Source organism: Geotrypetes seraphini, chromosome 16, assembly GCF_902459505.1.
Source record: "Geotrypetes seraphini chromosome 16, aGeoSer1.1, whole genome shotgun sequence".
Taxonomy (NCBI): domain Eukaryota; kingdom Metazoa; phylum Chordata; class Amphibia; order Gymnophiona; family Dermophiidae; genus Geotrypetes; species Geotrypetes seraphini.
In genome coordinates this window covers 54,841,387-54,912,767 of record NC_047099.1, presented here as the reverse complement: position 1 = coordinate 54,912,767, position 71,381 = coordinate 54,841,387, and the positions used below count along the sequence as shown (strand labels likewise).

The following is a 71,381-nucleotide window of genomic DNA, read 5'->3' as shown; positions in this document are numbered from 1 at the left end:
CCTGAAAACCCGACAGGATTAACAACTTGATATACGAGTATGATTAAGATGTCTGAGATGACTGCCCTGACGATTTTTCATTTTTTATGATTCTTAAATTTATCCTAGCACTTACTCCCGATAAAAGTTGGCTTCTGAGAATGTTTTATAAACACAGGCAAAAGGAATTCCTAGGTTATAAGATACAAATGTTTCCAGATTTAGCAAGGAATACTCAAAAGCGTAGAAGAGAATTTCTGTTGTTAAAACCTGGTGTTTTGGCTTTAGGGGCTACCTTTTTTCTTAGACGCCCCTGTAAGTGTGAAATTCATTATAAAACTCAGAAGCTTGTTTTCTTTGAACTTCTCCAATTGACGACCTTCCTGTCTCTATCCCGCTTGGAGAAGGCGAGTGCTTAATGGAATATAAATGTCCTTACTCTTTGATAGCTAAATGATTTCTTAAAGGGAATTTTTACTTTTTTGTTAGAACTCGCTTTTGAATCACATTTTGGATCTATTTGCGGACTTGAGAAGATTTATGTTAATATTGCTTATTTTGGTTTTGGTGTGATATCATTTAACATTACTGATCATGAATCCTATTTCGGTACAAGTTTATCTTGATTGTATAAATTGAAATCTTATAAATAAATTAAAAAAAATTTTATCCAGGCAGCCCCTTGATCTTTCCAAACAATTCTTGTCCTTCACCGCTCTAAATTACTGTTTTTAGTGCTCCGACAGGGGGGGCGTGGGGGGGGGACCCCCCCAATTTACTTAATAGACATCGCACCGCGTTGTGGGGGTTGTAACCCCCATTTTACTGAAAACTTCACTTTTTCCCTGTTTTTAATTACTGTTTTTAGTGCTCCTACGGGGGGGGGCGTTGGGGGGGAACCCCCCCAAATTTACTTAATAGACATCGCGTCGTGTAGTGGGGGGCGTTGTGGGGGGTGGGGGGGTTGTAACCCCCCACATTTTACTGAAACTTCACTTTTTCCCTGTTTTTAGGGAAAAAGTTCAGTTTACAGTAAAATGTGGAGGGTTACAACCCCCCAAACCCCCCATAACGCCGGTGCGATCTCTATTAAGTAAACTGGGGGGGGGGGGGTTCCCCAACAAAACCCCCCGTCGGAGCCCCTAAAAACTGTAATTTTTAGCTCAATTGTTGGCGCGCGCTTTTGTCTTTCGCGCCGTTGTCTATGAACCAAAAGAAAAGTTCATAAAATGAACAGAAATGAGTTACTCTACTGCTCAGACCTAATTCCCCTGCAGTATATATGCACAGCCACTTTGCCACACCATAGGGAAGAAAATCCACACTATAGCTCCACATCGGCACTCGTGAATTGGCCAGATTCTTAAAAAGGCGCTGACAGGTTCCTAACGGAAGTGTTTCAATTGGTTTTACATGGTGCAATAATTGGTCATGCCATTAAAAACCAATTAAAAACTAGGCACCCTCCGGGATCAACGCCTGGGTCCAAGGTGCTAAAGCGGGCATGTTTACTTCGGCATCACTGGCCGTGATTCTACAAGGATACTAGGCGCTGGAAATGTAGGCGATTCTGTAAACGGTGCCTGTCCATGACTGATAGGGGGCAGACATTGCTTTCAGAATCAGCCCCATACTGTGCACAGGGACCATCCTTGAGCAATGGACTGATGTTGCATGACCCGTCTTTTGCCATTGTCCCAAGTGTCAAATCCAGTAGGGGATCCTCAGGACTTGGGTATGGAAGTGATTTAGGACATTCCAGGTTGTCTATTCCTCTCCTGCAGGAAGCTGCTCGCTTCCTCTGGAACCCCTGCTAATCCCAGTCCAAGCTGTGGCCATCAATGGTATTGCAGCATTTATAAATGTTACACTGACGCCATGTGGTCTCTATTGTTACTGCGACCCCAAAAATGATAAGAGCAGTGCTTATTAATAATTTATACCAATGATTCTCAACCCAGACCTCAGCACATACCCAGAGATACATTTGCATATACATCAGAGGCAGTGAATGCAAATTTATCTCATGCTTATTACTTGTGATTATATTGAAAACCAGACTGGCTTGGTGTATCCCAAGGACTGTGCTGAGAACTCTTGCTTTGTGATCAATAATTGTATTATAGTTCCTGATCTTTTTTTTTTGTTGTTGTTATTATATATATGAACAAAGAACAAAAATAAAAAAACAAGACAGGAATACTTCCACCCACAACAATAGCCACAATATAAAAAAAACAACTATTAACTACATCTTTTCCTGAGCCTCAGAAAAATGAACCTCATTCTTATCATATCCCCTCTCACCTATGTACAAAATTTTCAAGTCATGCAGGACCCAGGATAATAAACTTATGACTAAGTCGAGAAATAAGATACTTGCAGGGAAATGTAGAAAGAAGGCTACCCCTAAAGCAAAAAGGTTCAAGACTCAAGAGGAAGAAATTACTTCCTGTCTGCTTGACCAAAATGTGAAACACCCAAGAATCTGTCATCATTTCCTGTTACTATTATTTTTTTTTTTGCGGGGGGTGTATTTACTTGGACTAACAAATTTTCTTTGAAGTATTATTTGAAAATTGTTTTCAAAACCTAAATTTTCAAAAATTATATGACACCTTGTGGATACTATTGGCACAGCAGCCTGTGATTAATCCACTACTCAGACATCTGATGGCCACCCCTGGTATTGCAGTCTTTGTCTTTTTGGCTGAAACCCCATGGCCATTGACTAGATGTTACTGTAGTCTCTAATTAATACATTACACTGGCATCTTCTGACTACTTTTGGTACTTCAACCTCTTTATTAATAATACCAACATGACATTACCATTAATGCTGTTACAGCTTCTGATTAATCTATTGTACCAATGCCTTGTGGCTGCTGTGGGTTTTGCAGACTCTGATTAAGTCTCTGTTTTGATAACCTATTATTCCTATTGGATTTACAATCTGATTATGCCATTATATCTATACCCTGTGTGGCTGCTGCTACATTAAGTTTCTGATTAGCTTTTTCATACTAAGAAAAAAGAGACTGTGAAAAACATAATGTTCTTTACTTTCCTTTTATTTCTTCCAAAAATCTTCAAACAGTATTAAAAAGCTTATCCACATTAATCATGTTAAAATCTGATGGACCCGACACGGGCCGTGTTTCAGCAAAACAAGCCTTCCTCAAGGGTTCAATAAAAAATGATGTGTTTTCTTGTAATGTGGAGCTATTTTTCAAATCTCAAAAATGCAAACCACTTATGGGAACAGAAATGCCTTGAAGTACTACTTTGTTGAGACCATTACTTTGGTGGCCTTTTCCACACTGGTTAGTACAAATAACTTTTATTTCATAATGAGATAAGCGAATGTCTCCTGGTCCAGATGGTTTCCAACCTTCAGTGCTAGAATACTGGTATTGTCTTTAGGTTGCAAAGGGCATGTTCTATTATTTCTATACTCAGAACAAGAAACAGACTTGTTTTGCAAATCCAAAAATTCTAGCAATTGCCACTAGGAGGGGAGAGATTCAGTAAGGTGCGGAATTATTTTGGCTTGTGCTTTTGTACACATTCCTTTCAATGTTCTACGGTCTGGTTTCAGGGGCAGAAGTGCTTGTTACCCCTGCTGTGAGCCCACAGACAAACTAGAGGCTGCAGGACAGGAAGCAGATCCTGAAAGAATGGTGGTGAAAAAAAAGAGGCGGAGCCTTGGGGGGGTAAGGCAAAGCAGAAGGCACAGCTTCAGGGGTTGAGGGAATTCAGAAGCAAAACCTTGGTGGAGGAAGTAGATGGAGGGCTCTTTTTTTTCCATTTTTCAGTTCATGTTCTGAATCTCAGTTGCCTTGATCAGAAGAGAAAAAAAAAAAAATCACAAGTTAGAGGACCCAGTGAGGTCCAAACTGATACTATCAGACTCTATGGACTCAATTAATAAAAAAAATAATAAAATCAGTGGTTCAGTTAGATGCCTAGGTTGACTTTCAGTTTAATTTAGGTACCTAAGTTCAGAGGGTGATCTCACAATAAGCAGAATAAGTAGATGCCTGGGGCCAGCCACTTTACTTATTTTGGCATCACCAATGCAGTTCTAACAAAAATAAATGAAGTCCCCTGATTGCTCTTAAACAAGGACAGCTACTTGCTCATGCCTACTGGTGGGAAGGATCCCTCTCCAAAATCATGCAACACTGCAGGGGAACTCCTCCTCGGACCAGCCATGACTTCAGAGAAGCCTGAATTGTACAAAGAAGCGAATGTCGTGACTTGACAGGATATTAATGGCACTGGACGAAGACAAATCGCTAAAAGAGCGTGCAAGCCCCTCCTTACCTATGCACTGAGGTCTCTGTGACATCACAATGAGAACAAATCCCGCGATGAGACAAATAACTCCAATACCAAAGGCCACAGCACACAGCACCGTCTCCAACAGGTCTGACGGGATCGGATTGTCTGGCACTAAAAAAAAAAAAGTGGAAGTGAAAGGCAGATGAACCGTGGCAGGAAGGCACTGTGTAAGAAGTGTAACCATCGCAGGTCTTTCTATGTACTCTATGTTACGACACAGATAACACCTCCTACATGTTATAGTCATATAATATTCAGTCCCCTGTGACATGAGATGGCCATTATGGCTGAGTTCCCCATCCTAGTATGTAATGGTCATGAACTTTCACAAGAAAAAAAGCATGACAGGCCTCGAGAACTGGTGTGAAGGAGCAGAATTTATTAAAAGACCAGACAAGGCCTGTGTTTCGGCAAATTGCCTCGATCAGGAGTCAGCTGGTGGTATACTCCAAAACTAAGGAAATCGCTCAGGCAAATAAAATGGACCGCTATCTATATAAAACCAAGAGTATGCCAGCACCCCCACAATCAAACTGAGGAGGGAGACAAGAGAATAGAGATGCTATAGGAAGGGAATGGGAGGGGGGATGATGAAAAGGCTGAGGGGGAGAAATAGGGAGGAAAGGTGATCATAGAGGGAGGGGGGTCCTGGACTGGTAAGGTGAGAGGTAGTATGGGGAGAAATAGAGAGGAAAGGGGATCAGAGAGAGGAGAAAATAGGGGGGAGGGCACTCCTGGATCAGGTTCTCACATAATCACATACTATGGTCCCTGCCTGTAATGCTGTGTAACACCCACCCCTATGATGCAGTTTGACAATTATATAATAAGGTCCAATGTTCCCTCTGAGTGGGAGGCCTCCACCTTTAGTCCTACCAGTGGGGGGTGCTGTTTCACTACCACATTTTCAATAGTGAAGGACAGGTAGGCCTGTCCCGAGTGATTGAAAACACTTTACTCAAGCTTCACCCCCTACTGGTAGTAATGCGGTTGGAGGACACACACTCAACTTAAGAGGGAGAAATGCTGTGGACCCCCTTTAGTCTCGTGTGACACCCATCTACTATGTGGCAGCCATATACTCCTTGGTTCCCTGTGATGAATTGAGACACTTACCCCAGTATGTGATGGAACTGTACACCTCCCCTTCCTGGGCCATGTGACAACTGTATATATCATGTAAAGTCGGAATGATGTCAAGATAGGAGAACATATAGAATCCCCAGTCCTGAGTGGGGTAGGCGTCTGTAGTGGTGACCCCGGCCCTCACAGGTTCACCGTTCATTTTCCAGGTGATGTTCAACGTAGGTGGGAAGAAGTTGCTGACGTAACAGATTAAGGTGTTGGGTTTTCCCAGCTGCAGAGGGGTTCTGGTGAAAACTTTTCCTACAGGGAAACCTGGTAGGAAATAACAGAAAACTGTCAGGATGGCGCCCATACAAAGAGCCTCAGCAAAAGGGAAAGAACAGGGCAAATGCAGAAGGTGTAGCAAGGGTGGCCCCCCTCCCCCGCACCTCTGTAATGTTCCTGGCACGAGCAGCAACCCCCATGCAGCTGTCATGCCAGTGTCGGCTCTCCCTCCGATGTCACTTCCTAGGCACGGGTCCAGGAAGTGAAATCAGAGGAAGAACCACTGCCCCTGTAGATGATCCTGAGGATGAGCCCAGCATCAGTAAAGAGTGTTTTCTAGATGGCAGCAGGGGTGCAGTGATACATCTATGTATTTTAGTGTTTGTGGGTGATTACGAACAGTTGAGGTGCTCCTTCCAACCCCCATTCCCTCAAAGCTCTCAGCTCCAGCTCAGCGAAATGAGTCATGCGAGTCTCATTAGAAATATTTAAAAGTCTTTTATACTGTGAATCATAAATTTCTTAGCGGTTTCCAATAAGACACAAATATTTCAAAAACAAACAACTTAACCCCTCAAAGCTATTATATCACACCTCTAAAAACCAGTGTATCCAATAAAATAAATAACAAAATCTTTAAATGAAAAAGTTCCTGGCTGGGAGCGGTCAACAGCAGCTGTCAGGGAGTCCAAAGTAATTTTGGGTGGAATCAGTTGATGAACATGTACCGACTTCAATTTCAACCCCCATAAAAAGGTAATATGTAGAAATAAAACAAAAACATAAAGGAAAAAAATATAATACTTTTCTTATTGGACTAACTTAATGTGATGATCTTAAGGTGGCCAAACAGGTTGAAAAGGTGACGGCGAAAGCTAGAAGGATGCTAGGTTGCATAGGGAGAGGTATGGCCAGTAGGAAAAAGGAGGTATTGATGCCTCTGTATAAGACTCCGGTGAGACCTCAATTAGAATATTGTGTACAATTCTGGAGGCCTCACCTTCAAAAAGATATAAAAAGGATCCAGAGGAAGGCTACTAAAATGGTGCGTGGTCTTGCAGCGAGAGGCAACACACCATTTTAGACAGCCAGTGCCTCTCCTCCTCCTGGATCCCCCCACCGAAGAGACAGCTCCAGAGCCACGGCTGGAGGGCCTCCGCGCATGCGCAGATGTCCCACGCGCTTCCAGATGCCTTCCGGCTGGGGCACTGAGTTTAGCTTGCCGCCTGCCGAAAATATTTGCGGAACACTACCCTTGCCAGTCAGGTTTTCAGGATATCTACAATGAATATGCATAAACTTGATTTGCATACACTGCCTCCATTATATGCAAATTTCTTTCATGCATATTCATTTTAAATATCCTGAAAACCTGACTGGTAAGGGGGTACCGAGTTGAGAAACTGCTTTATACCACTCAGGAAGACATCAATCATATCCCTCTTACCCCACCCCCACCCCATCTCATACTCCGGTATAACATTCAGCAAAGCTCTCTGACCTTTGGACTCGGCTATGACAGACGTCAAATATTTGGAAAAAGTTTCTCTGCTCCTCTGGCACACCTCTGCATCATCCTTGATCAGTGAGGGGTCATAGGCTTCATCTGCCAATTGCTGAAACACAGGCAGCCTTGCCACGCCATGTTGGCTGGTAAAATCAAAGTGAAACATCTCATCGTCCTCACAAGTGTCCACCAGCCCCACCTGCGGATGCCCAAACTGGCAATAGAGCACCTGAGACATGACGTGATACACCTCGGAACCTACGAGATGGCGAGAGAGAGAAAGAAACGTCAGCAGAGACAGACACAGCGACCAGGAGCTTTGAATGTCTCCCCTTTGAACCTACTGTATGAGACGGTGAAAGAAGAAAGGAAGAGAGACACACAACAACCAGGAGCGATGCATGTCTCACCTATGCAAAGCATTACAGAAGCTATTTTGCTAAATCAAATCACTTATAAAATCCAATTTTAAATATTATATCTCATCAATTCTCACCAATTAATATCTCATCAATTCTCACCAATCTTGTTTTAAACATAGTTTACATCACATTACATACCCCCAACGAACCTCATCCCAAACGAAAAACGTTCAATACAAACAAAATACACTAAACTTTTTATTCCCTAATCATTTAATATCCTGTATAGCAGTGGTCTCAAACTCAAACCCTTTGCAGGGCCACATTTTGGATTTGGAGGTACTTGGAGGGCCGCAGAAAAAGTAGTTAATGTCTTATTAAAAAATGGCAATTTTGCATGAGGTAAATCTTTCCTTTTGGCTAAGTCTTAATAATAATATTGTCATTTGTAGCTAAAGAGACATAAGATCAAGAAACTGTTTTATTTTACTTTTGTGATTATGATAAACATACCGAGGGCCTCAAAATGTTACCTGGCGGGCCGCATGTGGCCCCCGGGCCATGAGTTTGAGACCACCGCTGTATAGTAACCCTCTATCCATACCCTTCAATCCCCTTTTCCTTCAGGAAATCATCCAAATGGGTTACTATACAGGATATTAAATGATTAGGGAATAAAAAGTTTTAGGTAAATGATCACTTACAGGTCATGGACCGGGGGGGGGGGGGGGGCGCCGCAAGAGTGGACTGCTGGGCAAGACTCAGCAGAGGCGATGCTTATGTTCTTTTTTTTTAAAAAAAAAATCTTTATTCGTTTTCATATCTTACAGCAAGTGTGTAATATTCAATCAAAAATAAATTTTACAAATCACTTGACTGACATTCTTACTTATAATCATCAAAGCATAAAAGAATAATAATAAACCAGTTAATACAAATATCATATATCCCAATCCCACTCTACTTATAACCATATATAATAAAAAAAAAGGGATGGTTAAGGTGTCTGATCATTAGCATATGTAATCAATGGCCCCCAAATCTTTTTAAAATTATGATCATTTCCTTGCTGTATAGCAAGCACTCTCTCCATTTTATAAATATGACAGACTGAATTCCACCAAAAGGTATAATTATGCTTAGTATAATCCTTCCAATTTCCAGTAATACGTTGAATGGCAACCCCGGTCAATATTAGTAAAAGTTTATTATTATTTGCAGAAATTGGACTCTTAAATCTTATAGATGTTCCAAATAAAATAGTATCATAGGAAAGGGCAACATGATTATGTTCTTAACCCTTTCAGGACCATAAGGATCGTAGGCCAATTTTTGTGGTTTTGACGACATTTTTATGGTAAAAAGGGCTTGCAGATGCCAAAAAATTGATTTTTTTTGTGAAATATCATTATTTTTTTTTAAAAAAAATCAAACTTCTGGCTTATGGACAGTGTGGCAAGTGAATCTTCTCGTCAATCTGGCAACGACACTAATGAATGAATGTCGGAACCAGTTTGTTTACATAAAGGCAGTATCATATGGAATCCGTACATATCAAATTTAGAACTGTAGACTATCCCAATCAAAATTGATAGGATTTTAAAGTTATGGGACAAATATGTCCCTTGGTCCTGAAAGGGTTAATACAAATAAATGCATTATAAGCAAATATTGACCGCTTATCAAATTCAGTCTTGAAGTGTGTTATCTGTCCAATCTCTCGCTGTTAAATAGGTAAAACAGTTTTATGTGCTTCCCATTGCCTTCCATCAGATCTTTTTGGCTGAATCACGATACCCCTCTTCACACTCCTTTGCGTAGTCATGGTTTTTTGGTTTGTTTGTATTCAAGTTTCAAGTTTATTAGATGACTTGATTAACCGCTTAATCCAAGTTTCTAAGCGGTGTACACTTAAAATGTACATATGTTAGGGAACAAAAACAGTCCATACAATTAATAAATAAGATTAATATACTAAAAATTAACATTGCTAAACAATAGGTAAGGAGGGATGAAATACATTTCGTAAAGAAAAGGAGAGACATCGAGGGAAAATACAAAAGACATATAAGGGGAATAAAATAAACCAAAGCAATAAGATAAAAGATTAATTTGCGAATGCATCTTTAAATATTGAACGTGTTTCGTTTGGGATGAGGCTCACTGGGGGTATGGAATGTGATGTAAACGGTATGTTTAAAACAAGATTGTCGAGACTTGATATTCATAATGTTATAATTAAAATTAGATTTTATAAGTGAATTGATTTAGCAAAATAGCTTCTGTGCCTCCTGAGATTTCTGGGGTGCCGCGAGGAGGAGATTTGTCCACGCCGGCTGCCTGTCTACAGCTGACTCTCCTCCTGGCTGGTGTCCCTGTCACGGCGAGGTTGTGGCCAGACGGGCCTCCGCGTCTGTGCGGACTCAATCTGAGAGGCATCAGCAGAGACAGGCACAGAAACCTGGACATTATACTTCTGGAGGGAGCTCAAACAGTTTACATTAATTTATTCAGGTCTGTCCCTGCAGGCTCATAATTTATCTAATGTACCTGGGGCAATGGGGGGATTAAGTGACTTGCTCTGGGTCACAAGGAGCAGCATGGGATTTGAACCCACAATCTCAGGGTGCTGAGGCTGTAGCTTTAACCACTGCGCCACTCTAGAAATCAAAATGTATTAGAAGTGAGCCAAGTAAAGGAGAATCAAGCCCCTGTGACATCACTGATGAGGTTGGCTCTTATTGGTAGAATGAGGCATTATGACATCACAATGCTAGTTATCCAGAGCCTGAAGCTTTTCACACAATTTATTTATCCAATTTTCTATACCGTTCTCCCAGGGGAGCTCAGAACGGTTTACATGAAATTATTCAGGTACTCAAGCATTTTCCCTGTCTGTCCCGGTGGGCTCACATTCTATCTAATGTACCTGGGGTAAAGGGTGATTAGGTGACTTGCCCAGGGTCACAAGGAGCAGCATGGGATTTGAACCCACAATCTCAGGGTGCTGAGGCTGTAGCTTTAACCACTGTAACACTCTAGAAAGTGAGCCAAGTAAAGGAGAATCAAGCCACCGTGACATCACTGATGAGGTTGGTTCTTATTGGTGGAATGAGGCATTATGATGTCACAATATCAGCTCTGATTTTCAGAGGCTGAAACTTTTCACACTATTTATTTATTCAATTTTCTATATACCGTTCTCCCTGGGGAGCTCAGAACGGTTTACATGAAATTATTCAGGTACTCAAGCATTTTCCCTGTCTGTCCCGGTGGCCTCACAATCTATTTAATGTACCTGGGGCAATGGGGGGGTTAAGTGATTTGCCCAGGGTCACAAGGAGCAGTGTGGGTTTGATCCCACAACCCCAGGGTGCTGAGGATGTAGCTTTAACCACTGCGCCACACACTCCTCCCCACTGAGAAAGAAAGAGCCATCAACCAGGATAGAAAGGGCAAAGTTATGTGGGGGCCACCTTTGAATCTAAGAGACAGACACACAGCTCTTGGAAGTGTGTGAACATCTTTATAAATAGATAAGGCTGACAGCAGTAGTAAATCTGATTTCTCCTGTGCCCAGGCCTGTCTGCATTCAATGGACTAGGAGCCACCCCCAATACTGAACAAAAAGCCTTGACTGTGTCCAGGGAGACGTAGATGCCACTGGGTTTAACACCCCCAATCATTTTTTTAGCAATGTTCACCCCTTTAAGTGTGACTCAGAGATTTATAAAATTTTAACTAAATCTGAAAAGCTGGCTCTTATATTTCACAGCAAGACTACCACGGGGAAACTCTGCAAAGATGAAACCAGGAAGTAGCCTGCTGCCTTATCCTTTGATGCTAAATCACAGTGCAGGAAGGCAAGCACCACCCCAATCTCCTCCCTTTAAACCAGGGGTGTCAAAGTCTCTCCTCGAGGGCCGCAATCTACTGGGGTTTCAGGATTTTCCCCAATGAATATGCATGAGATCTATTTGCATGCACTGCTTGCATTGTATGCTAATTTATCTCATGCATATTCATTGGGGAAATCCTGAAAACCCAACTGGATTGTGGCCCTTAAGGAGGGACTTTGAGACCCCTGGTTAAAGTCTCTGCCCCAAGGATGTGATCTGGTTATCTCCCCTTCCAGCTGGACCAGGTGAGGCACTGACCATAAAAGCTGCCACAATCCCAGTCCTGCATCTATTCCTCTAGAACAGAGGTGTCAAAAGTCCCTCCTGGAGGGCCGCAATCCAGTCGGATTTTCAGGATTTCCCCAATGAATATGCATGAGATCTATTAGCATCCAATGAAAGCAGTGCATGCAAATAGATCTCATGCATAATTCATTGGGGGAAATCCTGAAAACCCTCCTGGAGGGACTTTGACACCCCTGCTTTAAACTCTAGCAAATGAGATGCCCGTTTTCCGAGCTAACAGCGTTATAGCAGTGAACAAGGCTGACTTTACCGGACTCTCCCTCTCCCCCGTGCAGGAGGCTGAAAGCCAGGCAGAGGCTGACAGCCAGGACCCCCATGCCGCTCCCGGGGCTGCTCTGCCTCCCTTTTCGGCTCCGATCGCTTTAATGCAGCCCCGGCACTTTCCTCCTCTCCCTTTCGGCAGCTTCTCCGATCTGGGGAGCTCCAGCTGGGCTGAACAACTCAGGTCGCTGCCTAGAGCCCTCTTAGCCAATCACAGAGCGCCGTTCCGCCCCAAGCCAATCAAAAAAAAATATTCTTTATTCGCGTCATCTGTCGCTAGGGGAATTTTCATAAACCTCACTCTGCCGCACTGCTGCTGTAGTAGACAGATGTTGGCACAGCTGTAAAATAGCTGGTCCCCCCCCCACCCCAGCAGCTGTTTGATTCCACTCAGATTTCAGAATTAAACTTCAGGATGTGCTCGCGGATCAGATTAACATAGTAACATAGTAGATGACGGCAGATAGAAGACCCGAATGGTCCATCCAGTCTGCCCAACCTGATTCAATTCAATTTAAATTTTTTTTTATTTTTATTATTAAAGATTGAACTAGGCCAGTTACTGGGCAGACTTGCACGGTCTGTGTCTATGTATGGCCATTTGGTGGAGGATGGGCAGGGGAGGGCTTCAATGGCTGGGAGGGTGTAGATGGGCTGGAGTAAGTCTTAACAGAGATTTCGGCAGTTGGAACCCAAGCACAGTACCGGGGAAAGCTTTGGATTCTCGCCCAGAAATAGCTAAGAAGAAAAAAAAAAAAAAAAAAATTTAAATTGAATCAGGTTGGGCAGACTGGATGGACCATTCGGGTCTTTATCTGCCGTCATCTACTATGTTACTATGTTATATGTATTTCTGTGCAAGATTCCAAAGCTCTGCCCGGGACTGTTCTTAGATTCCAACTCCTGAAGTCTCCGTCAAAGCTCACTCCAGCCCATCTACACCATCCCAGCCATCGAAGCCCTCCGCAGCCCTTCCTCAACCAAATGGCCATATTCAGACACGGATTGTGCAAGTCTGCCCAGTACTGGCCTTAGGGCTAGATTCACTAAGCCCACCGATCGTGTTTGCGATCATGTACTGACCCGATTCACTAACCTCTGTGCCAATCATCCTCTGATCCGCCCTGCACTCTGCCCCAACTATCCTGCTCTTGCCGCACCGCTCTTTGCCCCGACTCTCCTGCTCGCCCTTCCCCACAGTGCGAGCCCATGGTTTTAACCCGCGAAGTAAAAGTTTTTAAAAAAAAAGGTTTCCACCTCTGTAAGCATGCACAGACCATCTACAGACAAACAAGATGGTCTGTGCATGCATCGGAATCGCTCTCCAGCAATCCGTGCGGTCGGTTGGGGGCATGACTCCGATTGCCCCCATGTGCACGAGGACACATCGTGAATTGGGTGCCCGGCAACCTCACAGATCGATTCAGATACGTGAGGTTAGTGAATCTAGACCTTAGTTCTTCAATATTTACTATTATTTTCTGATTCTAAATCCTCTGTGTTCATCCCACGCTTTATTAAACTACCATTTTCCTCTCCACCATCTCTCTTGGGAGCGCATTCCAGGCATCCACCACCCTCTCCGTAAAGAAGAATTTCCTCACATTGCTCTTGAGTCTACCACCCCTCAGCCTCAAATTATGCCCTCTGGTTTTACCATTTTCCTTTCTCTGGAAAAGATTTTGTTCTACGTTAATACCTTTCAAGTATTTGAACGTCTGAATCATATCTCCCCTGTCCCTCCTTTCCTTTAAGGCAGGGATCTCAAAGTCCCTTCTTGAGGGCCACAATCCAGTCGGGTTTTCAGGATATCCCTAATGAATATGCACTGAAAGCAGTGCATGCACATAGATCTCATGCATATTCATTGGGGAAATCCTGAAAACCCGACTGGATTGCGGCCCTCAAGGAGGGACTTTGAGACCCCTGCTCTAGTCTAAGGTATACATATTCAGGGCTTCCAGTCTCTCCTCATACGTCTTTTGCCGCAAACCTCCTATCATTTTCGTTGCCCTCCTAAACCTATATCTCCACTGAGATGAATTTATTTTTTTTTCCAGATAACTCTCTCTATTCAGTCAGGGAATTAATTCTGAACAGACTTCTCATTAATCATTACATGATAAATGAGCATCTTGGGGATGAAGGGAATCCAAGCCAGTAGCAAAAAAAAATGACTTTCAGATTCTACCCTCTCACAGTAAATACATTTTACTGTTTTAGTTAAGGGGTTACTAGAAATATATTTGCCTTATCTAGGTGTCTTTTGAGTGTATACCCTAGGGAAGTCGCAGATCTACCTGGACAGTGCTCTGCTCTGTGCCAAAATTCAGTGGCACCATACTGTTTACTGCCACTAGATGGCAGCAGCTGACCTGTAGATAGCGAGTTAGACCTCCATTTAAATATGAGGAGGCGAAAAGTCTTTGTGAAGAAAACAAGTTACAGGATTGAAAAAAAAATGTATTTAATCTATGAGGGTCATTTCATAAATAATGCACACTATTTTTTTACATTTGTTTGTTTTTTTCAATAATTTCTTTACAATCCTTCAATATAGTCTCCCTGCTTTGCAATGATCGAGTCCCAACATCTGGGAAGCTTCATTATTCCATCCAAGACACCGTTTTAGTTCAGTTGCCGAATGGCTCGGGTACTGGCGGAAGAAAGATCTTCCAGAGATGCAAAATGATGTCCATGCATAGGTTGTTTCAACTTTGGAAAAAGGTCAAAGTCTGGTGGTCTCATGTCTGGACTGTAGGGAGCAGGAGGTAACACCTCCCAGACGTATTTGTGTAGTTTTTCAATGACATTCCCTATGTGCGGGCGAGCATTGTCATGAAGAATGAGTGGTCCAGCCAAGACAACTGAGGTCGGGTTTTGTGCATTTTTCTGCACATTTTTTGCAAAAAATCATGATAATACACTGCTATGACACTTTTCCCACATGGAACTTTGTCTGTGATGATGATGCCTTCATGGTAGGGGGTTTGAACCAAAAGAAGTACGAGAAGAGACTGGAAGACCTAAACATGTATACTCTAGACCAGTGGTTCCCAACCCTGTCCTGGAGGAACACCAGGCCAATTGGGTTTTCAGGCTAGCCCTAATGCAGTGGTTCCCAACCCTGTCCTGGAGGAACACCAGGCCAATTGGGTTTTCAGGCTAGCCCTAATGAATATGCATGAAGCAAATTTGCATGCCTATCACTTCCATCATATGCAAATCTCTCTCATGCATATTCATTAGGGCTAGCCTGAAAACCCGATTGGCCTGGTGTTCCTCCAGGACAGGGTTGGGAATCACTGCCCTAATGAATATGCATGAAGCAAATTTGCATGCCTATCACTTCCATCATATGCAAATCTCTCTCATGCATATTCATTAGGGCTAGCCTGAAAACCCGATTGGCCTGGTGTTCCTCCAGGACAGGGTTGGGAATCACTGCTCTAGACCACAGGTGTCAAAGTCGGTCCTCGAGGGCCAGAATCCAGTCGGGTTTTCAGGATTTCCCCAATGAATCTGCATGAGATCTATTTGCATGCACTGCTTTCAATGCATATTCATTGGGGAAATCCAGAAAACCCGACTGGATTCCGGCCCTCGAGGAGGGACTTTGACACCCCTGCTCTAGACTGCAAGGGTAGGGAACTCCAGTCCTTGAGAGCCATATTCCAGTCAGATTTTCAGGATTTCCCCAATGAATATGCATTGAAAGCAGTGCATGCAAATAGATCTCACGCATAGTCATTAGGGAAATCCTGAAAACCCGACTGGCATACGGCTCTCGAGGACTGGAGTTCCCTACCCCAGCTCTAGAGGAAAGGAGGGACAGGGACGATATGATACAGACATTTAAATACTTGAAAGCTATTAATACAGAATCAAATCTTTTCCAGAGAAGGGAAAATGGTAAAACTAGAGGGCATAACTGGAGGTTGCAGGAAGACTTGTTAGGAAATTATTTTTCACGGAGAGGGTGGTGGATGCTTGGAATACCCTCCAGAGGGAGGTAGTGGAGAGGAAAATTGTGATGGAATTTAAAAACAAACAAACCATGGGATAAACAGAGGATCTCTAATTAGAAAACAAATGGTATGCATTAAAGAACTAAGGGCCTCTTCTATCAAACTGAATGGCCCGTACTGCTCCCGACACTCATAGAGTTCCTATGAGCGTCAGGAGCAGCACGGGCTATTCAGCGCGGCTCACCGTGCTACAAACTGCTAGCACAGTTTGATAGAAGAGGCCCAAGGCTGGTATTAGACAGACTTCTATGGTTTGTGCCCCTCATATTACATATTACATACCCCCACCCCCCTCTCCCCCCCCCTTCTGGTTTCCCACTCTCTCCTTTTTATCCCCACCCCCACCTCCCTCTCCCCCCCCCCTCTTCTGGTTTCCCACTCCCTCCTTTTTATCTTCTAACCCAACTATGATAAACCTGTGCTAAAACTACTTTGCCTCCTTCCGCGCTACCTGCAATTCCGACAAAATTTTTGTAAATCCGTGTTCAGACCGGATCCTAATGTAACGGATGTGAACCGCCTAGAACTCTTTGGGTATGGCGGGATATAAGAACCTAATAATAATAATAATAATAATAATAATTAGTGACTTCTATTCCGCCAATACCTTGCAGTTCTGGGCGGATTACAGAAGAAGATAACTGGACATTTCCAGGAGAATTAATTAGGATGCTGTTATACATGGTTGAGACGTTGCTGGGAAATTTATAAGAGATGTGTTGGGATTTCTTGAAAAATTATTTGAATAACAGGGTTTTCTTTTCGAAATGATTTGTAGTCGGTCATTGTTGTCAGCATGTTGGAGATGCGGTGATCGCGTTTCACTGCTTGCGTTGCTAGTAGGTTGTCGTACATCTTCTTGCGCTGTGTACCGTTGATTGGGGGGGGGGGTAAATGGGGCTGAGTTCTCCTTTGTCTGGTTGGTTTGTTCCGGTTTAGGCGATTGATTAGATAGGTGGGGGCAGTGCCGTTCATTAGAATTTGAATAGTGTTCGCACTTGTGTAGGTAGCCAGTGTGAGTCTAAGTGTGCGGTGGTGATGTGGTCATATTTGCTTAGCGAGGAGATCAGTCTGTAATAGTTTAATCATTGTTTGCGGGGCATGGCAGGTAGAGGACGTTGCAGTAGTCTAAGAGTCCCAGGACTAGGGATTGGACCATGAGCCTGTATTGCTCTTTGTCGAATAATTTTCTTATTTTTTGCAGATTGTACATGACTATAAAGGCTTTCTGGATGGTCTTGTTGATTTGAACTTGCCTGGTGCAGCATCTATCTATCATTACTCCGAGTTTTAAGGTGGACTGTATTGGGTATTTGGTAGCGTTTTATTTCTAATTCTGTTATGGATGGAGTTTTGTCCTTTTCTAGTAATAGAAATTTATTTTATCTGAGTTCAGCTTTAATTTGTGGTCTATCATCCAGTTTTCCACTGCTTCTAGTGTTTTTTTCAGGTTTTTCTATTGAGGTGGGGGCTAGTGGGTCGAAGGGGAGGAGAATGGTGATGTCATCTGCGTTGCTGAATGATGTTACGTCTAGATTATCTAGACTGGACCCAAGGGAGGCTATAAAGAGGTTGAAGAGTGTTGGAGAAAGTAGTGACCCTTAAGGAACGCCACAGGGGTTAGACCAGGTGTCTGATTTAAGATCATTTGTCTTGACTCTATATGATCTTGATTTAAGGAATCCTTGGAACCAGGTGTGTACTCTGCCTGAGATCCCTATGGTTTCTAGTATTTGTAGTAGTATGGTGTGGTCTACCAGGTCAAATGCTGCGGAGAGATCAAGTTGAACTATGAACATTTTTTCTGCCTTTGCTTAGGCACTGTCGGGCTGTGTCTAGGAGGGTTCCTAGTAGTGTCTCCGTGCTGTGGTTGGTTTTGAACCCAGATCATAAGGGGTGAAGTAGGTGTGATCTTCCAGGTAGTTTGTGAGGTATTGTGCAACTAGGCCTTCTATTAGTTTAAAGTATATTGATATTGAGGTGATGGGTCTGTAGTTGGAGGGGAGATCTATTGAGCCTTTTTGGTCTTTCATAATTGGGATGACTATGATCTCCTTCCGTGAGCATAGTTTGTACTCATTGCATGAGGCGAGCTCTAAATTTGGGGGAGGCTGTTTTTTTTCAGATATGTGGGGCAGTTGTTCAGGTTGCATGCTGCTTGACAGTATTTTTTATAGAGTCGGTTCATGTCAGGCCACTGTACTGATGGGAAGTTGGTCCAGGTCCTGTCTGCTGCAGTGGCTTCTCCTGTTGCAGGGTATATTATTATCTCGTCAAGGAGGCTTGGGGTGTTGTTGAAGGTGGTCCTAATGGTAGTGATCTTGTTTTTGAAGTAGTCTGCTAGTTGGGTGGCTGATGGTGGATGGTTTCCTTGTGCGGCTAGGTATGGTTTGGTATCCGTGAGGTTTTGTAGGATGGGCTGGGAAGGGCATCAGTGGGAACTCCACTAACTTGGAACATGAGAACGTTACTGGCCAGACTTTACAGTAGCTATCCTGCAAACAACAGGATGATTGGATAGGATGGAGTGAGCTTAGATGGCAACTTCATCAGTTGGAACCTAGGACAATACCAAGTGGACTTTAGTCTAAGGCCCAGAAATATCAAAGAAGAGACAAGTTCCTTTATTCATGTATTTTTAATGAGAATAGCTAATGGGCAGATTGGCTATCCAACCTGATCAGCTTCTTTGACTGGGTAACGGGGAAGCTGGATATTGGGGAGTCCCTGGACATCGTGTACCTGGACTTTAGCAAAGCATTCGATAGCGTACCACACCGCAGGTTACTGAGCAAGATGAGTTCTATAGGATTAGGTAACACATTGACGAAATGGGTTGGGAGCTGGCTTGGAGGTAGGCTCCAAAGGGTGGTGGTGAATGGCACCCCCTCCAAAATGACGGAGGTGATTAGTGGAGTACCACAAGGCTCAGTCTTGGGCCCAATCCTATTCAACATCTTTATAAGAGACTTGGCAGAAGGGCTTCGAGGTAAAATAACATTATTCGCCGATGACGCCAAACTGAGTAATGTAGTGGGCAAATGCACAACAGACGAAGATTCAGTGCCTGACAACATGATGCACGACCTACTCCTACTGGAGCGATGGTCTAGGACATGGCAACTCAACTTCAATGCCAAAAAATGCAAAGTTATGCACCTGGGCAGCCAGAATCCATGCAAGTCTTATACCCTTAATGGCGAGATCCTAGCAAAAACGGTAGCAGAACGAGACTTGGGGGTAATCGTCAGTGAGGACATGAAGTCTGCCAATCAAGTGGAGCAGGCTTCGTCCAAGGCAAGACAAATCATGGGCTGCATACGAAGGGGTTTCGTCAGTCGTAAGGCGGAAGTCATTATGCCATTGTATAGATCCATGGTGAGGCCCCACCTGGAATACTGTGTGCAATTCTGGAGGCCGCATTATCGCAAGGATGTGCTGAGACTGGAGTCGGTGCAAAGAATGGCACCCGGATGGTCTCGGGACTCAAGGATCTACCATACGAAAAACGGCTTGACAAATTACAGCTATACTTGCTCGAGGAGCGCAGAGAGAGGGGGGACATGATCGAGACGTTCAAGTATCTTACGGACCGCATCGAGGCGGAGGAAGATATCTTCTTTTTCAAGGGTCCCACGACAACAAGAGGGCATCCGTTGAAAATCAGGGGCAGGAAACTACGAGGTGACACCAGGAAATTCTTTTTCACTGAAAGAGTGGTTGATCGCTGGAATAGTCTTCCACTACAGGTGATTGAGGCCAGCAGCGTGCCTGATTTTAAGGCCAAATGGGATCGGCACATGGGATCTATTCACAGGGCAAAGGTAGGGGAGGGACATTAAGGTGGGCAGACTAGATGGGCCGTGGGCCCTTATCTGCCGTCTATTTCTATGTTTCTATGGATGGACCATTCAGGTCTTTATCTGCCGTCATTTACTATGCTACTATATATGTTACTTATAACTAAGCTGAAGTGAGTTTTGACAGCAGCTCCAATAGTTGGAAAGCAATGTATCAAGCTTTGACAGTAGCTTCAGTCATTCTGGGCAGGCTTCTACGGTCTAGCACCCAGTAATATCCAAAGAAAAAAGATGAATCAATTGAAGCATATATTTTTATGAGTGGAACTTTTGAGCAGACCTGGATGGACCATTCAGATCTTTATCTGCTGTCATTTACTATGTTGCTGAATTACAATCTGACTTTAATCTCCCTAATAATCTGTTCTATAAATGGATTACGTTATTACACGCCATCCAAAGATCAAAGACGTGAATGATTTTCCTTCATTAGTTGTTTATTGCAATTTTCAGCCACAGCACATATAGCATTACAATGTTACAAATGAATGAAATCCTTATTTTCTAAACATCTAACAGGCCTAAAACTTAAATGAGAGGAAGAATTACAATATAATTATTCTGACTGATTGGGAGACATTTTGGAATGTAACTTTTACATCATCAAGGTCAGCAGCTAATACAAAATGTTTTATATTGCTCATAAATCATGTTACGTCACCACTTCACTTTTTCATTCATGTTATTAGAGTACAAGGGGGCACTCAGAGAAATTGAAAGGGGGAAGGTTTAGAACAAATGTCAGGAAGTTCTTTTTCACACAGAGGGTGGTGGACACATGGAACGCACTACCGGAGGATGTGATAAGCAGGAGCACGCTACAGGGCTTCAAAGAAGGTTTAGATAGGTACCTGGAAGACCAAGGGATTGAGGGGTATAGTTAGGAGTAGAGATAGGTTATAGGGATAGGATTAGAGACAATACAAAATTAGTCAGGGACACTGTTCAGGCAACTGGGCCTGATGGGCCGCCGCGGGAGCGGACCGCTGGGCGAGATGGACCTCTGGTTCCCATGAGTGTCAGAGCTTTTATTGCCGCAGCCGGCGCTAAAAACCGTGCTAGTTTTATAAAAAAAGGGCGGAGTTACTTAGCTAAAAATATGCATTACATTCCAAAAATTGTAATTCATGGTCTATTTTATCCAAATATGTTGGCATATGTTGGTTATGATTTGAAATTTAGCTTATTTTTAATGTACTAGTATTGTTAAATATCTCTTGTCCGCTGATTGTATTATAAAAAAAATTTCTACTAAATAAACATAGACAACCGCCTATTGTGCCAAATACTCTATGCCGTGCTGTTTCAAAGGAGGGACTGCTTTCCTTTTTCAGATCTCTATGTCCCATCATCTCCCGCTTTAAAGGATATTGTTTGGTTTTGCCTATGAATGCCAAATCTGAATTTCTGAATCGTACGTATCCAAAATAGCTTCAGAGTGATTTACAAGTAAAAAGGCCCATATTATGGGGAATTACATTGACAGTGACAATACAGTTGGGAAGGTCTGATGTGTAAATTGCAATTTTGGAAGTTTTCCATCGTGTATGTATGGTATCCTACCTAGATGATTCATTGGTGTGGTACTAGCGATGGTTTTCTTGAGATGGCAGCGGTGATTAAGTTACAGGTTGATGAGGTCTGTCGTTCAGGTAGGTTTTTCGGATTTTTTTGAAAGTTGAGGTAACTCAGTTCTGTCCTGATGGTTGTTGGGAGACTGTTACATGTTCTGATGGCTGTATAGATATGAAGAGTAAGTTATACAGTAGATTTTGTATTTGGCTTCTTTTTTGAGCTGTGGAACCTAGATGATGAGAAGCGTGATTTGGATAACTGACTTATTTGTTTTGAGGTGTTAGCATAACAGTATACATGGGGGTGCTGAAAGATTCTCAGCCCAACCAAGAGAATGAGATGGATAAGGTTCAATTATCTGAAAACAATGTAAAAAAACATAGAATTTTGTTTCTGCAAATTGGCCTATAGTGTTGTTTTTAGCGGTAACAGCTCCGACACTCATAGAATTCCTACAAGCGTTAGAGCTGTTACAGCCTCATCCGCTGCTAAAACTGCACTACGGTTTTGTAAAAGAAGGGGGATTAATGAAATAAGATCACACCCTTTTCAGCTACAATGGCAAAATAACTCAGTATTTAGGAAGTTGGTTGGTTGGACTGAGAATTTTTCAGCTCCCCCTTGTCTATATAGGGTCCCTCCTACCGAAACCTCTCCCCCCCCCGTCTCCCTCCTCTCCCCCCTTCTTCCTCCTTGTAGTTCGTAATTCTATGATCAATTTGGAATGTAACCACTTGTAACTACTTTCTCCTTGCTATTCGCAACTCTATGTTCAATTTGGCATGTAACCTCTTGTAATTTGTTCTAACCAATGTGAACCGCCTAGAACTCTTCTGGGTATGGCAGTATACAAAAATAAAGTTATAAAGTTATTATTATTATACACTGCAATCCCCAAAGCCTAAAAAAAATCAGTCACCACTGTATTATATTGCAACAATAATGAACGAAATGTTGCTTGTCATGTTGATATTTGGGGGAAAAAAATCTTCAGTAGAAACTATAGGATCTTTTTTTGGATCAACCATCGAAAAAGTAATTATATCTGAGTTTGTAAGGCTTAATCATAGATCCCTGTGAGAAAAAGTCAGCATGAATTGCCGTCATTGGCACACCTTATTACTAACATGCATGATGACATTGGGGCACTCTTTCTCCTGGAACAGGGATGGCGCTATGGCTTTGCGCAGGCGCACTGCGAACCCTCTACCCGCCCGGCCCATCCCCGCGCATGCGCACCGCAGCTCCGGGACTGGGCGCCATGCTGACATTAACCCGAATCGGAGCCTGAGGGGCGGCGTCGGCGTAAACATTGAAAACGAAGCGGGAATCGTGCGGACTCGACGCATACCTCATCCCCAGGCTCGGGCCTCGGGTAAGGCGGTAGAAATCCCCCGAATCTCGCCCGAATCTGCGGTTAATCCCGGGGTCGCGAGGAGGGCGAAGGCGGGGGGGCGTCACGTGACGGGCGCCGGCCAATCGACGCGCTGGTGACGTAGCTGGCTGCGGTCCTTTGTCCCGCGCGCCACCGCCTACCGTGCCGTTTTCCCTCTCTTTTTTTCGAGGCAAATGGCGAGAGAAGAAAACCAAACCCTTTGGATTATTGAGGACGGCTCTCCCTTTTCCCTAATGGAAGCGACCGGAGTAGGAGAAAGAAAGAGGAAAACACCAGGCCTGGGACAGCGAGCTGGTGAGACAACGGGGCGTCACGTGAGCTATCTTAACCAATGGGCGTCGGGAAGGAGGTTTGATTGACAGCTGAGTCTTGGGAGACGATAAAAGAGGGAAATGTTCTAAAATCTATACATCAGGGTGTAATAACTGGTTTATTGCGCTATGATTATCCACCCACAGTGTATGCAAAGTAGTTTTTCCAAAATGTTTTCATAAGTGCACATTTACTATCCTGAGAGCAGATAACCTTCACTGAAACATTTGGGTGTAGGAAGACAGAGCTGTTTTGGGAGGGGTCGGGTGTAGCAGTTAAATCCCATTTGTGAGTCTTTAACCTTGGCTGTACTTTTCCAGGACCTGTGACCTTGTAGAGGGCTGGTGGAGGAGGAAGAGCTCCTTGCCTTGTTGAGATAGAAAATGGCTGCTGCTTCTTCTTGTGGATATCCAAGGAGAAGGGCAGTGCATTGCCCGGCCTCCTTTTTAATATTAGAGGATGTAAGGGAAATTCAAGGGAGCAGGGCCTGTATCAGAGCTGTGACTCCTAAGTGGTAGAAATGAAGAATTTAGGGGAGGAGGGGGATAGGGATTTTTTTCCTCCTAAATCACTTGATTTAGATGTTTTCATTTTTTTTTTGGAGGGGGGGGGGATCGTCCTACTTCCTGGAACATTTCCCATATAAAGGCTATAAAAGTAAGGCTGTTCAGCTGAGAAATGAAACACTGACAACAGCCTGTGAGAGCATAAAACTCATGAATGGGGTGGAACAGGTAAATGTGTTGTTGGACAGGTTAAACTACCATCGCTTAAACAAGAGGGCTATGAAATTGAATACCTATCAAATTAAGCTTTGTTCTCCACTCTTAGTAGCCACAACCCCAAATCACGTAGCCGTCAAAATACATGACCCTGGACCGTGCAGGGCAGTGATGTTCAATAAGGTGCCTGCCCAAGTCTTAACCCCCCAGATGCTGATTCATAACCCCATTTAGAGTTCCAACCCCCAGCTTGGGAAGTTATTTTCTTCATGCAACACAGAAACTTTGACCACCGTTGCTAGAGAATATGGTCAAAATGACTTGATTAACTGAGTTCAGAAGAGATTTGAACAAGTCTCTAGAAAAAACATTAAAATATTAGCCAGATAATCTTAGGAAAGTCATTGCTTATATCTAGAAATTAAGTATGAAAAGTTGGATCTACAGTAGTCTCAATTATCTGAAGTAAATGGGACTGATCCATTGTCGGATAAGTGAGAAGGCCAATAATATGGAAAATAATGGAACCCCTTAAATAATATGGAACAATGGATACCTCTTAGGGTATCTATATTTAAAATACCGTTAATTCTAATCAGCAGCAAAAAAGTATAGAGCATGATTGTGTACTTATTCAGCAGAACCAGGAAAAAGGCAAAAGAGATGTCCTTATACAGCAGGCAATTTGAGCAGAAATAGAGCAGTATATATTATAGTACAAAACAGTAATTATACAGAAGCATGGTCTCGGATCAAAAATGGCTCCCTCACTGCAAAAGCAGGGATTTGGGTCCAAAAATTGCTGCACATACTGGAAAAGCATGATCTTGACTTAAAAACATGGCTTCCTTATTGCATGTGAAGCCAGGAAACAGAAAGAGAACCTGTGCGCTTCTTAACTATAACATGACATCATTGAATTAGAGCAAGTCAGATAACCAAGACTGTACTGTACTTTCTGGGGCTCTGTCAGGTACTTGCAACCCGAATTAACACTGATTGAGACAGGATGCTGGGTATGATGAACTTTGGTTGGACTTGGCATGCATGGCTTTAGTGCAGTGTCTCTCAAGCTTGTCCTGACATACTCCCTAAGCAGTCCACTTTTCAGGATATCCACAGTGAAATATATAAACAATTATTTCTATAGCGCACACAGCGCTGTACATTGAGCTTACAATCTAATTATGACAGGCACACAGGACAAAAGAGGAGGTCCGAACATAATGCTCGTGTAGGGAATTAGAGGGGGGCTGATGAGGCAGAATAACATAGGACAAAAAGGGGTCTGAGCTTAGAACTCGTATAGGGAATTAGAGAGGGGTGGTAGGGGACCGTAGAGGGCATGACAGAAAAGTACGTTGGGATTTAAACACAGCTTCTCTGTCCATATTTATTTTCTATTTTGAAGTTTAGATTGTAAACCAACTAGACCTGTTAGCTAGGTTAGGCGGGTATAGCAAATTCCAAATAAACTGATAGATTTGCATGTGTTGACTCCATGACTCATGCATAAACCAGACTTGCCTAGGTCCAGAGTTTCTCATCACAGTCCTTGCCCCAAGCCAATCTAGTTTTCAAGATATCCACAATTAAAATATGCATTCTGCGTCTCAAATGCCATATTCACGCCCTCTCTTTCCACCTCCGTACCTCTTTAAATCTTTGCCAGCGTAAATAATTTCTCCAGGCTGCTACTCGTGCGAGCGTTGGGTTTTCCTCTGATGTCACTTCCTGGCCCTGCAACTTGGAAGTGATTTCAGAGGGTGCCAGGCCAGTGCAAGCAGCAGACTAAAGTAGTTGTTTCTTGCTGGTGAAGATATATAGAGGTATGGAGAGGGCATGGTGTGGGCTGCAGAGAGGTGCTGGTTCCCCCACTAAGATGGCACCAGGGGCGGTCTGTACCCCCCATTACTATGCTGCTGTGCGTGAGATCTATTCTAATCTAATCTAAACCTTAAGTTTATATACCGCATCATCTCCATGAGAATGGAGCTCGACACGGTTTACAAGAACTTAAAATAGTGGGTAGAGAAGAAGAAAAAGGATTACATGAACTTATGTGTAGAAGGGGGGAGAGAAAGAGGGGAAGGATAGAGCTACAATTTGCTGAAAAGCCAGGTTTTCAGTTTTTTGCGGAATATTCTGAAAAACAGACTGGCTTGGGGCTCCCCCATAACTGTGTTGAGAGGAATACACTTAATGGTGGAGGAAAGACAGAATGTTCTCTTATTTCAATCTAATATAGAGTCTGAAATATTGGGGGGAAGAGAGGGGATATTCTTTCATCCCCCTTAGCCAGGTCTTGTGTCCTCCCCCCCCTAAAACTTAGTTTTACAGGTGATTTTTGCATTGTGGGTTAGGACATGGCTATGCATTCTGTTCATACACTCCTATATTTTGGTGTAATGTTTCTAGTTATATCTTAAGTATATGGGGGGGGGGGGGTGGTTTTTGTAAGACCACAATAGACATGATTTTCATTGCCCTTTGAAACTGCTGGGGTGTATTGTTCCCCAGCTGAAGATCAGGATCCTAAATGCGGTGGCGAAAACAGGGCGCCTATACCCAGTGGTGGCAGAGAGCATGGGACATGTGAGTCAAATGTTCATAGGCCCTGCCCCTTTCTCCCGTATTGGTTTTCTGTGAAGCTGGAAACGAGTGTGGAGAACTGCCACCACTGTTGCCCTGATGCTATTAGCAAGTTTGAAGAGTTGAGGTATGTTGTTTTAATTGTATAAATGCATTTGTATTTGCCAACTCAGCCATGCTCCTGGTGCAGCTTCCTATCTGTGGAAAAGGAGAGGGGGGGGGGTGCTTGGCCTCTTGTCCACCCATTTTGGCTTGTTGGGGTGGGTGATGATCTTGTGTTCGCCTAGCCAGTGGTTGTTCATGTGTTGGAGTGAGGGTATATTTGTAAAGGAGTGCAGTGCAGCTCTGGATTTTTTTTTTTTTTGGGGGGGGGGGGCTCCTCTTCCTCCCTTTACACGGGTGGGGTGGTACGGTGGGGCACTGTGTGAGCCTCCTGGACCAGACACGTGTGATCTCTCAAGGAGATAGTGGATACAGTTGAGGGGGGGGGGGGTCATTTGGCCTTTATCTGCCATGATAGTTCTATGAATTGTGAGGGGGGGCGACTTGCTTCCCCCTTTCTTCATGAGGTGGTGCTGAGTGTTGGGGTGGCGGCGATTGCTGTGAGCTACGACCACGGTCTCTCCCCTGGGCTGGGTGTTTGTTGTGGAGCATGTTGTCGTTGGAGTCGTCGTCCTCCCGACCTCCAGATGGGGAAAAGCCTCCCCTTCCACGGAGTACTGGGGGGTTAAAGGCGCCCGGGGGGGCTTCGGCAGCATCTCTTAATCATATTCGGGCGGGGCGGGTTTTCTTTCTGTATTTTTTTTGGTTGATGGAAATCTCGGGGGAAGAGCAACTCTGGTCGGGGACGGAGGCCACCGAACTCCAGAGCGGCTTCGGGTGGCGGCGGCGGCGGAGCGGGTTCCGCCGTCCCGGGGAGGTTTCTCTGCGGCGTTTACTGGGTATGGCGACTTTGTTGTCGGCGCTGCCGCGTTACAAAATGGCGCCTCTGCCTCCTCGGACAGTGCGGAGAGAAGAACAAAACGCCTCGAGACTGGCGGCGTCCACTGGGCTCGCGACCTTCTGCGTCACAAGGTGCCGGCCAATCGCAGGGCTAAAGCTCGTCCGGCCCGCCCCTTATCTCGCTGAGGTTCTTCGTGCGCCAATCGCCTGAGCTCTTCCACCTCCGCCAGCTGCCGCGGCAGAAGTGGGCGAGGAGGGCCGATCTCCTGAGTCACTGTCTGGAGGTGGAAGAACGAAAGGGCTGGCTTAAACCGGTGATGGATGTTGTTTTGAACCAATCGGCAAAGAAGTCATGCCGGTCCGTGCCCCCTAAGCCAATAAACGGCCACCATCTCTCTAGACTGACGAGGGTCTGAGATCCAATCAGCTGCTCGCTCGGTTGCTTGGGGCGGCCTAAGCAACCAGTGATGTAACCGACGTGACGGACGGCTCCAACGGGCCAATGGGGACGTTGGAGCGCGCGAAGGGGGGCAATGTAGTGGCCGGCGTCGGCCAATGGGAGGTGAGCGCGAGGCGGAGCGGCAGTGTTTATATATGAGCGAGCGGAGGCTTCGCGCGGCGCCATTTCGCTGGAGCAGAGCTGGGAGGAAGAGGGCCGCGTGCGCGCGCACGGAGAGCTGCCGAGGCCGCTTCAGATGCAGGACGAGCTGCCGAGGCAATCCGGAGCCATCCTTATGGAGGCGGCCGTCACACCCCCTTATAAGAGGTACGGGCACAGAGGGGGGGCTCCGAGGCACCGCCCCCCAGCTCTATTTCTGAACGGGGGCGGCCCAGTGAGCTGCCGTAACTCCGCCCCCCCTCTCGGGGGAAGGGGGGGCTAGTCAACAAGAGCAGGGAATACCGCTACATCCGGGTCTTCGACGCGGGTGGGGGATCATCATAATGTGGCTTTTCCTCCCCCTGATCGCACTTTCCTTTAAGAAGAAGCGCTGCCGCGGTGGCTTTAGTGGTAGGATGATCACAAACTCCTTCAATCATTCCCTGGAGTAGAGGTTATTCTAATACATTAAAAAGGGGGCAAATGTTAAATAGACCCCCGAGATCCTTTCTTTTGCTCCTGGCCACTGAGGGTGAGTTCCTGGCATGCATGAGCCTGCGACTGGTGCTTGTGTGTTGGTGGTGTGGCTGGATCTGAGCTTCTCCCGCGCTCTGCAAGTGATGCAGAACTCAAGACGTGGAACAGTTGCTTTGGGATCTTGGTGGGCAGCATTTTTAGGGAGCGTTTCTGAAACGTGTATTGGGCTTATGTGTGCTGTATAGGTGCTATAAAAGGCTTGGGGGGTGCTTTCTGATTGGTTCTTCCTTGCTATGTTGTGATCGGGTGGGGGAAATTGTGAGAGAGGATGGTGGTATAGTGAAAGTGCAGGTTCGTGGAGCATGCGCACCATGAGAAGATGCATTAATGGCAACTGGTTTCCCTTGTAGTCCAGCTTCGGTTTAGGCTCCTGTCTGCAGATCCAGCTTTCAGCACTCACTTCCTGCTGAAGCCTGTGCTGGGGTTGCATCGCTTTGCATCAGCCAGATCATGGAGAAGTGATGTGGCACTTTTTATGTGTGGTTTAATGCATGGATTGGATTGATAATTTTGGTATCGCCTTAAAGCTGACAAAGCATTACGCTAGGAAGTTTTAAATCTTAGGCATGATATATTTCCCTCAAGCCTTTGGCAATTTCCTGTAATAAGTCTGGGTTGGCAGCAGGTGCTCTCTAGGATTTGGGTGTAGGTTGTCACTGTGATTGGGATGTGATCAAGGGCTGAAAATTAAAATTCTGCACTGTGTTTGGATGAATTTGACAACATTGGCCCTCAAAACGAGGAATGCACCACAGGGCAACATCTGCTATGTTGCATTGGGTGAGGTTTTTGTTGTTTTTTTTTTAATCTAGACCAGTGGTGACGAGTGAGTTATGTTTTTGATATTGTATGAATGGGTTCTTGTTGGCACAGTGTGGTAGGTAGGGAAAGCCTCCAAGAGTTGCTCTGCTGCATCCCGTGCCTGGATAACACAGCTGCCTAGGTCTCTGCTTTCTGCAGAGTCATCCGTGGACACAGACTTATCCTGGTATTTTAATGACACATAGTAGGGCTGCTTATTCTGCTATAAATCCTCTATCCTGTACCCTGTTGCTGTGTTTATGATCAAAGTGACCCCTATCACAAAAACTGTAAATATTTCTAGGTTATTGTCCCTTCCTAATTTCAGAGTTCTGCTTGAATCTTGAGTCCCCCCTTCCTCTTCTGATAAATACCTTCCTTCCATTGGTTAAGTTTTTTTTATTATTGAGAAAGACCCTTTAACCAGTTCTTCTCCTTCAACCACGTGTTGGGAAAAGCAGTTTATTGATATAGGCTTATCCCAGAAGGAGGGGAGGGGGACACTGGGCCTGAGGAGCGGTGATGAGTCCAGAAAGAGAGAAACATCAGCTCCACAAAACAGCAACAGCAGAAAATAGTAGAGATGGCAAAAAAACTCCTGACGAGTGGTGAGCCATGTCCGTGTTTAGGCTGCTCATAATTAGAATTAACCAGGTTCGGGGAAGCCTAATGGTAAATACCCTGAACATACCTTGCCTCCCTTACATGAATAATTTCTTCAGTAGAAAGATAAAAGATACGGTTTAGTCCTACCCCTATGTATTTAGCATTTTTCTCAGGCACAAAAAGGTATACTGATATCTATTGTCAAGGAATGCTGGAAAAGATTAAATTCACACCCATTTAGCTAAGCAGCTTATTTTGCGTAAAGAAACAACAAAACCCTTAAGCAAAAATAACCTTTATTTCAACATGTGTGCCGTGAGAGCTTCTTGTTGAATTCCTTCAATGCTAACAAGAGTTTATGTAACAGAACTAGAAAAAAAATGTCCAGCATCTAAAATGAAATGCTGCCACCGTGGACGGTGCCAGCCCTGCAGCCACTGGCGACTGAATAAGCAGCTATGGCTTCCTACCATCAGGCCATACTGCTAGTGATTCAGAGCCCAGGGCAGCTCCTAGATGCCAAGCCTTACAGGCGTTTGCTTTATTATTGAGGCTGTAAAGAGAGGAAAGACGACCAGATAATGTAAAGGAAGGAATAAGATGGCGCAGGAGAGAGAAACAAAACACTTGATTTAAAAGACATAAAACATTTCTCTGCCTCCGGTGCCGAAGCTTCACAGACAGCTTTCAGCCTTGTTTAAAGCTAAAGTTATCTCAGCTGCTGCCTATAACCGTGCTTGGTAATAAGGGTCATCAAAGCCTCCTTTCAGTTTTGGGTAGGGGGTCGTCTGTTTCTGCAAATGTCTCTAGTCTCACTGCAGGCAGCTCATGTACGAACCTCACCTGTGATGTTTGTCAGCCTGGCCAGCTGTGTTTAGCTCTTACAGTTGTTTTTTGAGTTAATACATACCAGAAATGATATGTTTAGGACATTAATATAAAATACTAGCTGTAGGGTGTGCTGTCGTTGGATTGATTGTCTTCCAGGTAAGAGTATACACCAGGGGGTGCTGAAAAGTTCTCATTCCAACCAATTTCCTAAATTCTGAGCCACTGTAGCTGAAAAAATGTTCTCTTATTTCATTCCAGTGCCAATTTGCAGAAAATTTTCAGATCATTGATTGAATCATGTCCATGTCATTTTCTTCTGGGTTGGGCTGAGAACCTTTCAGCACCCTCCCTCGTAGAGAGGTCAGTTTAACTGGCACAGTTGTGGAGAAGCCCAGTACCATATTTTCATGCATATAACTCGCGCGTTATACACGATTTTTACAAACCGTGCGCGTTATACGTGTGAGCGCGTTTTACAACTTATTTTTTTCAATCCGATCCGGCATCCCCCCTGTGAACCGGCATCCTCCCCCCCCGCTCGTGTCACCCCCCCCTCGATCCTACATCCCCCCCAGCACTGCAAAACATCTCTTACCCGATTGAGCACCGGCACCAGCACTAATGCACAGGATGTGCCAGTGCCCGAAGATCTCCCTCGTTGGGCTGGGCGGTGCGGTGCGAGAGAGATCCTCCTCCTTCCTGTGCCGGGCTGGACTAGGCTTTGAGCATTTGCGCATGCTCAAAGCCTTCTGGTCTCGCTCTCTCCGAGATTATCTCGGAGAGAGCGAGACCAGAAGGCTTTGAGCATGCGCAAATGCTCAAAGCCTAGTCCAGCCCGGCGCAGGAAGAAGGAGGATCTCTCTCGCACCGCCCAGCCCAACCCAATGAGGGAGGATCTTCTGGCACTGCCACATCCTGTGCATTGGTGCTGGTGCCGGTGCCCAATTGGGTAAGAGATGTTTTGCGGTGCTGGGGGGGATGTAGGATCGCGGGAGGGGGAGGATGCCGGTTCGCAGGGGGAATGCCAGATTCGAATGAAAATAAAAATGCTCTCTCGGGTAAGCGAGCGGGGGGAGGATGCCGGTTTGGAGTACGCGGGAGGAGGTTTTAGCATGCGCGGTATATGCGTGTGTGTGCTATATTAAATTTTTTTTTACATAAATTTGTGTTCCCTGCGCGCTATACCCGTGTGCGTGTTTTACACGGGTGCGCGGTATATGGGTGAAAATACGGTAATATTGAGTGTGAGAAATCAGGTTTGAGGGACCAGGGCTTGAATATTAGTAGGGCATAAAGCAGACCTGTTCTTTTAGCAGGCAAGTTTTTATAAAAATATATGGTCGCTTATCAAATAGAATCTAGTTGAATTGCTCACAGAAGTGTAATTCCTTTAATTGATGCATAATTGTTTTTGAAATATCATCTCTTCAGTCATTACAGAATGTACCGTTTTGCTCAGGTAACCAGCTGTCTAAAGTGGGGGTCTTCAGATCCAATACTTGTGGGTGACAAACCTGTGAAGTTTTCAGAATTTCTCCAATGAGTATACATAAAGTTGGGATACAAGATGCACAAATCATGGTTATTCCATAAACAACTGTCTTATAGCTCTAGGATTGTTTTAGGAATGTCACACTTTATCCTAAGGGCCTGATTCTATCTATCACGCTTTAAAAAAAATGAGTACCAGCTAGCGTGGGGCTAAACGAGATTCTATAAAACTTAAACACATCTTATAGAATCACACTTGGCACCTGTGCATCACAGCACACCCATTTAGACCTTAGTTGAGCGTACATCAGTGTATAATCTATAAACATATGCATAACTTTAAAAAGAAAGCCCACGATCCGCCCCAACCATACCCCCTTTTCAGCGTTGCACACTTGAACTGACAACCTACCAAGTTAACACGCGTAACTTTGATGAGGTGTTAAGACCAATTATTGGCACAGATTAGGCCTATTTAATTGTGCACGTACATTGGCTATGTACGCATACAACTTTTAAGTGCCATTTAATAATAATTTATAGAGTTTGGGGGGGGCGGTAAGGGTTTCAGGTGATGGTGACTGATCAGGGTGGTATACTCTTTGAGGCAGCTTCCGAATACTGGGGAAGAGAGCAAATGGTGTTTTTCAGTGTTGAAGGAAAGGTTTTCAAACAAGTAGAGAATGTGCAGTCGCAGTAGATGGGTAATGTAATTGACCAAGCTAAAATGGGCAATGTTCTGGGTTTGCACAGGAATTCCTGTGCTACAGGAGCCCATTTGTGAAGGCTCTCCAGTCAACAGAAGAGAAATATACCAGTGCAGCATAACCCAGGCAAACAGTGAGACAGAGCTGAAAAAAAAGAGATGGGATGAGTGCCAAGCTAATAGGATCAGGCATTATGCTTATGGCAGGCACTGCCTCCTTTGAAGCAGGGGGCTGCCAAGCCCAAAACACCCCCCCATTAGCTCTGTGGCAGTCCCTAATGCAATAGGCAGGCCACTGATTTTATCCTACCCCTTCCTGTGGCAGTATGCCCTCCAGTTGCAGGAAGCTTGATTGATGCACACTCCCTGCACTAGGATACAGCCAAACAAAGCTTTAAAATCCAAACTGGTCAGAACTACTCGAATACTCAAGGGCTGCCCGTGGGATTTCCAAAGCTTGTGACAGGAGCCACGCTAACTGATGCTCTAAATTTTCTTCAGGTGGCTCCACAAAGGCTCTTCACATCAGACAGCTTCAAAGCCCAAGATAGGGGGAGACGTTTCCCATTTCTCCTGGTCCCACCCTTCTGTGTCAGATACCAGGGGCTGCCTTCCTCCAACTGCTTTAGGAATTTGTGGCAAGAAACACTCAAATCTTGCAACACAGTCAACACCAGGTGGCACCAGTCCCACCATCTTCCAAGGGATGAGGGCTGTTGGTCCTCGGCTTCTTTTACAACTATTCACAATGATCAGGAGCCACTGGACAGAGCTGCTGGCAAAGAATATGTTGCCTCTACCCCCAAGAGAGAAACTGACAGGATCAATCTGAGGACTACTCCAAAGCTTTACAGCTCACCTCTACCCAGATGCCGTGGACAAACAGCAATTTAAGTCCATCCTACACTCTTGTGGCACCATCGGGGAAGTTAACATCCTCCAGATCCATCAGCTTCTCACAAGACCTACAACTCTGTATTGGCAAACTTCTCTCTGGGGAGCTGCAGCTTTTCAGTGCCTCGTGCAACTACCACATCTATCTGTGAGGACAGAGACAGCACTTAAGAAGCTCAAGACTCCCAAATCGCAGCTCGGAGAACCTACTAAGGATCCATGCAGGTCCTCCATTACCAATGATCCCTCCAGCTCAAAGAAACTTTTCCATTAACATCAGAAGAGAAATCAAGAAGCTGCCTGTCATCTTGAAGTAGTCGACAGTGACTATTAGTGCACTAAACATTGGAAATTGTTTTCCATATGATATACAGCTGCTTTATTTTGTACCTGAGGAAATTGAGGGTTATTGGACTTGCAGTGAGAATAAAACCCTGGTTCTCAGGCTACTGCACTAACCACTAGCCTACTCCACGCCACATGGCTTATTAGAGAGTATCCAACCTCTGCAGGGACTTAGCACAGTTTACTCCGGGCTGCCTGGGAAGACCATCTCTTCAGAGACAAAGTTTAAGATGTGAACAGATGTCCTTTCATTTGTGATGAAAACAAAAAAACAGTGGATACAGATGTTCTGGAGATAATTTATTATACACTGACATAAAAAACATGAAAATTCAATGAAAAAAGTACAATGATAAAAATCCAACCGGACCCTACACAGTCCGTGTTTCGGCGAACACGCCTTCCTCAGGAGGTCCAATGGTTTGCAAACTCACATATAAAGAATTGGACTGAAAACAGTCTATTGTCTTTAAACGTGTGAGCAAAGAACACCGCAGACAAGCTGAAGTATCAAGAAAACGCTATGGAGCCACATTTCATGAGTATTGTGACCACCTAACCCTAACAGGAGGTAATTCTATCTTCAAAAATTGTTTTAATCCCTTCAACCTTACACTTAAGGTTTGCAACCACAGCTTTCATCAAGCTCAATCCTCTCTTCTCCAGTTCTATATATATATTACCTCTGGCCAGGGCCCTAGTATAGACTTACTAAGACAAAGTGTAGCTTATCCTCATAGCGGTTCAATGGCCTAGCCAATTTCTAACCATTCCTTCTTTCCATGCAGCTGAGACCCCAAGATTTCAGACTCTGACCCTGCTGAGGAGTATTATGATGCAACATGTAGTGTCCGCCCCAGTCAAGACACCAAACATAGCACGTGTGACTTCGTTTGGGGTTTCGATCCACAGTTTGGGAAGTGCTGCTTCAGACTCTGACTCTTGTCCGGATGCTCAAAAATTGCTGTTTAAAAATCCGATGGGTCGCTGTGGTGCAGGTAAATAATCCGATTTGAAAATTGCGATCACTGTTGAAACAATTTCGCATGCAAATGATTTTCGCGGAGGTCCGCTGTAATCCCATCTGCTCAGTCGTTGGAGAAAGCAGTTGACACATCCACAGAGCTTGTGGGGGAAGCCTTGAAGGAGTCTCCTATGGCCCATTTAAAAAAACAAATACAAACTCACGCCGGGATCCCCCCTACCCTGAACTTAAAAAAAGAAATCTGCAGGAGAGAAGACCACTCCTGCCTTGGCCATCCAGACCCCTTCCCCGCACCCACTCCCAACCCTCCCAGCTTTAAATTGAAGAGCGGCAGAAAAGAGGCCTACTCCCTCTTGCCACTAGGGCGCCCCCCTTAACTCTAAATTTAAGATCGGAAGGAAGGAGGCCCACTTCCTCCTGCCAGCAGTCCCGTCTCTTCAAAATGGAGGGCCTCTCCCTTCCTGTTGCATCCTAGGATGCACTGAGAGGGACCTAAGACACTGGTGCAGGTGGGAAGAGGGGTCTAAGGCCCTAGGGCCAATCAGAGGCTACCTGGGAGGGGCAAGAGACGCTAGTTCAGTTACCTAAGGCCCTTTCTTTGGGGGTCCTTAGGCACCTGAACCTTTATTAGAAAGGATAGAGATCTTGTCTCTTTTAAAAAAACTTTCTTATTCAATGATGCCTTTATTGATTAATTAATCTCTTCTTTTTTTATTTTCTTCCCCTCCCTTTTTTTTCCCTAATATATGTTTTTTCCTCCATCAAGAGAAAAATTTGTAACTTTTTCCCCCTTTCCCTCTTTTCATGTTTGTTTTTAACATTATATATAGAGATCTTTTCTGTTTTATGTAATTATTTAACAAATATTTATTTAGCTGTTATTAATGTATTACTAATATGACTATATGTTCTCTTATAACTTGTTTTTAATTGTACATCGCTTAGAATGTTTTAAATAGGCGATTCATCAAAAATAAAGTGAACTTGAACTTGAACAGAGTCTTAGGCCCCTTCCAGTGCATCTCAGGATAGAAGGGGAAGGTTTGCCATTTTGAAGAGGCTGGCCTATCGGTAGGAGGGAGTGGGCATCCCTTCTGGTTTTAGAATTAGGGGGGGTGGGGAGGGTGTTCCGGGTGGCTGAGGTAGGAGGCATTGCTCCTTTTTTTTTTCTTTTTAAGTTCTAGGGGTGTGGACTATCATCGGGGAAGGGGGGGTCCTGGAATGACTTTTTTTAAAATTATTATGATGATTATTTTTAATGGGAACAGATATTGTGTGTGTGTGCCCATTAAAAAAAGAGAAAAGGTTGTGTTTTGTTTTTAAACACTACTGGCTCCTCCGGACCTGTTGGAAATTCCGGAGTATTAAACACGGGTGCTTCATTTTGTGCATCATATGGACATCGATCGGAGTGCTCATTTTAATATTGATGAGCTCGTAATCCATTTATGTACGATTATTGGAGGCTTCTACAAACTATGAAAAGACCGATTAGAGAAAGGGAATGGGGTCTTGTATACCACCTTTTGGTGACTTTGGCATTCAAAGCGGTGGGCACAGGGGGATTAAGTGACTTGCCCAGGGTCACAAGGAGCAGCGCTGGGATGCAGAGGCAGCAGCTCTACCAGTGAGCCACACCTTCCCATTTTGGGCATCAGTAGCTGAAATACTTCGACCCTAAATGGATTAAAACTGGTTTAGCATTGATTGTTAAAGGCACAGTGAGTTTTGAGCATAAGGACCTCTGTTTCTTTGTGTGGCCAACTCAGACTAACTGCAGAAGGTGTCTTGCAAATCACAAGACAAGGGGTTTTTATTACTGTTTTAAATGGACCTAATTTTCATCTTGGCAAAAGCGTCTGAATGTAATCCCTTCTGCTACCCCTTACTACAGATCCAGATAGTCTCAAAACAACCTTGATGTGTGTCTGCCTAGAAGTAGTAATAGGTCCAAATCTCCTTTCATCAATTCGACTTGTGTTTCATAAGCAAGCTTATAAACATTCATGTTCCTCCACCTCTCATGTGACCCGCTGTCAGCCTGGATCTTCAGTGTCATTCTTTCTGGGCTTATGCAGCCCCTACTTGACAGCTAGATATGGCTCCAGTCAAGCCTGGCTACCATTTGAAAACTTTGAGATCTTTCCAGCTCTTCAAGTCCCAATATCTTGAACTTGCTCACTTCCAAATCAATATTGCAACTTGGATATCAAACAAATACTCATACATAAGTAGTTTGATATTTTTTGTAATTTTAATTCCAGTCCCTAACTCCTCACCCATCCTTTCAGTTAAATCGTATTAGAGTATATACATTTCAACATATTTATGTTGAAATGTGTTATATACTCTAATACAAACATCCAACCCAAAACTTCACATATAAGAGTCATCCATAGGAAAAAAAATGCTACATGCCATATATACAGTATTCGACCCCCGTGAATGTTGAAAAACCGCGAATACAGTTTTTAACAGGGAAGCAGGAGAGGGCAGCCAGAGCGCCGGCGAATGAAGGAAATCACTCACGGTATGTTCCGGCCGCCTCTTCCTGTACTAAAGTCGGGCCTCACCAATCAGGAGCTGCCCTTTCCTGCCCGGTCATTTACGGTCGGAAAATACCGTGAATGGTGAGGATCGCGGACCGCAAATTTGCAGGGGAGCACTGTAAATTAAGCATAAAGCTAAGGGGGAAGACCTTAGTTTTAATAGCTGCCTCCCCTTCTGTTAGCAACTATTCCATTTCTAACAGACCCTTTCCTTCACCTACCACTAAAATAGTACAAAAGTGATGTGCCAAGGCCAGCGACCTAAACCATAATTATTTAGCAAAATAACAGTTGTAATCTATTCAAGATAAGACTCCTTATTCTGAAATTGTGACTGGGTATAAACTTTCCAAACAACTAAGAATGGCTATCCACTCTTAAAAGTACGATTTGCTTCCTCCATTGCCAAAAGGATGGAGCTTCAAGAGAAATCCACTGTTGAAACACGTACCTTTTCCCCACTACAGTGACCTTTACATACAAACAATGTATGCCTCTTGTTTCCAACCCTTAATTCCCTAGCACAGGATCATATTATGTTTTCAACAGTACCTCGAATATGTCATGACAGCAGACAATTTTTATTTCCGACATTTGCAAAGTGCTCCCTAAAACAGTGCTGGCAGCCCTTTTTCACTGTAAGATCACACTATACAATCCAGGGACAAATGTTACTTCCCTGTTGCCCATTCAGGTCATCAAAGCATCAGGGTGACCTCTCCACAGCCCCACCAAGTCCCTCGAAAGGTCTTGCAATGGCCACAAAAACCAACTTTGTTTCAACCCAATAGGCTACTGTTTTGGTATATGGAGAAGATAGGGAGCCATGAACTCTTGTTCAAAATCCAGCAGAGTATGCATCATCCAGTCTTTTAAGTGATGAGCCAGACGTGCTTCATTTGGTGTTGACCTAGATCTGGCAAACCCTAAGCCATCTGTTTTCCAATTACCATGTGAAAAGGATATACATAGTTGTGATTTCTTTCCCCAGGCCCCCCTCCCCCCAAAAAAAGCCTCCTGACCAGCTTGCTCAATTTCTTAAATCTTTCTGTAATAGACAAATAGGTAAAAATTTTAAGTCGTTTAGGAAAAATAGCCAGTAAATACACATTAACGCAGCCATTTGGGATCAGTGGTAAATGTCATTTGACATTTGGTAATTTCAAATAAGCGACTTGCCCCCGATTCTATAAAGGGCACCTAAGTCATTCCTAAAGTTAGGTGTGCTTTAGGCCTCCAATCTAAGTAGTTAATGAGCCACTTAAGGGTTTTAACAAGCGATAATTGGTACTTAGGCGTCCAAAGGACATAGATGCCACTTTGTAGACCACAATTTCATGGATGTCTAACTTTAGGCGCATTTTGCAGAATCATGGCCTTTACTGTCTACCAGAAGAAGGGTTTCCAAAATAGTAAAATCTCTGGCCTATCGCAAGGGAAATGAGACATCTAAATCTTTCTTCTGCATCTCTTCCCCAATTGCTATTTCTGGAGATTAAGGGTAAAACCAGAGAAATTTATCCATGCTCTTAAACTCTATAAAATAATTTTTTTTTTCTTTCTCTGTTAAAAGTATGTGACCATACTAGGTGTCTCAAACCTTTTTAGCTCCTGCACACTAAACAAAGCAAATGGTTTTCGTGGCACATTATAATTGAAATTATAAAATAAAAAAAACAACAAAAAATTAAATTTGAGTTATTTATTTAAAGTCCTGTAAGCTATGTATGGGTAATTATAACAAACAAAAGTAGAATAGAATTGCTAATTAATGCAATGGATATACTTGCTTTTGAGTGCAAACTAACTTGAAACGCAGCTTGATAGTTGACAAGCAAACACACATTTCATCATCCACCATCTGCAGTCGTTCTCTTTTTTTTTTTTTTTATTTTAATTTCTATCAGAGCTGAATATCCATGTTCGCAAAGATAAGGAGATCCAAACAGTAACAAATCCTTGATTGCTTTATTGCTTAATAAAAATAGAATTACTTGCCAGTAGTTTTAAAGGATCAATCACGTCAAAGAATGATTCTTGTCTGAGCAGTCTCATCCTTATGCACATAAGATTGACAGACTCTTGCGTATGCAAAGTACATATCATCATTGAGTATACTTAAGTAAAATTCTGGAATCTCTTTGGAGCACACAATTTGAGAGTGTAGGAATGCCCCACAAAGGAAACACACATACACGCAATCTTAGGCCTGGATCCACACACAGGCCCAGATCCGCACACAGGGCCTAGGTCGGTGTGCCGACCTGGCCTGCGCTCAGAACCGCCTGCGTGCGGACCCCACCAGTGTTCTGATGCTCTGGATCAGAACTTAACAGATCTCCATCCCTACATGAGAGACACTGGTCTAACCTAAGATCTACAAACATTTGCAAGGCAGCCATCTGGCCTTCAATGCACACCTTTGCTTGATCTTACTGCTTTGACTCAGTCTGCCCAAGTTGCCACCTTTGGTCAGGTCATCCTGTGGAACCTGTTTGACTCAAAGGTAGGTACATTTTGTTTGATGTGCAGGCAAAGTTTCTTATTTGTAACAGATTTTCTATGAGCAGAAGAGGAATGCAGTCGCATTCCTTCTAATGGCTATATTACACTCGGACTTCACAGACAGGTTCCTGCAGAGTTTGAATTCCCACACATGCGTACATCTTGTAGCGCTATAGAAACGATGATAAGTTGTAATAGTACATGCCTAGGAATAGGGGAGAGCTCCATATCTGGTGTAGTTGCAGTCCCCCCCACACACACACATACATACTTTAAGAACCCCTGTTACAGGTAAGCAACGGAAAGACTGGTAGTGAGCAGATTCTGTAGTAATCTCTAATGCAAGAGCTGAAATGTGGAAGTTTTGCCATTATCAAAGTAATTAACTTCTCTGGCAGTGGTTCTGGGCGACAATATATCCCTAATGAATATGCATGAGGCAGATTTGCATACAATAGAGGTGATAGACATCTCTACCAGGTATATCTGCCTCTTGCACATTCATTAAGGATATTTTGAAACCTGACTTGCTTGGTGTCCTACAGGACAGGTTTAAGAACCACTAATCTAAAGGATTAAACCTATGCTTGCTGGCCACATTTTAAGATGAGAAATGGTACTTGGAGTTAGACTTTTGTCACTTCTGAGATTTGTGTGCCTTTCCATATGATGTGGTTCTCAACACTTAACCTTGACTTTCTTTTCATCCTTAGGCTACAAGGAGAAGGTGGCAATGGGCTGCTGGGCCTCCTTGGAGAGGCTGCCCCCGGGAAGCGGATCCGGAAGCCATCCTTGCTATATGAAGGCTTTGAGGGTCCTACCATGGTGCCAGGACTTCTTCATGTTCCGTCAACCAATCCACTGCCTCCTGAGGTGGTGAATCCCAAAAAGCCAGGCCGTTCCTCCAATCAGCTGCAGTACATCCACAAAGTGGTTGTGAAATCTCTCTGGAAGCATCAGTTTTCATGGCCTTTTCGTCAGGCTGTTGATGCTGTGAAGCTGGGATTACCGGTAAAGAATAGTTATGGCACAGTGGGTAATATTTCCAATTGGGCTAATTTTACACATGCATTGATAGGAATAAACCTCGCCCTTATGGTAGGGGTATGTCTTGAAGATGATCTGTCTCAGATTTGCTGCTAAAGCTTGTCTCAATACTTGCATTATTAATTAATTAAATTTATTTTAGTATTTATATACCACTTATAGTCTAAGTGGTTTACATTCAGGTACTCAAGCATTTTACCCCTATCTGTCCCGGTGGGCACTCACTCTTATCTAATGTACCTGGGGCAGTGCCAAAGAGAGCTCTTTCCTGGAAGTCGTGAGGCAAGGCTAGACAAATTATAGGTGCCAGGATACTCCACTACCTAGAAATTTTACTCTAGTGCCCAGCATATTGTGCCATCAAAACAATTTTTTCTTTGCACAATATGACTCAGCTCAGGTTTGAACCATGTTGGTACAGGATATTCATGATACTCTCAACAGTCTCATGAGATATGCTATGTCAGCTCTGACATTCCTGTCCCAGGCTGCTGAAATTTGAGCCTAGTAATACTGTGCAAAGGACAAATTGCTTTGGTGGCAGTGCAGAAATGGTGAGCGTGGGAGGCCAACAAAAAATAGAACGTTCATCAGAAGGGAGAAAAAAGAATGAGAAGAAACACAAATATTGCACAAGACAAATGGGAAAAAAGAGGAGTAAGGCTGCCTTTCCTGGGCTCTTCCTTCTGGGGTGGTGATTTAGGAAGGTTGATACTGTGGGACATTACTGAAGAGGACAGAAAAGTTGAGAGGAATAGTTTTGGAAGGGAGAATGAATAAAGGAGAAAAGGGAGGAAGGATGGGGGAGAGTAGATGAGGCAGCTGAAAAAAGGCAGAATGGTGAGAGTGATACTCTGAATCAAAGGAACAAATCACCTCTTAGCTAGTGTGGCGTTAACACATCTTGGGGAGGGGGCGTTGATGGTTTCCCTCGGTGCTCTGCAGTGGCTCATTAGGAGCCTGTTTTTACTCAACTTTCTTTTTCCAAGGAAATAGAATAGGAAAATAGCCTTAATAAATTTGATCTTCAACACAAACCTTTGAAAGGAAACCTTTGGATAGTGAGAGTGGGGGGAGGAGATGGAAGGTTCCAGCTGCTGCCCCCTAAGTTTTTGGGCTGACATCTAGATTGAAAGACTACATCAAGGCCTGTCATAAGGTATAATAATATATCCAAGCATCATATCAAGATGTCTTGGGTGCCACTGATTTGATTGAAAAATACATTTTCTACCACATTTTCTTGGTCTCCTGAATTACATTGGTTTACTTCAATAAAAGTGATGCTGACTCTTCTATAACAATCTTATTCTTATGGTTTTGTTTATCATAATGTCTGGTTTCCTTGCATTAAGACGTTTAATTGATGGAATTGGCAATGTCTTTAGTGATAACAATTATAGTGAAAATTCTCCAAAGTTGTGGCTGGGCTATTCTGTAGAAGGGCACTCGGGACACAAATTTCACCCATTCCCTCTCATAACCACTAAGATCCATTCTGTCCCCAGCAATTAATCTCCTCTATCCCTACCTGCAAACCTCTATGTTATCTCTTGCTTGCAGCACTCCATTTCCTCCTTATCTAAACATTCTCCTGTGATTTTTGGAGGGTATTCACAATTCAAGCAATGAGTGTTCCAAGAGACGCAGAGAACGTCCAGACAGAGGAAGCGGAGAACAAGACAGAGGACACCATCGAGGAAGAAGTCCGAGAGCTGGAGAAGTTCATAGAGGAGGCATACAGGGAGGCCGTGGAAAATCACCAGCAACAGTGGAACTGCCGAAAGACACCTACAGAGAGTGTGGACCACCTGATAAACAACCATCAGGAAGAAATGGGTGACATAGCAGCGAGACCGAAGGACATGGACCTGCGGTAGGAGAGATGGACATACACCAGGGACACAGACCTGCGGCTGGAGAATCAGGAGAAGATAGAGAGGACAGCAATCGTCGTGGGGGGACTCCCATCATCAGACAAGTTGTCAGCCACATAGCGGGAGGAAGACTTGATCGGCTGGTGACCTGCTTACCAGGAGCCAAGATAGAAGACATAGTGAGCCACATGGACAGGATCCTCAACAGTGTGGAAGAAGAAGATACAGCGGTGGTGATCCATGTGGGGACGAGCAACAGGAACTACAACAGAGAAGTACTGAAGGACCAGTTCTGGATGCTAGGAAGGAAGCTGAAGACCAGAACGCAGAGGATAGCATTCTCTGAGATCCTGCGGTACCCAGGGCAGATGAGAAGAGGCAGATGTAGCTGCAAGCAGTCAACGCATGGGTGCAGCTCTGGTGTGAGGAAGAAGGATTCCACTTCGTGCGCAACTGGACGACGTTCTGGGGGAAGAGCAAGCTCTACAGGAAGGATGGATTCCACCTCAGCAGAGACAGAACGAGACTACTTGTAAGCAACATCAAGAGAGAAGTGGACAAGTTTTTAAACTAGGAAGAAGGGGAAAGCTGACAGTCAACCGAGAGAGAGTCGATGGTTCGGGAACCGGTATACCAGAAGGATACCGTGCAAGAAGATAGAGAGAAAGACTCACTGGATTACAGGCAAGACAGATCGAAAAGGACACAAGAGGGAAGGAAATGCAAGAAAGGAACAGGCCACAAACTCATGTATGTTCACGAACGCAAGGTGGGTGAATTAGAAGCCATGGCACAAAAAGATAACGTTGACATTATAGGCATCACGGAAACATGGTGGACTGAGGAAAACGTCTGGGACACTGTGCTACTGGGATACAAACTATACCGCAGAGACAGAGTGGCTCAGAAAGGTGGGGGTGTTGCCATATACATCAAAGAGGAAATTGAATCTACTGAAGAGAACACGCCACTACTGACGGATAAGTTAAGAGTCTCTATGGGTCAAAATTCCTGGAACAAATGGCCTGGAAACAAAGATTGGCATCTACTACCGACCCCCAGGGCAGTCCAAAGAAATTGACAGAGAAATGACAGACGAGATTAAACGCAACTGCACGGGAGACAACACAGTTATCATGGGTGACTTCAAGTATCCAGGAATAGACTGGAATCTAGGCACCTCCGGCTGCATTAGAGAGACCAAATTCTTGGATGCTGTAGGCGATTGCTTCCTGGAACAACTTGTCAAAGAAAATACTAGAGGAAATGCAATTCTGGACTTAATTCTAAATGGCCTGCGAGGACTGGCACAAGTTGTAGAAGTAGAAGGGACGCTGGGAAGCAGCGATTACAATATGATCTGGTTTGATCTGGACGTAGGGGAGAAACATCGGTCCAAAACGACAGCCACAGCACTGAACTTCCGAAAAGGGAATTTCGAAGGGATGAGACTCATGGTAGGGAAGAAGATTAAGAAGAGGATAAGCACTGTATAAACACTAGAGCAAGCTTGGTCCCTTTTTAAGGACAGTCACCGAGGTGCAAAATCTATATATACTGCGTATCAACAAGGGATCCAAGAGGAAAAAGAACAAAGAACCGGCGTGGCTCACTCTAGAGGTGAAGGAAGCGATCAGAGACAAGAAAACTTCATTTAAGGAATGGAAAAGGTCAAAAAAGGACAAAAACTGGAACAAGCACAAACAACATCAACGCAGGTGCCATAAGGCAGTAAAAGGGGCCAAAAGAGACTACCAGGAAAAAATAGCTAAGGAGGCGAATAACTTCAAGCCGTTCTTTAGATATATTAAGGGGAAACGACCCACGAAGGAAGCGGTGGGACCATTCGATGACTATGGAATAAAGGGAGCGCTAAAAGAGGACAAAGCAATTGCCGACAAACTGAACACATTTTTTGTGTCTGTATTTACCAAAGAAAATATACACAGCATACCGGAACCCATCAGGCTATATGCTGGAAACGAAGACGGAAAACTGACAGAATTAACAGTCAGTCTAAAGGAGGTGTGTAGGCAGATTGATAGGCTTAAGAGCAATAAATCCCTGGGACTGGATGGCATCCATAGCCAATCTGTTGATCAAATCTGGAAAGATTCTGGAAGGTGGCGAATGTTACGCCAATCTTCAAGAAAGGTTCGAGGGGAGATCCAGGAAACTACAGACCTGTGAGTCTGACCTCGGTACTGGGAAAGTTGGTAGAGTCACTGGTAAAGGACAGCATCATTGATCACCTTAATGGACGCGGGCTGATGAGGACCAGTCAGCACGGTTTTAGCAAAGGTAGATCGTGTTTGATGAACTTGCTGCACTGCTTTGAGGGAGTAAACAGACAAGGCGATCTGGTCGACATTGTATATCTGGATTTTCAGAAGGCGTTCGACAAGGTTCCGCATGAACGACTACTCCGGAAAATTGCAAGCCATGGAATCAAGGGTGACATACTCGCATGGATTAAAAACTGCCTGGAGCATAGGAAACAGAGTGGGGGTAAATGGACAATACTCGGACTGGAAGAGCGTCACCAGTGGAGTGCTACAGGGTTTGGTGCTTGGACCCGTGTTCTTTAACATCTTTATAAACTATCTGGACATAGGTATGACGAACGAGGTGATTAAGTTTGCGGCGATACGAAGTTATTCGGAGTAGTGAAGACACAAGGGGATTGCGAAGATCTGCAACATGACATAATCAGGCTCTAGGAATAGGCATCGACAAGGCAGATGAGGTTCAACGTGGATAAGTGTAAAGTGATGTCGGTAACAAAAATCTTATGCACGGATACAGGATGTCCGGCGCAGTACTTGGAGAGACCTCCCAGGAAAGAGACTTGGGAGTTCTAATCGCGTGAGCATGATGGACCTCTGGTCTGACCCAGCAGAGGCACTGCTTATGTTCTTAATCGACAAGTCGATGAAGCCGTCCATGCAATGTGCTGTGGCAGCAAAAAGGGCAAACAGAATGCTAGGAATGATAAAGAAGGGATCATGAACAGATCAGAGAAGGTTATCATACCGCTGTATCGGGCCATGGTGTGCCCTCACCTGGAGTACTATGTCCAGCACTGGTCGCCATACATGAAGAAGGACACGGTACTACTCGAAAGGGTCCAGAGAGAGCGACTAAGATGGTTAAGGGGTTGGAGGAGCTGCCGTACAGCAAAAGATTAGAGAAACTGGGCCTCTTCTCACTCAAACAGAGGAGATTGAGAGGGGATATGATCAAAACATTGAAGGTACTGAAGGGGATAGACTTATTAGATAAGGACAGGTTGTTCACTCTCTCCAAGGTAGGGAGAATGAGAGGGCACTCTCTAAAAGTTGAAAGAGGATAGATTCCATACAAACGTAAGGAAGTTCTTTTTCACCCAGAGAGTGGTAGAAAGCTGGAAAGCTCTTCCAGAGGCTGTTATAGGGGGAAAACACCCTCCAGGGATTCAAGACAAAGTTAGACAAGTTCCTGCTGAAAAGAACGTGAGCTTATAGGGCTAGTCTCAGTTAGGGTGCTGGTCTTTTACCAGAGGGCTGCCGCATAAGTGGACTGCTGGGCATGATGGACCACTGGTCTGACCCAGCAGCGGCTGTCTCTGTGCTTTCCAAACCTCATTCTGGCCTTCCATTTGCCTCTCAGTATATTCCAAGCCTCATTCTGGCATCACCAGAGATTTTGAATCACAGTTCCGCAAAAATACTGCTGCAACTTTTTCCATACCTGTTTGTTTTTAATGCTTCCTTTGTTTCAATACATTCTTAAAGCAGCTTGAATTGTAATAAGTCCCTGTTTTGAAAACTTGCAGTCTAAGTGGGTGATTGAAACCCTGGGAGAGGTTGACTTGCCTAGAGAATGACATGGGGACAAATTTTTCCCATGGGGAATTCATTTTACCATCCCTGCAAGTTCTTTTCCTGTCCCTGCCCCATTCCTGCAAGCGCCGTCCTCATCTGCACAAACCTCAAACACTTTAAAATCATAAGTGTTCGAGGCTTGTGCGGTTAAGGCAGAGCTTGCAGGAATGTGGCGGGGACAGGGGCAGCGACAAAACTTGTGGAGGCAGGGAAAAATTGGTCCTCGTGTCATTCTTTAGACTTGCCCATAGTTTGAGGGAAGTGAAATCTGAGCCCTGGTTTTTAGTGCACTTTTGTAAACACAGGTTGAAAATATTTAAAAATAAGTCATTATCCCAGGACAAGCAGGCAGCATATTCTCACATGTGGGTGACGTCATCTACAGAGCCCCGACGCGGACAGCTTTTCAAGCAAACTTGATTGAAGATTCAAGTTTGCTGTGCTGCACCATGCATGTGTGCCTTCCTGCTCCACTAGAGGGCGCATCCCCTCCTCGTGGTCTCCAGTTCTTTCGTTTCCGCGGAGCCAGAAAGTCCTGTTTTTGGTTTCTCCGCCCGAAAGTGCCTTCTAGCACCGCGGCTTTATTGTTTTTTGCAGTGAGTCGCTGTGTGCGTGTATTTCATCTTGTTCTGCTTTTGTTGCAAAGTTTCGCGTGTTTTTTGACTCCCGGGGGCTCCCGGGTTGTCGTGGCCTCGTTGGCCGCAGCCTTTTCTTCTCTTTATGTCCCGGCCCTTGTCCAGGTTTAAGAAGTGCACCAAGTGTGATCGACTGCTGTCAATCACCGATCCCCATTGGTGGTGCATTTTGTGCCTAGGGGCTGATCATCCCACTGATTCCTGCTCCGGTGCGCTACTTTTCAACATCGTGCTCTGCGCCGCCGTCGGTCCCATATGGCGGACCTGTTTGCAGTGGAGCAGCCCTCGGTCTTGGCCTCGACGTCGACCTCGGCTTCGGTCCCGGCCTTGACCTCGGCCTCGAAGCCCTCGGCTCTGGGTAAGTCCCCTCTTCCTTCCTCAGGTTCGACACCAGCGAAGAAGCCATCCTCGGGGACCCCAGCCAGACAGGGTGGGAGTGCCTTGCCCATGGCCCCGGTTAAGCCCTCCAAGCCTTCGGGGCGTACCTCCACCACGCGGGAATACTCAGTGTCGAGGTCGCCCTCGGTGGAGTGCACTGCGGCATCCGACATGCCCTCGATGCTGTCGGTACCCGTTTTTCAGGACATCCTCCGGGCGATGATCTCTTCGGAGCTTTCCTCTGCGTTGGACCATCTGCACCCGGCTTCGACCTTGCGTGCGCCGGACCAGCCTGAGCCTCGCGTCGAGGCGCCTCGGGGTAAGGTGCGCCGGTCCAGGCGTCTCTCTTCCTCGTCGGAGTCCTGGCCCCGGGCCTCTAGGCGTTCTTCGCCCTCCGGGAGCCGAAGCACCAGTCGAAGCCCGATTCTGCCTTGTTCCGGCGGCTGGCTAAGCGCGCCCGGGATTCTCCCCCGAGACGGGGCCTTTCCCTGACGGCTCGCACCGCGAGGCCTCTGCAGGTGTCGGAGTTGTCTTTCACCAATCTGCAGTTGTTGCTGACTCCTCGGTCCGGGGCTCTGGGCCGGGGTTCTCGGCTTTCTCCGAGGGAGTCGAGGGACCGGTCCCCGATCCATCGTAAGGGTTCAGTGCCTCGTACCCCGGGGTTGTCCCCGAGGGGTTCTTCGAGGCACCATCGGTCCTAGACCCCGATGCGCTCTCTGAGTGCGATTTCCTGGGGTTCGGAGCGTGGGGGTGCGGAGAGGGAGCCTCGTTAATCTCGGGAGGCTTCCCCCTCTTTTTCTGTGGCGGGGCGGTCCCGTTCAGCCACCCCTCCCGAGGACAAGGGAGCCTCTCGTCCGTCCTCTTTCACGAGATTCGTGCAGGACATGGGGCGAGCGCTTCGCCTTGACCTCCAGTCGGATTCCCGATACACAAAGGAATACCTGGAGGAATTGGACATGCCGTCTCCGCCTCGTGAATCTCTTAGGCTTCCCCTGAACCAGGTGCTCCAGCAAGCCTTTATTCGCAACCTTGAGACTCCGTATGCGGTCACTGCGGTTCCCTCGAAGATGGAGTCCAAGTACAGGACAGTTCCTTGCCCAGGGTTCGAGCGAGCACAATTGTCTCACCAGCCTTTGATGGTTGAGTCCTCGCTTAAGAAGTCTCACGCGTCCCGCGTTTCGGCTGCACTTCCGCTGGGTCTTGAGGATCGGACTTTGGACAAATTTGGGAGGAGGTTGTACCAGAATTCAATGATGGCGAATAGGGTACTGAACTATTCGTTCACCTTTACATCCTATCTGAAGCATCTGGTCAGTCTTTGCCCGCCTTCCAGGCGGACTTGTCCACCTCACGCCAGGCTGCGTTTGGGCAGCTGATCGAGGCTCTGTCCCAGCTGCGTCTCCACCTGTTTCACGCCACGTATGACGCCTTTGAACTTTCATCCTGGGTCTCCGCCTTTGCAGTGGCCATGCGCCAGCTGGCATGGTTGCGGCTGGTGGACATGGATCCTAATCTCCAGGATCGCCTGGCCAACCTACCCTGAACTGGACCTGTTCGATAACACCATAGAGGCGACTACTAAGTGCCTTTCGGAGCATGAGAGATCTTTTGCTTCATTGGTGCAATCGAAGGCGAAGCCAACTCCCTCGAGGCCCTATCGGGCTCCTCCTCGGCGATATCCTCAGAAGACCACCCCGGCATTCTTGCGCCCGCCACCGAGACGCCAGCAGGCGCATCCCCGGGCCTTGCTGAAGTCTCAACCGGCAGCCAAGGCCAAGCCCTCCCCATCTTTTTGACGGTTCAGGCGGATGGGGGCGGGCCCCCTCCGCGCTGATGTCAGACCCCCTTCCCATCGGGGGCCGTCTCGGAGCCTTTTATCCTCGTTGGGAGAACATCACATTGGACGCATGGGTCTTGGGCGTGATTGCCTCCGGATACACCCTGAATTTCCGGGAGGTCCCTCCCGACAGTCCGCCAAGCGCGTGTCTTTCCAATCGGATACAGTTGCCCCTCCTTCTCTCGGAGGCTCGGGCTCTTCTTCGCCTACGGGCGGTGGAAGTAGTCCACCCTTGTCAACAGGGGCGGGGTTTTTATTCCCGCTACTTCTTAGCTCCAAAGAAGACTGGGGACCTGCGTCCGATCTTGGACTTGAGATGCCTCAACAAGTTCCTGGTTCGGGAGAAGTTCCGGATGCTCTCCCTTCCGGTTCTTTATCCCTTGCTGAACGAGGGGGATTGGCTCTGCTCCCTCGATCTGAAGGAGGCCTTCACACATGTTCCGGTGCATCCTGCTTGTCGCCGGTTCCTTCGGTTTCAGGTGAGGGACCTGCATTTACAGTACAGGGTCCTTCCGTTTAGACTGGCTTCGTCCCCGAGAGTGTTCACGAAGTGTCTAGTGGTAGTGGCGGCGGCCCTGCGGTCGCGGGGCCTGCAGGTGTTCCCCTACCTGGATGACTGGTTGATCAAAGCGCCGTCGAGGGAAGGGGGTTATCTCAGCGACCCAACAGACTATTACATTTCTTCAGAGTCTGTGGTTCGAGGTAAACTTCCCCAAGTCCCAGTTGTGCCCCTCGCAATCCCTACAATTCATTGGGGCCGTGCTGGACACGATTCGTCTCCTTTCATTCCTCCCTCCTCCTCCTCGGCTGGCGGCGCTCATCCATATGAGCAGGCAGGTTTCTCTGCTGTCCTCGGTCTCGGCGAAGCGCATGATGATTCTCTTGGGCCACATGGCCTCCACCATCCATGTCGTACCGTTTGCCCGGTTGCACCTGCGGATCCCTCAGTGGACGTTGGCCTTCTCAGTGGCGTCAGGATCGGGACCCAGTTTCCAGTCCCGTTGCGGTGACTCCCTCTTTGAGATGCTCGCTCCGTTGGTGGACCAACTCTTCCAATCTTTCCAGGGGTTTGCTCTTTCTCGCCCCTCCACACCACAAGGTCCTTACCACGGACTCTTCCGAGTATGCTTGGAAGGCTCATCTGGACGGTCTGCAAACTCAGGGACTGTGGTCGATGGAAGACCGTCACTGTCACATCAATCTGTTGGAGCTTCGGGCCATTTATTTGGCCGCTGTGGTTTTTCGTCATCTGCTGCAGGACCGTGTGGTCCTGGTCCGTACGAACAATCAGGTGACGATGTATTACGTAAACAAACAGGGGGGCATGGGTTCCCGGTCCCTGTGTCTGGAGGCTCTTCATCTTTGGGAGTGGGCGATTCGCCACAACATCTTTCTTCGTGTGGTTTACATACAGGGGGAGTGGAACTGTCTAGCGGACAAGCTGAGCTACCTTCTGCAGCCGCACAAGTGGTCCCTTCATTCCGGGGTCTTGCACCGGGTCTTCGAGCGGTGGGGTACCCCCACGGATAGATCTGTTCGCTTCTCCCCTCAATCATTCCTCCTCGCTTGGGAGGGGAAGTTCCTTTACGCATTTCCGCCTTTTCCTCTGATCTTGCGGACGCTAGTGCATCTCAGGTCCACGCATGCCACTCTGATCCTGATTGCTCCTCGGTGGCCTCGGCAGCCGTGGTTCTACCTGCTTCTTCAACTCAGTGTCAGGGAGCCTCTTCTTCTGCCTGTTTTTCCCTCTCTGCTGTCTCAGAGTCGGGGTTCGCTGTTGCATCCCAATCTGCAGTCTCTACATCTGACGGCTTGGTTCCTTTCCACCTGACTTCTCGGCAGTTCTCTCAGTCGGTCAGAGAGGTTTTGGAGGCTTCTCGAAAGGTTTCGACTAGGCTCTGCTATTCTCACAAGTGGACTAGATTTTCTTCATGGTGTGCTTTGCATCATCTAGAACCCTTGTTGGCTCCTGTGTCCTCGGTTCTGGAGTATTTGCTTCATTTGTCTCAGGCCGCGCTTAAGACAAATTCTATTCGAGTGCATCTTTGCGCGATTGCTGCCTTCCATCAGCACCTGGATAGGAAGTCCCTTTCTATTCATCCTTTGGTTTCTCGCTTCATGAGGGGTCTCTTGAATGTCCATCCTCCTCTCAAGCCTCCCCCGGTGGTTTGGGATCTCAGTGTGGTTCTGGCACAACTTATGAAACCTCCATTTGAGCCTAAGGATAAATCTCATCTAAAGTTCCTCAGGTGGAAGGTGATCTTCTTGCTTGCGCTCACTTCTGCTCGAAGGGTTAGTGAGCTTCAGGCTTTGGTGGCAGACCCACCTTTTACTGTATTCCATCATGACAAGGTGGTTCTCCGCACTCACCCCAAGTTTTTGCGTGTCTGATTTTCATCTCAATCAGTCCATTGTGCTTCCGGTGTTTTTTCCCAAGCCCCATTCTCATCCTGGGGAGGTGGTGCTTCACACTCTTGACTGTAAGAGGGTGTTGGCTTTTTATCTTCAATGCACTCAGTCTCATCGGAAGGTTCCTCAATTGTTTTTGTCCTTTGATCCTAATCGGTTGGGACATGCTGTTTCCAAGCGCATCTTGTCCAACTGGTTGGCGGCTTGTATTTCCTTTTGTTACGCTCAGGCTGGTCTCGCGCTGCATGGTCGGATTACGGGGCATAAGGTCCGAGCGATGGCGGCTTCTGTCGCATTCCTCAGGTCAACGCCTATCGAGGAGATTTGCAAGGCTGCCACTTGGTCTTCGGTTCACACTTTCACCTCACATTACTGTCTGGATACTCTGTCCAGGAGCGACAGCCGGTTTGGCCAGTCGGTTTTGCGTAATCTGTTTTCTTGAATTGCCAACTTCCCTCCGTCCCTTTTCTTTTGTTTGGCTTGGAGGTCACCCACATGTGAGAATATGCTGCCTACTTGTCCTGGATAAAAGCACAGTTACTTACCGTAACAGGTGTTATCCAGGGACAGCAGGCAGATATTCTCGCAACCCTCCCGCCTCCCCGAGGTTGGCTTCTTGGCTGGTTATATGAACTGGAGACCACGAGGAGGGGATGCGCCCTCTAGTGGAGCAGGAAGGCACACATGCGTGGTGCAGCACAGCAAACTTGAATCTTCAATCAAGTTTGCTTGAAAAGCTGTCCGCGTCGGGGCTCTGTAGATGACGTCACCCACATGTGAGAATATCTGTCTGCTGTCCCTGGATAACACCTGTTATGGTAAGTAACTGTGCTTTGTGTGTCTGTCTAGTTTTCTCTTGTTGGTTATCTGCAACCTGGACTTATATTTAACAGGGCCTCAACACTGAATAGAGAGGATGTTGACAGTGGATTTGGTGTTGGAGGGAACCATGCGCAGGAATGGTGGGCTCAGTTTAGGGAATGGTCCGCTATATATATTGAATAGCAGGAATGGGGAGAGGACAGGGTGGTATCGCAGGTATGTTACCGTTGAGCTTAACACTTTGTGTTGTGCTGCAGGATTACCATAAGATCATCAAACAGCCAATGGATCTTGGCACTATAAAGAGGCGACTGGAGCTGAACTATTACTGGAGTGCCACGGAGTGTATACAGGACTTCAACACCATGTTTACCAACTGCTATATCTACAACAAGGTGAGTGCAGAGGCTCTTGTGAACAGACACAAAGACCTTGGGTCCTTCTCGTTTTAAGATTCAGCTTCAATCTTTATTTTGCACTCGTTTTGGATCTGAACCTGGAATTATTGTCCATTAGTTGACTAAAACTCTTGTTTTCATCTCTTGAAGCCCACAGATGACATTGTCTTGATGGCCCAGAGCCTGGAGAAGATGTTCCTACAAAAAGTAGCTCAGATGCCTCAGGAAGAAATGGATATCCCGTCTCCTGGTCCCAAAAGCAAGCATTCAAAAAGTCGTAAGAATGCAGGTAGGTAGATAGAGTAGCTACCTCCACAGACTCGTTTTATATAGGGTTATTGCACAAAATCTTTCTCTACTTGCGAGATTCATACCCTTCTGATCTTTTGCAGGAGGCATAGGAGGGGTCACCACTGCTCACCAGGTCCCTGCCATTTCATCCCTCTCTCAAACTACATTCTACCCCAACTCTTCACCGGAGCTCCCCAACTCTATCCTGAGCATCTCCCATGCTTCTGTCCTCTCCTCACCTGTGATGAAACCAATGCCACCAACGCAGCCTATGCTTCAGGTGGCAGTCACAGCTGCTCAGCCAGTCACCAAGGTAAGAGCACAGTAACATGCGGCTGTCTGTTTTGGGAATACTGCTGCTCAGGGACGTGTGTTCGGATTTTGTTACCTAGTGCTTCGCTGCAGAGAGAATCAACTTTTTAATCTCATTCTTTGCAGAAGAAAGGTGTGAAACGGAAAGCAGACACCACAACGCCAACCACGACAGCCATCATTGCCACGAGCGGGGGCTCTTCCCCCATCATATCACTCATGTCCAAGCCAGCCAAGATCCCAGTACGCCGAGAAAGTGGGAGACCTATCAAGCCACCGCGCAAAGATCTACCCGATTCCCAGCAGCACCAGACTTCCAAGAAGGGCAAGCTTTCCGAGCAACTCAAATATTGCAATGGCATCCTGAAGGAGTTGGTGTCCAAGAAGCATGCTGCCTACGCCTGGCCCTTCTACAAACCTGTTGACGCCTCGGCTCTGGGGTTGCACGACTACCATGAGATCATCAAACATCCCATGGACCTCAGCACCATCAAGGTGAGCGGGAGGTGCACCTTGAAGGTTTAGGGGCGAAAAGGCTGATGCTGCACCCCAAGGGGAGAGGGATGTATGCCCCTCTCATCCCCACCTCCCCAATCACCATGAGAGTAAACTGACAGTTGGGTCTATGTCTTGGCCTCTGATAAATTGAACAAAATTACTGAATGTGTAGATATTGAGACACAGACAACATTGGATTTAGTCAAGGGAAATCTTGCCTCACCAATCTGCTACATTTTTTTTGAAGACGTGAATGAGCGTGGTTTAAAGGTGAGCTGGGTGATGTGGAAGGCATTAGTTTCTCATGGGAAACCTTGAGGAAATTAGTTATAGGATCGCGGGGTGGGAGGGCAGTGTCTTGTGGATTGAAAACTGCCTGAAAGAAAGCAGAGTAGGCTTGACTAGTCAAATTTTTCAGTGAAGCGCCTCGGGGATCTATACAGGCCCATTGCATTTTACCATACATGCCGTGGAAATAAAAGCAACAAGTTGTCAGATTTGCAGACGACACAAGCATTATTTCAAGCTGTTAAATCACAAGAAGATTGTAAGAAATTGATCATTCGCGTGGGCAGTGAAATCTTAATCTAATCTAGTCTAGTCTTCAGTTTATATACCGGGTCATCTCCCAATGGAGCTCGACTTGGTTCACATGTAATTTTTTTTTTTTTTTTTTAATCTTTATTCATTTTCAAAAATTACAAGTGTACAACATTCATTCAGAAATACCTTAATTCATCACTTGACATTCTTATTTGTATTATTCCAAATAAATAATTATATAAGAAACCCACCCCTCCCACCCATATATCAATATATTATCCATTATAATCCCACCCCCCTTATCTTATCCAATATTCTGGTGTTTAAGATGTCTGATCACTAGAATAAATTGTCAATGGTCCCCAAATTTTTTTAAACTTATTATAATTCCCTTGTTGCATAGCAAGCTCCCTTTCCATTTTATAAATATGGCACACTGAATTCCACCAAAAAGTATAATTTAGTTTAGTGTAATCTTTCCAATTTCCTGTAATCTGCTGAATGGCAACCCCTGTCAATATCAATAAAAGTTTATTATTTGCAGAAATTGGGCTTTTAAATCTCATTGAAGTACCAAATAATATAGTATCATATGAAAGGGCAACATGATTTTCTAACAATGAATTTATTTGGGACCAAATTAACTTCCAAAAGGCATTTATATAGGGACAGAAAAATATCAAATGGTCCAATGTCCCAACTTCTAAACCACAATGCCAGCATCTATTGGACCTCGAACTATCCAACTTCTGTAAACGAACTGGGGTCCAAAAAGCTCTATGCAACAAAAAAAACCCAAGTCTGTCTCATAGATGCTGCCCTTGTAGTTTTTATTTTCCAAGACCAAAAACGTGGCCATTGAGAGGCAGAAATTTGGTGCCCAAGGTCAATGCTCCAGTTTTCCCTAAGAACAGTTTTGTTTTTTATTCAAATATCCATATAACAATTTATACCACTGTGTGGCTTGGTGATCCAAGAAATCCGCCTGAAAGCACAGAAATTCCAAACTATACTGACATGTAATTAAGACTAGAGTACAAAAGAGAGCATAAAAGAAAAAAAGCTGGATTATTGTCAATTCTATGATACTATAGTTAAGTCATTTAAATGTTGTGTAAACAGAGTTTTCAGGGCTTTACGAAATTGTTGTAGCTGGTCTCAGTCTATTGGAGTTGGGATAATCGAGCTACTGCTGCATTCATTATTAGTTGCCAAACAGGAAGAGGATCTAGGACATGAGGTCAAATTCCTCGGCTCAGTGTGTGGCGACAGCCGAAAGAAAAGCAAACAACGCTAAGAATTAAGAAAACAGTGGTAGAAGTTCAGATTTGCCCCACCCCAAAGCAAAGCTTTGCCAGCCCTCGGAGGCAGCTAACGAAGCACCAAATGCACGACGTCCACGAGTCGCATGATAAAAGCAGTGTAATTTCATGGCCGTTGTCGTGAGACTTGAAGAGTAGTTTTGCAGCTGCCTCAGAAAGGGGATGGGATTTGATATACAGTGGTACCTTGGTTTATGAGCATAATTTGTTCCAGAAGCATGCTCGTAATCCAAAGTGCTCGTAAATCAAAGCAAAGTTCCCCATGGGAAAAAAATGGCAACGCTGACAATTTGTTCTACAACCCAAAATGTGCTAAGGAACTGGCGAGGGGTGGCTCAGGGGTTTGTGTACCTGTCGGGTGCTGTAGTTTGTAGGTGGTCAGCTGCGCGCAATCATCGGGGGGTCTCTGTACAGCTGCAGGCAGCGCCACTTGAAGGAGATGCCTCTTCTGAACACCAGCCAGCCTTCCGCACCACGTTGGAGAACCCCCGAGCCCACGTAGCCGATCGCTGTCCCACATGCACATTACATATAAACACGCACAACGTCGATGATCAGTGTGCGTGATTATACATAACGTTCATGTGGGACGGCGCTCATGGGTTCGCCAACGTGGTGCGGAAAGCTGGCTGGCGGACGGAAGAGGCATTTCCTTGAAGCGGCGCTGCCTGCAGCTGTAAGTGCTCATTTATCGGGGCGGCACTCGGTTTGCTGAGTGTTTTGCTCATCTTGCAAGTCGCTCGCAAACCGAGGTTTGACTGTACCGCCGTTCTGCAATCGAAGCAGTTTACATATGATATGCAGGTACTTATTTTGTTTTGAGTCATGAAACGCTGCAGCGAGAATTGAACCCAGGTCCCCTGACTCTCAGGCTCCTGCACTGAAAGGTGTCTCCAGGGCCACTGCAACACACTCAAAGCTAAGCGTTGGCTTGCTCCACCTCTAGCTCTGCATACGTCTCCCCTCCGCACTAACACGGCATGACCTGTTCAGGTGGCCTTTAATGATTGCAGTTGTGGTCACTGCATCCCAAACGTTAGCTGAGCTTGAAAGACACAGGAAGGATGTGAGGAAAGCATAAATAAGTTGGATCTTAACTTGGAGAAGAGACGGTGGAGGGGAGAGCTGAAGAGTGCAAGGAGTAAATGAGAATCTGCAGTTACTCCCATAAAGTTACTAAAGCTGGATAATGTATTTATTCCATGCAACCCCTAGTTAAGCTCTGGAATTCCTTGCCAAAGGATATGGTGAAAGCTATTTGTGTAGTGTAGTTGGGATTAAATGAGGTTTGGACAAATTCTTGGGTGTTAAATCTGGGGAAAGCAAGGTACCCGTGACTTGGATATTGATGGACCGTTTTGGTCTAGCTCAGTACAGCAGTTGGCTTTGTTCATCATCTGCCTTTTTCTTAGCAAAGTAGAATTTACTACTGCTATTTATCATTTTTATAGTGCTGTAAAGTTTATGCAGCACTGTACATTTAACATGTAATAGATGGTCCCTGATAAGTAGAGCTTACAATCTAATTTTGGCAGACATATGGTTGTTGAGTTTGCTGTAGCCTTTTGGGTGATTTTCCTATGGATTTATCCATGGTGGTAAATTTATTTTTTTTTAAACTTTAAATAGACATAGTGACCTAAGTCAGGGCAGATAGACCAAAAAGATCCTATGTATTCTGTGGCTGTCCTGCATTTACCCTCTTCTGGCCACTAGGAATCCTGTGTGTGTCCTATTTCGTTACCACTTTTTTTTTGTCTCCTCCTCCTCCTTCGGGAGGGTGTTCCAGGTATCTGCCATGCTTTCCATGAAAATATTTTTCCTGATGTTTGAGTCTGCCTTGTTGGAGCTTCAATTCGTCACCCTTAGTTCTACAGCGTTTCTTTCCGTTGGAAAAGGTTTGCTCCTTATGCATTAATATCTTTCAGGAATTTATAAATATTTTTGATTATCCCTCCTTCTCATTAGAGAATACACATTTTAGGTTTTCTGTTCTTGTTGCAGACTAGCACCATTTTCCTTGCTGTTCTCTGGTTCATCATTTATCCTTGTGGCCTCCAAGAGAGACCTTATCGAGGGTCTTGGATATGGGCAACATTTTCTGCTACCTATACCTCTCTTGTACCTACTCTGGCTTTCTTCTATCTCTGGCTATCCCCCTAGATTTTCATTTTCTGAAGGTCATGAATCACAGTCGCCGCAGTCTTTCCAGTTCACATTACGTTCTGCTTCTATAGACAAGCTGTATTTACATTTTACTTGGTGTGTCTCCTTTTTATCCTGTCTTATTAAATTACTGAGGTAAACGGGTAGAAATTTGCCTCGCGTGCATTTGTTTTATAAAATGCGTGCATAACTTGTCGCCACATGCAGCTTATACTTTATATATGGAAACGCAAAATAAGCATCTAAATCGCTGCTTCCCAAACTGAGTCGGAAACCCCCAATGAGGTCACGACTCTTTCCGGACATACATAAGGTTGTCACTGACGGTTCTTGGCAGGATCAGGAGATCATCATAGCCTAATAAGCTTGGTAAGCACTGACCCAAATGCATAATACTGCAGTGTCTCTTGTCGAATTTTGGCTGCTCTAAGCATTCAACCACTTCTAGTTGTGTCTCATCCCTCAGCCTTATCCACTCTGCTGCAGGTCTGCAAAACCAGGCAGAGGCAAATTGTCCTTCTTTCCTTAGTGCTTTCCATTTAACACAATCTTCTTGTCATTCAAGCGTTTTCTAATCCAGCCCGCCACCTGTTTAAGAATATTCAAGTTAAATTGCAAAACATCAACTGCTAAGGTCAGGCTCATGCAAATAGCTTAGTTTTCCTGTAGCGCTTTTCAGTATCTTGCTGTTTAGCTACCTCCCAAACAGAACATATAAATAAACTAGATTTGGCACATACCCTCGATCTGATTGTGACAAATAATCTCCATCTGGTCAAACCTTGCTGCCTCGGATCTTACAGCTCACTGCATTGTCAATTAGTTCACTGACTTTTCTACCACTAAGGTAGGGCCAAATGGTCTCTTGTCTTCCTTTTTCCATTCTGTGTCTTGTAATTGTTTGGCATTGGATAGAATTGCAGGTGAATCATCTTATCGCTCTATTGCTTACAGCAGGGGTGTCCAACCTTTTGGCTTCACTGGGCTGCTTTGGCCGGAAAAAAATGTTTCTGTGGCTGCACAAACGCTGCAGCAAGACACAGGAGGGAGCCGGAAAGATGGTAAACAGAGGAAAACACTGCATCGCCCTCGACCGGGGCCGCACAAAATACTTCACGGGGCCGCATGCGTGTCTCGGGCCACAGGTTGGACACCCCTGGCTTACAGTAAACAGAGGGTCTACAATATTCACCACCAGTGATAAATCTATAGGAACGCCATTATGCTTTGTTTGACGTTGGGTAGGATTATGGGTCTACTAATCTTGCTTTAGACTTAGCCCTTGTAATAATCCCTTTAATGGAACAGGGTACTGTGTATGGTGTTGATTATATTTATATTTATGGCTTTATTGCTAATGATGCACTATTTTATCCTCTCTTTAGAAGAAGATGGAGAATCGAGAGTACCGTGATGCCCAAGAGTTTGCGGGCGATGTCAGGCTAATGTTTTCCAACTGTTACAAATACAACCCACCGGACCATGACGTGGTGGCCATGGCTAGAAAACTGCAGGTGAGAACAAAGCTGCCTTGTAGTGGTACGAGGGATTGGAGGTACTGTCAGCCTCTTTGGAAAAGAGCATTTTAAGTGATCGCTTTTTCTTTTTTTATCCCTTTCCCAGGATGTCTTTGAGTTTCGTTATGCCAAGATGCCTGATGAACCTCTGGAGCAGTGTCTGCTTTCCTCGATCCCCAATTCCTTACCCACTCTCCTCTCCAAATCCTCATCTGAGTCTCTGAGTGAGAGCAGCAGCGAGGGCTCTTCAGACAGTGAGAGCTCCGACTCTGAGGAGGAACGCGCAAACCGCCTGGCTGAGCTTCAGGAGCAGGTATCTGCAACTGCGTTCTCTGCAAACAAGAGCTCTGGCACTTCTTGGTATCTTTCTGCTCTTTCTCCCGCTTTCATTGTGTAGAGAATGACATGGTAACAAAATTCATCCCTGTACCCGCGGATAACTGCGGGAAACCGTCTCGTGTCATTCTTCAGTGTCTATCTCAGCCTAAGTCCTTCTCCACCAGCATTCTTCAATGCAAGGCTTGAGGGTCAGTGGCTAGGCCCATTCATACTCTGATTCTTTTCTCTCTCCTTAAAGAATGACATGGGGATGGGTTCCCGAAGTTATCTGCGGGGACGGGAATAGTGAAGAAATTTTGACACCTTGTCATTGTCTACCTTTGTGTCGCTCTCTCCTTCCTTTCAGTTACGAGCGGTCCACGAGCAACTGGCTGCTCTCTCGCAGGGTCCCACCTCTAAACCAAAGAAGAAAAAGGAGAAGAAAGAGAAAAAGAAGAAAAAGAAAAGTGAGAAGCGCAAGGGGAAAGGAGGGGACGAGGAGGAGAGATTGTCCAAATCGAGCCAGACACAGGGAAAGAAGTCCTCAAAAAAATCATCTAGTAATCTCACCAGCAGCAGCGCCACCTTTTCCAGCTCCAAGTAAGGAACAGAGGGGTTTACACGTATGGCGATAGGAGTAGGAAAGCCGAGGGGGGGATTTAAACTCGCCAGCTGCGGTACTTTTTGGTGCCTCAAGCTTCTAGTAAAGGGCGGGGTCACTAATGGGGGAGCTGAACACAGTTAATCCCACAAGCAGCACCGTTTATCTTCTTTAGCTCCTAATAATAATAATAATAACTTTATTCTTGTATACCGCATTACCATGGAAGTTCAATGCGGTTAACAGATGAAGAGACTGTACATTAACAGCGAAGTTACAATTTCGTTAATGTTACATTTACATAATAGACTATACATTTTCAGTCATGTTACATTTACATTTTAGAAGATAACTTTACGGTGAAGTTATTTTTACAGCTAGGTTGTATATTCAGAGTAGTTACATTCGCTATAAGTTACATACAGCGGTGTTACAAATGGCAGTGTTACATACGGAGGTAAAGAGTGGGGGTGAGTCGAGGTCAAAGGAGGAGGGAGGGTAGATCAGAGGAATTTGTCAAAAAGGTAGGTTTTGATTAATTTCCTGAATGTTTGATAGGGGGGGGGGAATTGGAGATGAGAGTAGAGAGGCATTTGTTCCATTTGCCCGCTTGGAATGCTAGAGATCGGTCGAGGAATTTTTTTGTAAAGGCAGCCCTTCAGGGAAGGAAAGGAGAACAGGCAGGTATTTCGAGTACGAGAGGGGCCAGCAATTTCAAGGTGCTCAGATAGGTAAATTGGTGAAGAGTCAGCTAAGGTTTTGAAGCAGAGGCAAGCGAATTTAAAGATGATTTAAAATTTAAAAAAAATAAAGATGATTCTTGCCTCCACCGGCAGCCAGTGGAGTTTAGTGTAGTAGGGGCTAACGTGGTCATATTTTTTGAGGCCGAAAATGAGGCGGACAACCGCATTTTGTACTATTCTTAGACGTTTGATGGTGTTTTTGTAATAAGAGACAGAGCAGGGGCTACTGCCTGAGAGTGCATGTTGTGGGTGATGCAGAAGCCACGTAGTCACATTACTGCTGATGTCATCAGATGGAACCTTGGATGGAACCTTGGAATCCTGCTGTTTTATGGAGAACGCTTATCTCAGGGGCAACTTCACTTAAGCTTTTACCAGCAGCACTATGACCCCCCTTTTTATCTCTGAAAAGGGGGCAGAATGAGGATCAGTACCAGGCTGGGAGGGGAGTTATGGCTAGAAGCGGTAACACTGCCACTCCTCCTCTATAAATGAGGAAGTGTATTCTGTTTGGGTGGGGGGGGGGGAGAGAATTGAATATGGGAGAAAAGCTGGCCTTGTTCTTGTGCAGTGACATTTTTTTTTTCTTCTCTCTAGAAGCTCAAAGAAATCCTCCAAGCTGTTGCCCCCATCTCTGCCTCCTCCGCCGCTGTATGACTCTGAGGAAGAGGAGGACAGCAAGCCCATGACGTACGATGAAAAGCGGCAACTGAGTTTGGACATCAATAAGCTGCCAGGGGAGAAACTAGGGAGAGTGGTCCACATCATTCAATCGCGAGAGCCATCGCTAAGAGACTCCAACCCAGAGGAGATTGAGATAGACTTTGAGACGCTCAAACCATCTACACTGCGGGAGCTGGAGCACTATGTCATGTCTTGTCTGCGGAAGAAACCACGCAAGCCATATAGTGAGTTACAGAGCTAGAGTCAGCGCTATCACTCACTCTTGGGCCTTTATAAAGAATGGTTCTTCCCTTTAGGGCTGACACTAATATGCATTATATGGTCCAAGAGGCAAGGGAAAAAAATGGAACATTTTATAGTGCAGTGATAGTAAATGTACAGATGGGATATGGGGCTGGGACCATCATTCACTGTAGATCTATGCAGAAGAGGAGGTGTTGTGTTTTCTTTACTGATGGGGTAAGGGATAGGATTCCTAACAGCCTATATCCTTATGCAGATGGACTCTAGTGAACAAGAGCTCTGCTCACCTCCAAAAGAACCTTCCCCCCCCCTCCCCAGATCTTAGTTGATAGCCTGGTAGAATGACACAGGGACAGATTTGTATCCATGAGCTCTGTCCTTATCTGCCTTTTCTACACCTACTGCTTCACCATTAATAGCTGCCTCTTGTCACTGCACTCTTTCCCTTTGCAACGAGAACAGCTGGGTCCTTGGTCCTTCTAGTCTTGACATGCCAGTAAGACGGCTGTGGTAACTCACACTCTTGTTTTTGCTGTTTAGTTCTGAAGAAGCCAGTGGGGAAAACGAAGGAAGAGCTGGCACTGGAGAAGAGAAGAGAGCTGGAGAAGCGGCTGCAGGATGTCAGCGGTCAGCTTAACTCTGCCAAGAAGCCACCAAAGAAAGGTAAGCGTTTCCCACTCTCCTTCATACAAGGACATGCTTACATAAGCCAAGATAATCACCTGCATTCTGATCTTGGGGATAGAGAGTCCCCTTGCCCTAAGCTAAAGGGCTTCTCACAGCTCATGTATAGAGAAACCAGGTGCCTTCATGGGGCTGTGTGTGTGTTTGGAGGCCTTGGCTTGAGGTTTCTGTTGGTGGCCTGCAAAGGAGTGCCCTCTAGTGGTTATTCCCAAGATGACTCTGGATTACATAAAATCTGTTTAACAAAGGAAATGCATCTGTGCTCTGAAGAAGTGGGACATAGACTTGTATCTTTGATTACATTGCTGGGTCTGTGAAGAGTAGCAAGTCTGCAGGGGTAGACATGAGGGAATTGTATGATAGTTTGTGACTGTAACATAAATCGACAGAGGCCAGATAATGTGTTTAGAATAATTATTATTTTTAATTAATCAGTGGTGATAGCATGGGATGAGTTTTCTAGTTCTGTGAGGCTCCAGAAACAACAGAACGTGACACACTTTCCTCCTGTCTTTGCAGTTCATGAGAAGACTGAGACAACTCAGCAAGTAACGGTGTCCCGGCTCAGCGCCAGCAGCAGTTCCTCCTCGGACACCACCAGCAGCTCCACTTCCAGCAGCTCTGACACCAGTGACTCTGATTCGGGTTAAAGCAGGACTTGCAACGGAGGTTATCAGTGTGGGGTGGGGCAGAAGAGGGTTCAGATTTGGCTCTGCGGGATCAGGCCATGCATGGACCAGACTGAGACTTTGTCCGCCCTGCAGGAAGGCCTGCACGAGTTAGCCAGAAGGCACGAAGAAAGCAGTATTAGCGAGACTGAGCAACGGGCACTGTATATGATGCCTCTCCCAGGGAGTGAACATAGTGGCTACGCTTCTCTGTTGTAGAAAAGCACAGGCTTGCTGATGCCTTCCCACCGGAAGCACAAGGAAAGACTTTGGACACTACTGAGATGGCGTAACAGAGAGGGGGTTGTTTTTGCGTCAAGAATTTCTGTGTTCTAGAGGCTTGAATCCCAGATAATGAGGCCTGCAGAAGCTGCTGGGTCTGGAACAGGATAGTACACGCATTACAAGACTAGTACAGTTTCTAGTTCCTTCTCCAGAAGAAACATCCTATTCCAGGCTTTCCTTAAGGCTTTTTCTGACATGGGCTAATGTGGGACCTTCCCTGGGAATGTTACTTAAATGAACAGTATTGCCGAAGGGCAGTGTGCTGTTTTTCTTTGTTTTTGGGATCTGTTTACACACACGGGCGAGCCAAAACCATTGCACGGTCCTTTGTGCTGACACCTTGCGAGAGAGTTGGTTCTACCCTAGGGATTATGTCTGACAGGTGCGAGACTGCTTGAGAGGGACGGCAGTGGTGGGAGCTTGCTGTGACTCTCTTTCTTTCATCGGCTGGTATGCTGGAACTGAAAGGAACAATTTTTTGTTTCTGGGTCCTGGGTCTCGAGCTCGCCTTGACCTTCACCCAGTCTATGGAAGATACATTCCTGTTTTTAGGGCTTCTACGAAGTTGTTTTTTTTTTTTTGTTGTTAAGCATTTTATCTAAGTGGGGGGCCCAGCCGTCTGTGGCTTCGTTTGTTTGCCTGCTTCTCATGTATGTCACATGGTGACTGTAGCAAGAATTGCTGCCCATACGAAAGAGGACACCACAGCCCCCTGCCATGGCATGGATCGAGACGAATGTGATGGGAGCAGTGGAGAATTTTTGTGTGGTGTTGGTTGTGTTTTGTTTGAGGTTTTTGTGTTGTTTTTTTTTTTTTGTTCCCCCACCACCTTGGAAGGCTGCATCCCCTGCTTTTACGTAATTTATTTAAGAAAGGAGTTTAGGGTGGTTTTGTTTTATAGTGTAATATAACTTGAGGCTGCCTGTTGAAACAGGTGCTGCTGTAAATTCAGAGTTTATGAAACCTGTACATAGCGCTGGAAGCAGCATGTTTTCTTACTGGGAGGGGAAGGGGGCGTTTTTATTTTTGTTAAAATAATCTGTGCACTTTTTTTTTTTTGTTTTCTGTTTTTTACTTGTCCGGTCTTTGTTTTCCTCACAGTCTTATCTCTTAGGATCGTGATCATCTTCTCATGTACAGATATGAAACCTGTAAATAAAGAATCGTATTCCCCTTCAGAGCCCTCTTAAAGTAATTTCTTTGGGGTGTATGAGCGTTGCGGGGGTGGGAAATACATATGTTGCTTTCATCCCAAAGTTTGGGGGTACTACCATTATTTTAAGTCAAGGAACGGACTTCAGCAAACCTAACCGTAGACAAATTTATCTTGACGGTTGTAGTGGCTTTTTATGAAATAACTAGTCTTTAAGCCCGTTACATTAACGGGTGCTAGAATAGATGTGTCTGTCTGTCTGTGTTTCTTTATCTCTCTCTCCTTGGCCGCTGTCTGTATCCTTTTATCTCCCCCTCCCCCCCGAGCAAAGCTGTCTGGCCCCAGCACCCACCTCCCCCCCAAATGTCTCTCCATGGCCCTCTTCTGTCTTCCCCTCCAGAGCAAAGCTGTCTGTCCCCTTTCCCTATCTTCCTAGTGTCACCATGAAATCTCCCACCCTTGATTTTTAACGGATGCCCTCTTGTTGCCTTAGGTCCTGTAAGGAAAAAGATGTCTTCTTCTACCACAATACGGCCAGTAACATATTTGGACGTCTCTATCATGTCTCCCATCTCTCTGCGTTCCTCGAGAGAGTATAGCTCCAACTTGCCTAGACGTTCTTCATATGGGAGATCCTTGAGTCCTGAGACCATCCTAGTGGCCATTCACTGAACCGACTCCATTCTCAGCGCATCCTTTTGATAATGTAGCCTCCAAAATTGAACACAATATTCCAGATGAGGTCTCACCATGGACCTGTGTAGGAGCTAACCGGAAGTCATCATGCCATTGTACAGGTCCTTGGTGAGACCCCACCTGGAGTACTGTGTGCAGTTCTGGAGGCCGCATTATCACAGGGATGTGCTGAGGCTGGAGTCGGTTCAGAGAATGGCCACCCGGATGGTCTCGGGACTTAAGGATCTCCCGTACGAGGAACGGCTGGACAAATTGCGTCTGTACTCGCTCGGGGAGCGCGGGGAGAGGGGGGACATGATCGAGACGTTCAAGTATCTCACGGGCCTCATCGAGACTGAGGAAGATATCTTCTTTTTCAGGGGTCCCGCGACAACAAGAGGGCATCCGTGGAAAATCAGAGGCGGAAAACTACGAGGTGACACCAGAAAATTCTTTTTCACTGAAAGGGTGGTTGATCGCTGGAATAGTCTTCCACTGCAGGTGATTGAGGCTAGTAGCGTGCCTGATTTTAAAGCCAAATGGGATCGACACATGGGATCTATTCACAGGGCAAAGGGAGGGGAGGGACAGTAGGGTGGGCAGACTTGATGGGCCGTGGCCCTTATCTGCCGTCTATTTCTATGTTTCTATCTCTCCATGGCCCCTTCTGTCTCCCCCAAGCACACCCCTCCCCCCAAAGCAGCCCCCTTTCCCTCTCCCGCTGACTCTCTCTCTGGCCCCCTTTCTCTGTCTGTCTTTCTGTCCCTCTCCCTGCCCCTGTTAACAATAAGGGATGTTACAAGACAAACGATTGATAACTAAGCCATTACAACCATCTGACTGATAAATTTGTTTATGGTTTGGTTTGCTGAAATCCTTTCCCTGTCTTAAAATTTATTTTTTTTTAAATTTCTTTCATGTTTTTCACTATGTGGAGCGTTAGCAGCAGCCATTTAGAGAGGGTGGGGGGAAGTTCTTACCAGTGCCTCTGGAAATGGCCTTAGTCGTGTGTCAATCACGTGACTGTAAGAGATTCACTGCCAACATTGAAAATAGGGACCGGAAATGTAGGCCTGCATTTCGGGTGCCTACCCGTCATGTGAATTGCAGCCGCAGAGGTGCGTTCTGACGCTTAAGGCCACTTCCAGTGTTGGCCATGCCTAGCGCGGCCTTAGGTGCCAGAAGGCATCTCCGTAGCTCCAATTCCAGCACCACTGTGGGTGGCGAAGGTAAGCTGCCATATTTCGTCTCTCTTAATTTCCTTTAGGTCCAGAGGACTCATCTGAGCCTAAGTGTATTTGGATATTACTATTTCCAGTCATTGTGCTAGCACATTCTGGAGCACCCTTCTTCCACTGAGCTCAAAACCACAACAGTTGTGGGAGTGATGGAGACGAGCAAGTTAGAAATTGAAAGCAGTGTCAAAAATGTGGGTGTTGAGCTGGGAACATGAAACATATTTTTATCCCAGGACAAGCAGGCAGGTATTCTCACTAGTGGGTGATGTCATCAGACAGAGCCCCGGTACGGACGTCTCACAAGCACGTGTTGCTTGTAGAAACTTAAAGTTTCTAGATGCCCGCACCGCGCATGCGCCGGTGCCTTCCTACCCGGAGATCCGGGCGTGTCTCCTCAGTTCTTTCTTTTCCGCGGAGCTGAGAAGTTCAACTTCTTCATGCGCTAGCTGAATTCAGTTAAATTTGCCTTCCTTGTCCGCGTTTTCGTTTTCTTTTAATTACAGTTAACAGTTCTTTTCTTTTTCAAAAAAAAAAAAAAAAAAAGAGAAGATTATTTCCTCCGGCGGGTCGAACGGGCCGGCCACGTGGCTCAGGCCCACTGGCTTCGACCTCGCGGCGGAGATTTTCCGGCCTATGTCCCGGCCAATCACCGGGTTTAAAAAGTGCAGCAAGTGCCAACGCGCGATTTCACTCACGGACCCTCACTGGCGCTGTTTGCAGTGTTTGGGCCCTGACCACATCCCGAAATCGTGCGGGCCTTGCTCTACCCTTACGGCACGCTCATTCAAGCGGCGTTGCCTATTGTGGGAATCGATGTTCAAGATGGACGCAGCTAAGGATCCCACAGCCTCCACTTCATCTGATACCTCCCCGGTTCGGGCGAAACCGGCATCGACCACCCCTGCATCGAGTGTGGTGAAACCGGCATCGCTCGCCCCGACACCATCCACGAGCTCGACGTCGGTGCCTGCCCCGGTCTCCTCGGTTCAGGTACCTCTTCCTTCCACAGTGCCACCAATGGTCATCAAAGTGCCGAAAGCTACTAAGCAGAAGCACTCGACCTCGAAGGAGCGCGATGTCCGTGCAGGAGGACCCCCTTTCGGTGCGGATCCCTCCCTATCGGCTTCGCTACGGTCCGTGCTGGAAGCTCAATTCGTTGAGCTCATGCAGACCATCGGACCCGGGCTCATCGCTGCCATACAGGGTGACCTCCCGGTACCGATCCAAAGGGGCGGTCCGCCCCCTCCCCCTCCCCCACACCGTTCGACCTCGACAACCGACGAGGACGAACGGGGGAGGGCGGCGATGCCCACGCGGCAAGCCTCGCTTACCGATATGCCGCCATTAGAACCCATTACGCCTCCGCGCCAACATGGGACCAGACCCCCGCTCGATACTCGAAGCCCTGGGCATAGTCAGGAAGAGTTCTTCCGCACTCCTTACCAGACTTGGGTAGCATCGCAAGAACCCGCATCGCAAACCCAGTTGCGATCCACCGCTTCCAGCCCTATCCACTTGGGGGCCTCGGGAGACCATGCGATGCACAGACGATCCCGATCCCCGTCCCGCCACCGAGACGGGCACCGATCGAGACACTCACCCTGGCACTCCTCACGCCATTCGGAGGTGTCACCGCAGAAAAAACTGCAACGTAGGGGATACTCCTCATCAGAGGTGTCCCCTCCGAGGGGCCCGGAGTACGAGGAGACACCGGTACCCGATTCTCCTTGTCACTCCCCGATGTCCACAGACCTGGAGGCCTCATCCTCCTCCAGCCCGTCCCGCAGGCCGACGCTGGCGGAACAATTGTCCTTCTCATCATTCCTCCGACAAATGGCGGATGATCTGGATGTGACCCTTGACACGGGCTCCAGATACTCCAAAGAGTATCTGGACACCATGCACTTACCTAACCCTCCAACGGAGTCGCTCCGGCTCCCCTTGCATAAATTACTGGACCAGACCTTCATGCAGTGCTTCGAAACGCCGTATTCCATACCGGCGATCCCCAGCAAACTCGATGCTCGATACCGCATCGTGCACCATAAAGGGTTCGAGGGCCCCCAACTCTCCCACCAATCCCTACTGGTCGAGTCCTCCCTTAAACGCTCTCACCCCTCCCAGGTCTACGCTTCTGTACCGCCGGGCCGAGAGGGAAGAACGATGGACAAATTTGGTAGAAAATTCTACCAAAACTCCATGATGGCGTCACGAGTGCTAAACTACAACTTCTTTTTCTCTTCCTATCTGGAGTTCTTCTTGCCGGTACTCCGCAAGTTCACTCCGTTCATAGACAACCAAGCTCGATTCGAGTTCGAGGAAGTGGTAGCCTCCCTCTCCCAATTACGACTCCAGCTGATGCAATCCTCCTTCGATGCATTCGAACTCTCGGCACGCGCCGCCGCAAGCGCGGTAGCTATGCGTCGCCTGGCATGGCTCCGTACTATCGATATGGATCCCAACCTACAGGACAGACTCGCCAACGTACCATGTGCTGGAGCTGACCTGTTCGATGAGTCTATCGAAACTGTTACCAAGAAGCTGTCGGATCATGAAAAATCCTTTCAATCCATCCTACGGCCCAAACCCAAACCTCAACAGTCTCGACCTTCCAGGCCACCCCTGATTTACCAGCGGCGTTACATGCCCAGACAAACGCCCGCGGCGAGACAGCCTGCGAAGAGACAACCCCCCCAGAAGTCTCAGCAAAAAGTCCAGCCACCCGCTGTACCTAAGGCTCCCCAGCCCTTTTGACGCCCCTCCCGGGAGCATAACCTCGGCCTCTCCCATAGGGGGCCGCCTCCATCTTTTTTACCACAGATGGGAGGCCATAACCACGGACCTATGGGTCCTCTCCATCATAAGAGAAGGATACTCTCTTCAATTCCACCGGGTCCCCCCGGCCCATCCTCCAAGAGAGTATCCTTCAAGCTCAACGCAGACCGCCCTTCTTCTTCAGGAAGTCCAAAACTTACTTCAGCTTCGGGCGGTCGAGACGGTCCCGTCAGACCAATTGAACCGAGGGTTTTACTCCCGGTACTTCCTCGTCCCGAAGAAAACGGGCGACCTGCGACCCATTTTAGACCTTCGGGCCCTCAACAAGTTCCTGGTCAAAGAGAAGTTCCGCATGTTGACTTTGGCTTCTCTATACCCCCTCCTCGAGCAGAACGACTGGTTATGCTCCCTGGATCTCAAGGAGGCCTACACTCACATCCCCATTCACCCGGCCTCCCGAAAGTTCCTCAGATTTCGGGTGGGAAATCTGCACCTACAGTATCGAGTGCTACCATTCGGCCTATCTTCGTCCCCCAGAGTCTTCACAAAGTGCCTGGTGGTAGTGGCCGCAGCACTCAGGGACAGGGGTCTACAGGTCTTTCCATACCTCGACGACTGGCTCATCAAGGCCCCGTCAGCCCCAGAGGTCACTTCGGCGGCCTTGGCTACAACCTACTTCCTCCAGAATTTGGGCTTCGAGATCAACTTCTCCAAGTCCCATCTACAACCCACCCAGTCCCTCCCCTTCATCGGAGCGGTCCTGGACACCACCCGACTCCGAGCATTCCTGCCCCGGCAACGCATGGAGTCTCTTCTTCATCTCTGCCAGTCGGTGGTCACTCACCAAACCATACCGGCGAGACAACTGATGGTGCTCCTGGGCCATATGGCCTCCACAGTACACGTGACACCCTTTGCCAGACTCCACCTCAGGATCCCCCAGTGGACCCTGGCATCACAGTGGAATCAGACATCCGATCCACTATCCAAACGCATCGTAGTCACACCTGCTCTTCGGCAGTCTCTACTTTGGTGGATGACCTCTTCGAATCTATCCAGAGGTTTGCTGATGCACTCTCCCCCCCATCAGAAAGTTCTCACAACCGATTCGTCGAA

General features: G+C 46.0%; 2 protein-coding genes across 9 annotated transcripts; one reads left to right on the top strand and one right to left on the bottom strand.

The window, feature by feature from the left end:
* Nucleotides 1-3,032: 3,032 nt before the first annotated feature.
* Nucleotides 3,033-12,181, bottom strand: LOC117349571 (HLA class II histocompatibility antigen, DM alpha chain). The gene is made up of 5 exons (XM_033923153.1): nt 11,998-12,181; nt 7,175-7,438; nt 5,440-5,721; nt 4,306-4,434; nt 3,033-3,817 (listed from the first exon to the last, which is right to left on the bottom strand). Exons 1-5 carry the CDS (start codon nt 12,062-12,064, stop codon nt 3,810-3,812), a joined length of 750 nt encoding a protein of 249 aa, XP_033779044.1. The 5' UTR covers nt 12,065-12,181; the 3' UTR covers nt 3,033-3,809.
* A 10,537-nt stretch (nt 12,182-22,718) lies between these two features.
* Nucleotides 22,719-65,602, top strand: BRD2 (bromodomain containing 2). Of its 8 annotated transcripts, none has more exons than XM_033923585.1 (13): nt 22,719-23,161; nt 35,033-35,242; nt 40,997-41,315; nt 53,409-53,546; nt 53,700-53,838; nt 53,942-54,153; nt 54,279-54,647; nt 60,067-60,195; nt 60,305-60,511; nt 60,884-61,116; nt 62,458-62,768; nt 63,328-63,450; nt 63,991-65,602. In XM_033923585.1, exons 3-13 carry the CDS (start codon nt 41,106-41,108, stop codon nt 64,119-64,121), a joined length of 2,202 nt encoding a protein of 733 aa, XP_033779476.1. In that variant the 5' UTR covers nt 22,719-23,161; nt 35,033-35,242; nt 40,997-41,105; the 3' UTR covers nt 64,122-65,602. The 8 variants fall into 8 exon arrangements, with proteins under 8 accessions (XP_033779476.1, XP_033779475.1, XP_033779481.1 ...); XM_033923587.1 differs by lacking the exon at nt 22,719-23,161 and adding an exon at nt 28,058-28,201; XM_033923586.1 differs by lacking the exon at nt 22,719-23,161 and adding an exon at nt 34,640-34,815.
* The last annotated feature ends 5,779 nt before the right edge of the window (nt 65,603-71,381 follow it).

Bases quoted from the DNA above. Each gene is read 5' to 3' on its own strand.
- LOC117349571 (XM_033923153.1), bottom strand. From the start codon at position 12,064: ATGGGGGTCCTGGCTGTCAGCCTCTGCCTGGCTTTCAGCCTCCTGCAC. The intron at 5,722-7,174 runs GTCAGAGAGCTT...ATTTCCTACCAG, and splicing joins TGTCATAGCCGAGTCCAAAG to GTTTCCCTGTAGGAAAAGTT. The intron at 4,435-5,439 runs GTAAGTGTCTCA...TTTTTTTTTTAG, and splicing joins CAGTTCCATCACATACTGGG to TGCCAGACAATCCGATCCCG.
- BRD2 (XM_033923582.1), top strand. From the start codon at position 28,131: ATGCAGGACGAGCTGCCGAGGCAATCCGGAGCCATCCTTATGGAGGCG. The intron at 61,117-62,457 runs GTAAGGAACAGA...TCTTCTCTCTAG, and splicing joins GCCACCTTTTCCAGCTCCAA to AAGCTCAAAGAAATCCTCCA. The intron at 63,451-63,990 runs GTAAGCGTTTCC...CTGTCTTTGCAG, and splicing joins CAAGAAGCCACCAAAGAAAG to TTCATGAGAAGACTGAGACA.